Raw genomic sequence first — 72,089 nt, 5'->3', positions numbered from 1 at the left:
GGCCTAATTAATGTATAAAATAAAGTGAACGAAAAACAAAGAAGTAACACAGCAACAAACGGCAACCACCGAGTTCCTGTCCCAAGTCAGTAGCCTGTAAGTCACTGACTTACAGGCTACTGACTTGGGACAGGCACATACATACAGAATGTGGCGGGATTAAACATAGTAGCGGGATCCCAACCATTTCCTATCCAGGGACAGTGATTTAACAGTACAACAACTAGTTGGTGAGCGCTCGATCCTCCTCGAAGCTGAAACAGTAGTGTAGCAGTACAATATAAGAACAACCTGTGCAAATCAGTTGCAATTTGATTAACTGAAAAGATCGGTACGAGATACTCAAAAGAAACCGGCCAACTAACATTAAGACTATAGACTAAAAACATCGAACAAAGAGTATTTGCAATTACTGGAAGTTTGTTCAAAGCTAGTTGCAACAAGTTCTGAAATAAATCTTGTTCTCCCAGACTGAAGTATCAATCAGTACACAACCAACTGTTAAAATTTATTAAAAAGAAAAGTATAGGAAACGTCTGGTTTACGTTGCATACTAACATATGGATCGATATATAATGAAAGCATTTGAAAAGTGGTAGTCCGAAGGTTTTGACCATCGAAATTTTGCATTAGAAATAATAGTTAGGACCTGAGGAGATTTTCTTCAAGGACCACCAGAAAAAAATGATTTTGAGAACTTCCCGAAAGCTTTGCTTCATACAAAAATAATCCAGTTCGGTTACTTTAAAAAATAAATAGATAGACTAAGATGTCCTTTTTGTAAATTGATCCGAGTCATATTCCAGACAAATATTAACGAATTCTTGTGCAGGATAAGATTGTTCTTAAAAATCAAATAGTGGGGGATAAAGCCTGATTTGTTTAGCAACATTGAATTGAAGAAAAGCATAAAGAAAATTGTAACGAACAGAGCACAATTTTACAGTCATGTCTACTGGACGTATCTTAATTTTCTTAAAAAAATCGTAAACTTAATTTAATTCATCCAACATAACAAGAACCTGCTGTATTCGACGGCAATTAAATTTTTTTATTTTATTGATCTTCCGTAGAATATCTCCAGAAGAGGTCCAGATTCATTTTTTTGAACTCTTCACCAGAAGACATTCTGGAGATGTACAGAAGAGACCAATAAAACACGCCCTTAGTTTGATATAGCTGTATTTATGAAAATATCCCTGTGCCTTAAAAATAAGACTCGTCTTGATCATATGTGCATTGTCACTATGTGTGTACATTGTAATATCTGTGTAATATTTGTGACTATGTGTAATATTTGTGACTATGTGTGCAATATTTGTGACTATGTGTGTAATATTTGTGACTATGTTTGAAATATTTGTGACTATGTGTGAACTATTTGTGACTATGTGTGTAATATTTGACGCGTGATGTGAAATTATCTTTACTTTTTTTATAAAATTTAATTTGAACCATTATTGTGCTAGACAGTTGCAATAGAATCGAATATTGTTTGTTAAATGAATATAACTTCTATGGTTAAACAATCACATATACAAAACTGAATTATATTTATTAAAACAAATGCGCAAACCGCACAATTAAGCCCAAATAAGGTTGATGGCATACATGAACATAACAGAATAAAACAGTACATAATAGATCACAAAAATATCATCAAAAGACATAAATGTATATATGTACCAATCATGCAGTTGATGGATCCATTCACCTCAGTGATGAATCCCTTATTAAGGTTAAAGGAGCAGGATATTGCATAACTGACGGACACAACACAATAAGGTTAAAGGAGCAGCATACTGCATAACTGACGGATATGAAAGAATAAGGTTAAAGGAGCAGCATACTGCATAACTGACGGACACAACAGAATAAGGTTAAAGGAGCAGCATACTGCATAACTGACGGACATGAAAGAATAAGGTTAAAGGAGCAGCATACTGCATAACTGACGGACATGAAAGAATAAGGTTAAAGGAGCAGGATACTACATAACTGACGGAAATGAAAGAATAAGGTTAAAGGAGCAGCATACTGAATAACTGACGGACATGAAAGAATAAGGTTAAAGGAGCAGGATATTGTATAACTGACGGACATGAAGGTTAAATGTGCAGCAAACTGCATAACTGACGGACATGAAAGAATAAGGTTAAAGGAGCAGCATACTGCATAACTGACGGACATGAAACAATAAGGTTAAAGGAGCAGCATACTGCATAACTGACGGACATGAAAGAATAAGGTTAAAGGAACAGGATATTGCATAACTGACGGACATGAAGGTTAAAGGAGCAAGATACTGCATAACTGACGGAAATGAAAGAATAAGGTTAAAGGAGCAGCTTGCTGAATAACTGGAGGACATGAAAGAGTAAGGTTAAAGGAGCAGGATATTGCATAACTGACGGACATGAAGGTTAAAGGAGCAGGATACTGCATTACTGACGGAAATGAAAGAATAAGGTTAAAGGAACAGCATACTGCATATCTATCGGACATGAAAGAATAAGGTTAAAGGAGCAGGATACTGCATAACTGACGGACATGAAAGAATAAGGTTAAAGGAGCAGGATATTGTATAACTGACGGACATGAAGGTTAAAGGAGCAGGATACTGCATAACTGACGGAAATGAAAGAATAATTAAAGGAACAGCATACTGCATATCTATCGGACATGAAAGAATAAGGTTAAAGGAGCAGGATACTGCATAACTGACGGACATGAAAGAATAAGGGTAAAGGAGCATGATACTGCATAACTGACGGACATGAAAGAATAAGGGTAAAGGAGCATGATACTGCATAACTGACGGACATGAAGGTTAAATGAGCAGCATACTGCATAACTGACGGACATGAAAGAATAAGGTTAAAGGAGCAGCATACTGCATAACTGACGGACATGAAATAATAAGGTTAAAGGAACAGGATACTGCATAACTGACAGACATGAAAGAATAAGGTTAAAGGAGCAGGATACTTCATAACTGACGGACATGAAAGAATAAGGTTAAAGGAGCAGCATACTGCATAACTGACGGACATGAAAGAATAAGGTTAAAGGAACAGGATACTGCATAACCGACGGACATGAATGAATAAGGTTAAAGGAGCAGGATACTTCATAACTGACGGACATAAAAGAATAAGGTTTAAGGAGCAGCGTACTGCATAACCGACAGACATGAAAGAATAAGGTTAAAGGAGCAGGATACTGCATAACTGACAGACATGAAGGTTAAAGGAGCAGCATACTGCATAAATGACGGATATGAAAGAATAAGGTTAAAGGAGCAGCATACTGCATAACTGACGGACACAACAGAATAAGGTTAAAGGAGCAGCATACTGCATAACTGACGGACATGAAAGAATAAGGTTAAAGGAGCAGCATACTGCATAACTGACGGACATGAAAGAATAAGGTTAAAGGAGCAGGATACTACATAACTGACGGAAATGAAAGAATAAGGTTAAAGGAGCAGCATACTGAATAACTGACGGACATGAAAGAATAAGGTTAAAGGAGCAGGATATTGTATAACTGACGGACATGAAGGTTAAATGTGCAGCAAACTGCATAACTGACGGACATGAAAGAATAAGGTTAAAGGAGCAGCATACTGCATAACTGACGGACATGAAACAATAAGGTTAAAGGAGCAGCATACTGCATAACTGACGGACATGAAAGAATAAGGTTAAAGGAACAGGATATTGCATAACTGACGGACATGAAGGTTAAAGGAGCAAGATACTGCATAACTGACGGAAATGAAAGAATAAGGTTAAAGGAGCAGCTTGCTGAATAACTGACGGACATGAAAGAGTAAGGTTAAAGGAGCAGGATATTGCATAACTGACGGACATGAAGGTTAAAGGAGCAGGATACTGCATTACTGACGGAAATGAAAGAATAAGGTTAAAGGAACAGCATACTGCATATCTATCGGACATGAAAGAATAAGGTTAAAGGAGCAGGATACTGCATAACTGACGGACATGAAAGAATAAGGTTAAAGGAGCAGGATATTGTATAACTGACGGACATGAAGGTTAAAGGAGCAGGATACTGCATAACTGACGGAAATGAAAGAATAATTAAAGGAACAGCATACTGCATATCTATCGGACATGAAAGAATAAGGTTAAAGGAGCAGGATACTGCATAACTGACGGACATGAAAGAATAAGGGTAAAGGAGCATGATACTGCATAACTGACGGACATGAAAGAATAAGGGTAAAGGAGCATGATACTGCATAACTGACGGACATGAAGGTTAAATGAGCAGCATACTGCATAACTGACGGACATGAAAGAATAAGGTTAAAGGAGCAGCATACTGCATAACTGACGGACATGAAATAATAAGGTTAAAGGAACAGGATACTGCATAACTGACAGACATGAAAGAATAAGGTTAAAGGAGCAGGATACTTCATAACTGACGGACATGAAAGAATAAGGTTAAAGGAGCAGCATACTGCATAACTGACGGACATGAAAGAATAAGGTTAAAGGAACAGGATACTGCATAACCGACGGACATGAATGAATAAGGTTAAAGGAGCAGGATACTTCATAACTGACGGACATAAAAGAATAAGGTTTAAGGAGCAGCGTACTGCATAACCGACAGACATGAAAGAATAAGGTTAAAGGAGCAGGATACTGCATAACTGACAGACATGAAGGTTAAAGGAGCAGCATACTGCATAAATGACGGACATGAAAGAATAAGGTTGAAGGAGCAGGATACTGCATAACTGACAGACATGAAGGTTAAAGGAGCAGCATACTGCATAACTGACGGACATGAAAGAATAAGGTTAAAGGAGCAGGATACTGCATAACTGACGGACATGAAAGAATAAGGTTAAAGGTGCAGCATACTGCATAAACGACGGACATGAAAGATATAACAATGATATTTGAATGGATATTGAGAATTTAAGTCTCAAGTTTTCATTGTGTACATACTGTTACATTTGAATAAGAAACAGAAAATGATCTTCATCTATTTTATTGAAAGGTTGTATTTTCGTCTTTTGTTTGGTATTTGGAGTTTGTTTTTTAACCTACGAGTTTGAATATCCCTTTGGTATCTATCCCCTGTCTTTTTCTGATAGTGAACTTACTGTTTTCACACTGATCGTTACACTTTAACACTGCCATCAGCAATCGTAGGCGCGACAAATCTACATGATCATTTTAGAGGAACAGACCAAGATTAAACCTTAAACATATAGGCAATGCTATTTACTAAATTGGATTTGTCGTTTACTTTTTATTGTATATTTGTGTATTGAAATATCATCCTGGTTTTGTTACAAAATAATCAATAATTGATTGAATTATGAATCGACACTTGAAGTCATTGAAACTGGAATACAAGTAAAATTTCAGCCATGAATATGTCACTAACATTTACATAACTTGTGTTTGCATTGACCAAATATTTGTAAAAGTAATACAATAATTATTTGACTCTTGAGTTTGGTTAGGAACTTTAAATATTAGCTTTTTATTTTAAATAACGATAGAATGTTAGCATTACATTTACACCTTAACCAAGACGTATGTAGACATGTTCTATATCGCGGAAAAGAAAGAATATGTAACGTTTCTTAAATAAGTTTAGCAAATGCTGGTGTTTCCTCAACCATGTTATTTATAACATTTTAGAGTTGTTTTTAACTTGCCGATATAAATATCCCAGTTGACCCATACGCTTAAATAACTTAATAATGTATCTTCAATTTGATCTTTGATCTTGATATGAATAAATTAAAAAAAATGTGCGTGCAATACGTTAGAATAATCTGTCTGGACATAATTTTTGTTTTAATTTCAAGACATATTTCGTAACGTTCTCACTTTTCACCAAACCATTGTCGTTGTTAAATTCTGTCATATCACCAATACACAGTAACTTTTTTTGATTTTACGTGGATAAAACATCAAGTCAATAACCCACACAGTATTTAGTTGTGAGGTCGTCAATTAAAAATAATTTAAATAAACCCATTCATAAAATTCTTCGATAATTTTAGAACATGCAATTATGGGAGTGGCCAGCTGATGTTTCTCTTTTGCGTTACAGATAGACAAAAGAAGAATAAAACCGGTTAAAGCCTACCTGCTTATAAGCGGGGAAAATTAGAACTACCTGAATTTCTGGACACAGGATCGGGCCGGAAGGTAAGGCTTGTATTCGTTCAGATGAATATTTATAAATTGTTTTATTTCTGTCTCAAATTATGTATAATGGTTTTGCAATATGAATGATTCTTGTAATACTGCATTTAAATAAACACTGTATGATCATGTATAACACTCCAATTATGAGCACGTGATGTTGTTAATTGATCAAATTCATTATACTTGGACATTTGAAAATAAATAGAATGGAATAGAAATTGTAAAAAAATAATTTAGTAAAGTTTTACTTTTGACACCGATGTACAACACCTTTGCGCAATTTTTAATCTGCAAAGCCTCGTGCATAACCCTTGAATCGAACACACCATTCTACATCAATAAATATAGTACATAACAGACACATCATTGGGGAAAACATTGATAAAAAATATCGGAAACACAAATATTCGATACACACATGAGAAAATAAAATTAATCACAACGTAAACATAAGAAAATAAATGGCATAATTGTAAATAAATTAAATGTCAACATAAAACTGAAGCAAATATAAATTAATGTTAAGTATAATCTAGGACCTTGGTGCATGTTAATAAGTCCGAAAACATCAAGCCTGTTCATCTACACTTTTCCAGTCATTCTGTAAGAGATAAATTTCGTGAATCAGATTTTTTTATTTCTATAGTATTTTTGTTAATTGTCATTTTTTTTTATCTGTGTCGATTTGGTGAATTTAAACTTTCCCCATCTGTTATGATGTTGCAATTGTTTTCTTTTGACATTTCAGTAAATCATTTGTTCAACAATTGAATGAAAACTTATTCAGAATAATTGTTTTCTGTCTCAAATTTTCAATATCACACGATTACTATCAAATTATGTTTTAATAATCCAGTTTGCATTATAATCTTACACAGGTTATTGTTTTATGCCAAGAAAACTTTTTATAGCTTGTTTCTTGAAAATAATTATCTATCGTTCTGAAAGGAAATATCTCCATGTAGGTACACTCGATAGCTGCGTCTTCGTCTTTTAGTCTATCGACAGTTGTGTATTTGTCTTTTAGTCTACCGATAGTTGCGTCATCAATAGTTGTGGCTTTGTCTTTTAGTCGATCGATAGTTGGGTTTGTCTTTTAGTCTATAAATAGTTTTGTCTGTCATTTAGTCTGTCGATAGTTGTTTCTTTGTCTTTTAGTTTATCGATAGTTGTCTTTGTCTTTTAGTCTATCGATAGTAATGGCTAAGCCGCTTTGTCTTTTTGTCTATCGATAGTTGTCTTTGTCTTTTAGTCTATAGATTGTGTTGTCTTTGTTTTAGTCTGAAGCTAGTTTTGACTGTCGTTAAGTCTATCGACAGTTGTTTCTTTGTCTTTTAGTTTATCGATATATGTATCATCAATAGTTGTGTCTTTGTCATTTAGTCTATCGATAGTTGTTTTTCGTCTTTTAGTCTATCGATAGTTGTGTATTTGTCTTTTAGTCTATCGATAGTTGTCATCAAAACTTGTGTCTTTGTCTTTTAGTCTATCGATAGTTGTGTTTTTGTCTTTTAGTCTATCGATAGTTGTCTTTCATGATATTGGTCTATTGATAGCTGTCTTTGTCTTTTGGTCTATCAAAAGTTTTGCCTTTCGCGATTATACCACATCTCCCTTTTCATGGTTTATAGATACGCATACAGGTCCGGGTGGGATTTAAAAGTTTCTACAGATGTTTTATATCATTAACACGACATCTCAGGTTGCATAATGCTTTTCTTTTTCTTTTCAACATTCATCAAACTGGTTAATAACAAATTAAATACCGACTATCACATGGACGATAACCACTATTCTGCCGAGTCATCAGTTATTTAAATTCTATAACGTTTCAAGGAAATCAGATTTGCCAGAATCTGTAGTTTTCTTCGAAATTCAGAATGCGTGAAATTTTTATTCTAGTGCTCTCCTTATAATGTATTATATATGTTTATTGTTCATGATCATTTTAAAACTATCTTGCGCTTTCGAAATAGTTTCGAGCATTGCTCCAACATCATCAGTTGTTTCAAACTTTTTGTCATACACAAGATTGAATAAATTTGTATATAATAGTATCGTCAAACGTTATAGAAGAGAAATAATATTTAGCAATTTATTATATCATAGTTAGTGACAGACCCAGAAATTTCCATAGCGGGGGGGGGGGGGGGGGGGGGGGGGGGGCTCTGACTGCATGAGAGGGGAATGCCCCGGTCAATCTTCAGCGATTCCTTATATAATCAACTAAATTTTTCCCACAAAAGAGAGGGAACGGGCACCCTGCCCCCTAAATCCGCCTCTGAAATTATAACATGAAAATGTTGTTTATTTCTTGATTTTTACTCTCACTATAATGAGTTCATTTTGTATATTTTTCAGAAGACATTTTCATCATGGGTTTTAAATACATTGCCTTTGCTTTGCTGATAGTCCCTGTGTTGACACAAGGTAAGTCCGACTATAATCCATGATTCAGGCTATTTATTTATGACATTTAAGTGTGAAAAAAATCTTAAGAATCTAAAGTTTCTTGTTAGCGCAGAGGATAACATTTTCGTTTAACTTAAAGTTGAAATATCATAGTATTGAACTTTCAACTTAGAAAAAGCGTAATTTTCTTGATGGGTGTTGAGAAAATTGGCAATTAGTATTTTCAACTTTGAAAAAGGTTTAGGACTTGGGTCAGTATACAATTATCTTGTTTAACTAAACTGCTGACATTTGAATAAGAGGTCACGTGATGTGTGAATTGAGAATTAAAACTACCAACTTCGCTTAATTGTTGGTTTAGGGTCCCGATTAATTATATATATTTATATATACAAACGTTTATGTCGTCTAAGCGCTCTACACTTTGTTTGTCAATACAAAATACATAGATACTACAACGTTATATGATTAAGATATTAATTCGGAATTCAGATTCAAAACTTGTGTAATGAAGACTTTTTCTCATGCTCAACAAATAGATACTTTTTTGGAACGAGGAATTTTTCTCATGACCACAAATGAAAAACTTTTTTGTCTTTTTCAGTGCCCCCTGGTGCGCCAGTAATCACTGGACCACAGATCATTATATTTGGCCAACAAGTTACCCTGACCTGTACCGTAACTGACGGTCAACCCACACCAACGGTCAAATGGTTAAGAGACAACGTTGTTATTGATGAAACGTATACTATAAGTGGAAATACAGTGGTAAACACGTATTCATTCCAAGCTTCTAGTCAGGAACATTTAGAAGTGTTCGAATGTCAGTCTGAAAATGGTGTTTTACAGAATCCTCTATCCAGAACTATATTCGTCGAGGTTTATAGTAAGTATAGATATTGGTTTCTAGTAAGTATAGATATTGGTTTCTAGTAAGTATAGATATTGGTTTCTAGTAAGAATATATATTGGTTTCTAGTAAGTATAGATATTGGTTTATAGTATCGGTTTATAGTAAGTATAGATAGTGGTTTATAGTAAGTAAATGTATTGGTTTCTAGTAAGTATAGATGTTGGTTTATAGTATCGGTTTATAGTAAGTATAGATTTTGGTTTATAGTAAGTATAGATATTGGTTTCTAGTAATAAAATTGAGAATGGAAATGGGGAGGGGAATGTGCCAAAGAGACAACAACCCGACCATAGAAAAAAACAAGTATAGATTTTGGTTTATAGTAAGTATAGATATTGGTTTATAGTATCGGTTTATAGTAAGTATAGATAGTGGTTTATAGTAAGTAGATATAGATATTGGTTTATAGTAAGTATAGATATTGAGTTACAACGGATCGGAATGTGAAAGGACTCAATTGTACAACACTTTGCACTCCCTAACGTATTTTACTATTTATTAATTTCACGAATAAGTCAAATGCCAGAAATAAAACACGAAATAGAAGTAAAAAAATACTTTTATGAAACTAGTGCGCGAATTCTAAAAGTGTGATTTTTGTTTAAAATGTTGGTCTTGAATTTGTATTTAAACGAGATGTAAATTGATAAACAAATTGTAAATACGTAAGCTTGGTATGATGGCTACAATGCAAAGAACAGTAAGATTTCAAAAACATAAGCTCTAAGCTTTTGATTGTGAACTGCAAATATATAAAATTTTACAAAAAAAACAAAGATTTCCGTTCTATACATATTGATTCACAAATTTTCTCTTGAGTAAAACATAATAATGTTTCAATTCAAACAAGTGTTTTGGAACACTATACACAAAATTCAAACAAGTGTTTTGGAACACTATACACAAAGGGTCAATGTACAATAGTTTATCGTTTTGTCTGCAGGGTCACCAAATCAACCAACACTAACAGGACCCACGCAAGTGGCCCCAGGAACACCAACAACATGGACTTGTAGATCAGAAGGAGGATACCCAATACAGACTATGACAATGAGAATTGGAAATTCACAGTTCAGCAGCAATCAATTCACAACCAACACCCAATTTATACAGTCCTCGGAATCCTACACGGTTGTTGGAACTCTCACCTTCCCACCATCACTAGCCAATAATGGACAGACACTTTTCTGTGATGTTAGGCATACAGACACGTTAACCGCTCCACAAACAGTCAGCCTGCCATTACGTGTTATTTGTAAGTTTAACTGAGTGTAGAACATACTAAGTCTCGAGAGAAGCATAAATCAAAATCTTATTGGCAACGAACATGATGAAATCTATACAGCCAAAACAATGCATTAATTTCAGTACTTATATATACTAGAATAGCATCGTAATTCTTAAAGACACTAAAATGCTAGTTTACATGTATTTTACTTTTACATGAATCAAAGATGTTTATTTTCATATAATGGGCGTACAAAGAGCTAAGTACGACATACATTGTTCTTGACTAAGACAAAGACTCAGACTAAGTACTATTTCAGAATACACCTATAAACTACACGATAATTTTGTTTTTAGAATACACTAATAATTTTATCTCTATACATTGCAGCCCCCCTTTCTGTGACGGCCCCGAACACATTCTACAATCCTGCCGAGACAGAAACAGTCAGCCTTATCTGTGTTGTGACTGCTGGAAACCCTACTCAGATCAGGTGGTACAAAAACAGCCAGCTTTTACCAGTAAATGGTAGATTCTCTGGCGGAACCGTCTCCGGTCCGGCATTGACCATATCCGGTGTCGTTATGAGTGATGCTGGTACCTATATATGTGAAGCTACAGATGGTAGCGCTACCGTTAGAACTAACAACATCCAGTTGTCTCCAATAGGTATGTAACTTCCAGGTGTCTCCAATAGGTATGTAACATTTAGTTGTCTTCAATAGATGTATAACAAAATCCAGCAAAATGTTAAAATACTCGAGGCAAAGATGAATTTTAATAACAAAATTTTGTCTCTGTATTTTCTTATATTTACTATAAAATGGCGAACTTCCATGCTTAGTTTCTAATGGCAATACACAATTGATATTTATACATATGGTGCTAATTTCATTTAAATTGAAACGTCCATATTGTAAGATTTTTAACAGGACTCTGAACGCAGCAGTGACACGTGAACTCTTGTTCGCCTCCCTTATATTAGTTGTTTATAATGTTTAACTGTGTCCTACTAGTGCTTTCATTTAACAATGTATCACTTTGAAAATTGTAAGGTATATTTTTCGAAATACACGAGTTTAATTTATATTTTGCACTTTTTACAAACTAGTGCTTATTAGTTATTAGCTTTGCAAATTTATGTGTTAATTAAGCTATTAATGGTTTGCTTGTCATGTGCATTTGATCATGTGATAAATGTTAAGGTAGATTTTCTCAATTTTACATAACTTTATGTCTGTTTTCTTGCATGTTTGTCTAATGTTGTGTGTTATGTTTGTTTGAGTAGGTCGGTTTTAAAATCTCAAAAAAAGAGCTTTTATTGTAAGCCTTTAACCGACTTTAAATTAATTTGATTTGATTTAATTTAATTTGAACACAAAGAACCCTTCATATAAAAGTACTCGTATTATTTGGTGAAATGTGTATGCTAACAAACCAGGTTAGCTTCTCTTGAAAATGACTTTTATGTTTTAATTTTTTTTTAGAACGATCTGTATCAGAATTCGATATAATTACGTCCATCCTCAATGGTTACAACAAACTAGTCAGACCCATCGACCCTGTTAACAACGTAACACACTCTCTAATTCCAAAAGAAACCATTGAATTTGTAAGTATATTTCGCTGGACACACGTTATTATGATATTTGAAAAAGAAAATTAAAAACAACACAAGAAAGAGTGACAGAATTTTGCAAGCACAGTTGTGTGTGCTTTTGAGTTGACTACTTACGTATGCACTTGTGTATACTAATTGCAGTTCATACGTCTGTGGTTTTGCTTATTCGATTTTTATTTTTCTAGCAAGACTAAAGTGTTTCAGCCTATTTGGTCTGAAAATTTCCTAATGGAATGAAATGTTATCCATCCAACTTTCGTTTACCCTTTATAGAACTTCGGGTTTATTTTAGTACTATTATTGATTTATATTTTAGAAAAAATACACCTAGTTCAAACACACTTCAAGTTTAGTCCTTTACAAGCAAACGATTTGCATTATATTTCTGTTAAAAATTACCTTAGTTTTGAAATTTTCAGATATGAATTTAAAATTACAATGGTGATAATTGTGACAAGTGTATACACTATCTTTTGTATATGTGCATGATTAATTTACTTTTAAAAACCAGGATCCCAAGACATTGCGCTTTGAAGCCATGCAGTGCATTTCCTGGAACGACCCAAGACTGTCATGGCCCAGAGGACAACCAAGAGTTAGCTTACCTTCATCTGCGATCTGGTTACCAGATATTGTTATGTTAGGACAGTAAGTATAAGTTGTTTGAGTACCAGATGTATCGTTGGGACGGTGACTTTTGTTTATCTTGAATGTTCATGTAGAACAGCAATCCAATTAATTTTGACGCATTGAAAGGATATTTTAAATACTTTTCTGTGACGCATAAAGACGTCATACTTATTTGGACTAGTAGCCCACAACCTTCTAAGCGTTCGGGAGCACACGAGATCATCCTCAGTGTTTGGTGGGGCTCAGTTCCCAAATTCGTAGTTTTATAATTTGTGTTTTGTTTGTTTTTCTGTTATTTAACATGGCGTTGTCAGTTCGACTAATGAGATTTAAATATTCATTGAAATGGCAGCTTTGATAAGATAAAGCAAATATATAGCCGATAAGTTCAGGAAAATATTTGGTCAATTCGTGTAGGTACAACATAAAGCTACTATTTTTTTTAAATATTTCATATCCTCCACAATGTTTTTGCATACTTAAATGTTAAGTGTTAAGATAGATGTTTCAAATTGGTTTAAATTCTGATATACATTCTTTTCGTTGCAGGGAAGTAATGCACGATTTTGAAGCAAAAGCGATCGTCATGAAAAACGGAGACGTGACGTATTGCCCACAGGGAGTAATCAAGTCCACCAATTGTGAGGAAAAGTCCGGCTCAGTTTGGGAATGCAACTTCAAATTCCTATCATGGTCTTACGACAAAGTCATGTTGGACATTCATTTCCCATCCGTCCTAACTAGACCATCCATCGATATGGCCATCTACTATCAACATGAGGAGTATGAAATCGTTAGTCAGTGTGCAGTACGACGTGAGATGAGCTATCCCTGCCGAGTAGGTACCTACCCAGAACTGACCTACACATTTGTTATCAGACGTCGAAGATCCTTCTGTACAAACCTCAACGCAAGCCCGACCTGTAATTAGACGTTTAAGTAATACTTTTAATTGCAGCGAATGGTCGGCCATCTGAACCAACAAGGATTTTAATCAACAACAAGACATGTGTTGATTGTTGTTATCATTATTGCAATATAGATAATTTTAGTACATGACAGGCATTGATATAAGTTAAAAAATGCAGTTAGAAAGATATACATATTTTAAGGTTGCAAAAAAATTGCAAATGCGATAAATTCATTATTTTAGTGCTGCAATTAGTTGTTTAAGTTGTTAGAATATAGTATCTACTTGTTACATTTGTGTGTGCATAAAACAGTTGCATTCTTATAGTTAAATATGTTGTTAAGTGTATAATTACATATACATATATATATATTACTGAACATTAATACTCAATATTAAACCTCAATAATGGTTTTGTTTGTATATGTGCCCGTTACTAAACCATTTAGGTTTTTCATTGTATACTAGTATGTGCCCGTTTCTGAACCATCGTATTCCTAAATACGAGATCCGTGTTTTCAGCGACGAGTGGTACGGGTTTTGCTCATTGTAGAAGGTCGTACTGTTAACTTCTGTCATTTTGTCTCTGGAGAGATGTTTTTATAGTTGCATTGTGTACAACATACCAAGTCTGGATTTATCAGTGCATCTGTGTATAATGAAAGAGAGTTATTGATACGGTGCACTTTAGGCAACAATTCGGGGAGATGATTTATTGGTTTTTGGTGTTTTAACGCCACTTTTGGGCTATTTCTTGGCGGCCAGTTTTTATTGGTGGAGGAAGCCGGAGAAAACCACCGATTTTCGATAGGAAAACAAACAATCCTAATCAATTAAGATTGGAGTCGAGCGCATCCGCATGAGTCACAACCTCAGTGTTGACTGGCTAGTTATCACAGTAGTTACTATTTAGATCACCCAGACACCGAGACCCCTCAATTCAGGGAGAGTCTATACACAACAAAGGAAATATGATGGTTATAACGTGTATCGTCGAATGCCACTAAACTATGGACATATGCATACTTATACGTTTATTGCAAATATCTTCCATTTGACCATCGGCATTTTTGGTTTGGACTTTGGATTGATTGATTTTGTTTTGATTTGTTTTACGTCTAGCGGTGAATTTAAGACTAGTAAAGTGTTTGCTTTTACATTGATATGAAAGTCCATTTTCAAGACTATATTCATCAACAATGATAAGTTTCAGACTTTTGTGACACAAATTTTACATGAACAATCTTGTCTTGATTACGAGACTTACTTAATCTTGAATTGATGATATAAGATTTAAAAACATTAAATAATACTCTTACTGGTGAAGGCGACACTCGGAAGACTTTATTCCTTGTCAATGGCAAATAGACGACAAGATTACCCACTACCCCTACCACTGTTTGGAAGAAAAACTATGTTTTGCTTGTAGAAATTTCATGTCACTACATTTGAAATTTTTGTATATAATAGATGTGAGATGCAGATAGGGTCAAGGAGAGAAGAATAGCACCCACCATTTCTTTACATTTAACCTAATAATTCTATATATCATGTTACAAATACTCATCATTGATTTCTTGGATTGTGAATATGATTAAACAAAAATAATCCATCTATTTCATTACATTGACGCCAACTCCATGATTAATTGATTTGTTAGTTGATCAACGTCCAGTGGCAAATATTTCATGCATGTGAAGGACGATGTATGAACAGAGAGGCCGTAGAATTCCTGAGATTTTTTATGTATCCGCTGTAGCGGTGGAGGAATTAAGTGCGACTTCTTGTCCGTCTCGAACGCCACTAACATTTATTTCCAGTCTCTTACTAGTTTGCTTCAACCAAATGTTATAAATCTTAAACACAATGCTTATTACAAAATTATTACCACAAAACACAGATCATGTTCAAAATCGGTGGCATAACTTTTACCGTTAGTGCAATATAACCCTTTAAAAACATAAAACATGCTGATTTAAACTAACTTTAGTTTGTATCAAGTTGACAACCAAATCGTATCATCACAGCTGGTAATCTACACACGCAGAACAATTGGTTCTGCAATGACAACCGTGAAAGGATTTTTACGGTTGTATTTGAGGGGAGTAGTTTTCACCGCTTCAAAAGGTTTGTGTGAATCTCTTTATTTGCTTTGTAGATAACTGATGTATCAATTGAAGATGGTCTATTGAGAAGTTCTTTAAAGTATTCGGCCCATCTAGCAATCAGTTCTTCTATAGTCACTGGTAAGGACTTCTATAATCACTGGTAAGGACTTTTTGATTTATTTGGTTTTGCGTCTATTAAATTTATCTTTTTTCTGTTTTTTCTCATTTACCTTTCTAAGAGTGACTGGTGTAATCCACTCTTTTTGGGTGTGTCTTTTTCCACCAAGAGTTTCTTCACATGTGCTGTTTATTATCTCCTTTATATGACTCCACTGGTCTTCAATGTTATCAAGTTTTTCTAGTAGCTGGAATTTGTTTGAAAGTGTAATGTTGGACTGTTCTTTCTCTGTCTTTTCTCTCAAAAAGTTTTCATTGTATTTGACCGTTGATGAGTTTTTCATTGTGCATACTTTCCTTAGCTTCATTATTGCCTTTCCAATCAGGAGGTGATGGTCTAGTGCAATATCTACTCCCCTCTCCTAAGTGATCCAGGAGGTGATGGTCTAGTACAATATCTGCTCCCCTCTCCTAAGTGATCCAGGAGGTGATGGTCTATTGCAATATCTGCTCCTCTCTCACAAGTGATCCAGAAGGTGATGATCTAGTGCAATATCTGCTCCTCTCTCCCAAGTGATCTCCCAAATTTGTTGTTGATACAGAAAGGGTCAATTTGGTTTTCTGTAACAGTCTGGTGATACCCATGTTGCCTTGCGGACGTGTTTGCTTTGAAATATACTCTCTCCAATGACAAATGTAATTTTGGCACATAATTCTGCAAATCTTTCTCCATTTTCATTCATTTGGCCAAGTCAATGTTCTCCCATTGATTGTTCATATCCCATATTGCTGTTTCCTATTTTGGCATTGAAATCTCCCACCAGTACTGTTATATCTTTTGTATATCATTTTAGGCGTTGTAAAAAATATCCTTGTCATTTTCATCGGCATTATTAGTTGGTGCATAGCACTGTATAACGTTTGTTATTATTCGCTTGTGCTATATTCGAAATGTTGCTGTCATTATTCTTAAACTTATAGGTTCCCAAGATATAAGTGCCCTATTTCCTTCCTTTAACATCATCATGGCATGTAAACTAACAACCACTTGGTGTCCAGAATATAAAATATTCTCACCAGTAGCAAGCATTGTCTTACAGTGGACATCACTTTTAACCTCTCATAAAAAAACGTCAGAATCTGTCAGAACTGTTCTAGGACAGTTTGTAGCACTGTCATCCTGACACCTTTTAGGCAGGTCTAGCTAGAACAGTTATAATCTACCTAGAACTAATCCTAACAATTATACCCTAGAACAGTTTTAGACAGTTTTAAGACTAGAACAGTTCTACATATTAAACTGAATTGTGACCAGTGAGATACCCTTACTGCATTGACGTCATTTAGAACTGTTCTACAATCCTGACAGGTTTGGTCAGAACAATTTTAGACAGTTCTGCTGACAGTTCTACGGTTAAAACTGATTTGGTCAGTTCTGCTGACAGTTATACAACTAGAACTGAACAGTTCTATCTAAAACAGTTTTAGACAGTTCTACCCCAGAACTGATCCTGACAGTTCTACCTAGAACGGATTCTGACAATTCTACTTAGAACAGTTATAGGGTAGAACTGCTCTAGGACAGTTTAGAACAGTTCTATGACAGATTATTCTGACAGTTCTAATGAGAGGTTAGAAGTGATCTCCACTGTACCAGTTGAAATCCATCGAGTCTCGTTCATTCCCAGTATTTCTATTATGTACTTTTTCATTTCATTGGCTATGATCGCTGCTTTGCCAATTAATTATTTGGTACATGGTTCTTATATTCCAGGTCCCAAGTATGGAGATTGACTAAGGTGTCAGAAGGTAAATCGACTTTGCAGCTTCGTTTCCGCTTCCCTTCCATACGTCACATCTATTGTTGAAGAGACCCTCTTAATCATCGAGTCGGTAAATGCATTGCTGTTCGTCCATTTTTCTGTAACTACGATTTTTTTACAAGACTAGATGATTTGTTTTACGCTCAACCCCCAACTTGGTGGGTCAGGAATTTTGTTCTCGAGGTATTCCTTTTCTATATAAGCTGTCTGCCATGACTTACTAGCCTTATCTAAACTGCTTGATTTTGGAGTTTCCTTCTCCTCAAGAATAAAAACTTCTATATTTTTTTACTCTCTAAAATGATAGATTATTTTTCAATTTTTCATGTTGTACTGAAAAATGCCTCTAAAAATTGATTTCCAAAGGTTATAAAAATAACAACTAGTCATGCAAGTTGATAAACTTGATTAAGATAGCAATTCATAATGTTCAGGATTTTTATGCTCCCGCGATAACATCTAGTTTTCTCTTTCTAATAAACTTAACATCAAGAAATTCCCTCTCATGATGGTTTACTTTTGTCTTTATTTTATTGGTAACAGGAACGTAAGTTACTGGTACATTTATATCATCATATTAAGTTCTATCATGCTACCATTTTTAGCTCACCTGGCCCGAAGGTGCCATCACTTGGCGTCCCATCACTTGGCGTCCGTCGTCCGTCGCCCGTCGTCGTTAACTTTTACAAAAATCTTCTCCTCTGAAACTACTGGGCCAAATTTAACCAAACTTGGTCACAATCATCATTGGGGTATCTAGTTTAAAAAATGTGTTCGGTTACCCGGCCAACCAACCAAGATGGCCGCCATGGCTAAAAATAGAACATAGGGGTCAAATGCAGTTTTTGGCTTTTAACTCTGAAACCGAAGCATTTAGTGCAAATCTGACTGGGGGTTAAATTGTTTATTAAGTCAAGATCTATCTGCCCTGAAATTTTCAGACGAATCGGACAACCGGTTGTTGGGTTGCTGCCCCTGAATTGGCAATTTTAAGTAAATTTTGCCGTTATATGGTTATTATCTTGAATATTATTATAGATCGAGATAAACTGTAAACAGCAATTATGTTCAGCAAAGTAAGATTTACAAATAAGTCAACATGACCGAAATGGTCAGTTGACCCATAGAGGAGTTATTGCCCTTTATAGTCAATTTTTAACCATTTTTCGTAAATCTTAGTAATCTTTTACAAAAATCTTCTCTGTAACTACTGGGCCAAATTTATCCAAACTTGGCCACAATTATCTTTGGGGTATCTAGTTTAAGAAATGTGTCCGGTGACCCGGCCAACCAACCAAGATGGCCGCCACGGCTAAAAATAGAACATAGGGGTAAAATGCAGTTTTTGGCTTATAACTTAAAAACCAAAGCATTTAAAGCAAATCTGACATTTGGTAAATTTGTTTATCAGGTCAACATCTATCTACCCTGAAATTTTCAGATGAATCTGACAACCTGTTGTTGGGTTGCTGCCCCTGAAATGGTAATTTTAAGGAAATTTTGCTGAAGTAAGATTTACAAATAAGTCAACATGATTGAAATGGTCAGTTGACCCCTTTAGGAGTTATTGCCCTTTATAGTCAATTTTTAACCATTTTTCGTAAATCTTAGTAATCTTTTACAAAAATCTTCTCTGTAACTACTGGGCCAAATTTATCCAAACTTGGCCACAATTATCTTTGGGGTATCTAGTTTAAGAAATGTGTCCGGTGACCCGGCCAACAAACCAAGATGGCCGCCACGGCTAAAAATAGAACATAGGGGTAAAATGCAGTTTTTGGCTTATAACTTAAAAACCAAAGCATTTAGAGCAAATCTGACATTTGGTAAATTTGTTTATCAGGTCAACATCTATCTACCCTGAAATTTTCAGATGAATCTGACAACCTGTTGTTGGGTTGCTGCCCCTGAAATGGTAATTTTAAGGAAATTTTGCTGAAGTAAGATTTACAAATAAGTCAACATGATTGAAATGGTCAGTTGACCCCTTTAGGAGTTATTGCCCTTTATAGTCAATTTTTAACCATTTTTCGTAAATCTTAGTAATCTTTTACAAAAATCTTCTCTGTAACTACTGGGCCAAATTTATCCAAACTTGGCCACAATTATCTTTGGGGTATCTAGTTTAAGAAATGTGTCCGGTGACCCGGCCAACAAACCAAGATGGCCGCCACGGCTAAAAATAGAACATAGGGGTAAAATGCAGTTTTTGGCTTATAACTTAAAAACCAAAGCATTTAGAGCAAATCTGACATTTGGTAAATTTGTTTATCAGGTCAACATCTATCTACCCTGAAATTTTCAGATGAATCTGACAACCTGTTGTTGGGTTGCTGCCCCTGAAATGGTAATTTTAAGGAAATTTTGCTGAAGTAAGATTTACAAATAAGTCAACATGATTGAAATGGTCAGTTGACCCCTTTAGGAGTTATTGCCCTTTATAGTCAATTTTTAACCATTTTTCGTAAATCTTAGTAATCTTTTACAAAAATCTTCTCCTCTGAAACTACTAGGCCAAATTAATCCAAACTTATCCACAATCATCTTTGGGGTATCTAGTTTAAAAAAATGTGTCCGATGACCCGGCCATCCATCCAAGATGGCCGCCATGGCTAAAAATAGAACATAGGGGTAAAATGCAGTTTTTGGCTAATAACTCAAAAACCAAAGCGTTTAGAGCAAATCTGTCAGGGGCTAAATTGTTTATCAGGTCAAGATCTATATGCCCCGAAATTTTCAGATGAATCGGAAAACCCGTTGTTGGGTTGCTGCCCCTGAATTGGTAATTTTAAGGAAATTTTGCTGTTTTTGGTTATTGTCTTGAATATTATTATAGATAGAGATAAACTGTAAACAGCAATAATGTTCAGCAAAGTAAGATTTACAAATAAGTCAACATGACCGAAATAGTCAATTGACCCCCTAAGGAGTTATTGTCCTTTATAGTCAATTTTCAACAATTTTTATAAAATTTGTAAATTTTTACTAACATTTTTCACTGAAACTACTGGGCCAAGTTCATTATAGATAGTGATAATTGTAAGCAGCAAGGATGTTCAGTAAAGTAAGATGTACAAACACATCACCATCACCAAAATACAATTTTGTCATGAATCCATCTGCTTCCTTTGTTTAATAGTCACATAGACCAAGGTGAGCAACACAGGCTCTTTAGAGCCTCTAGTTGTCTATCCAGTTACTGATACCAGTATTGCATCTGAAAAAACTTTTAAATGAGTTCAAACAACGAAACATTTCATTATGTGAACAACTATATGTAATTATAAACTTTCAAAAGATTTTTCTGTCAAAATATATATTGTCTATCGTGTAACTGTAATCATTCGTAACCATAGTAACTCTAGTAACAGGATAAATAAGTTACCTCATATATGAATGCTGCTGTGAAATAGCTCTTCCTTTTGGCGAAGTGAAAATGTTTTTCGGTTGTGATTCCGGTTTCCAACACGTTATTGCACTTTTCACAAGTATAATATTGGTGTAATTCATAGATATGCTGGTAACAGCATAGACATGACAAAAAAGTACCCACTATTTTGTTTTCACTAAATGTTTTGAAACCACTTTTCTGCTATGCAAGAAACAAGTTGTGTTACAATTTTATGTTGCTTTACTCTTTCTGATATTAGAAATTATTATAAATTAAGGAATGTATCTCCCTCATGCAAAGCTCTGATTCCTTTCACGAATTTGACTATACTTTTTGGACCTTTTGGATTATAGCTCTTCATCTTTTATATAAGCTTTGGATTTCAAACATTTTGGCCACGAGCATCACTGAAGAGACATATTTTGTCGAAATGCGCATCTGGTGCAACAAAATTGGTACCGTTGATTTTATTACTACCACTGGGTCGATGCCTCTGCTGGTGGACTATTAGTCCCCGAAGGTATCACCAGCCCAGTAGCCAGTACTTCGGTACTGGCATGAAAATACGGATTTTTTGTGTTATTTAAATTTGCTGTTACAAAATATTAGAAATTATTATAAATTTAGGAATGTATCTCCCTCATGCAAAGCTCTGATTCCTTTCACGAATTTGACTATACTTTTTGGACCTTTTGGATTATAGCTCTTCATCTTTTATATAAGCTTTGGATTTCAAACATTTTGGCCACGAGCATCACTGAAGAGACATATTTTGTCGAAATGCGCATCTGGTGCAACAAAATTGGTACCGTTGATTTTATTACTACCACTGGGTCGATGCCTCTGCTGGTGGACTATTAGTCACCGAAGGTATCACCAGCCCAGTAGCCAGTACTTCGGTACTGGCATGAAAATACGGATTTTTTGTGTTATTTAAATTTGCTGTTACAAAATATTAGAAATTATTATAAATTAAGGAATGTATCTCCCTCATGCAAAGCTCTGATTCCTTTCACGAATTTGACTATACTTTTTGGACCTTTTGGATTATAGCTCTTCATCTTTTATATAAGCTTTGGATTTCAAATATTTTGGCCACGAGCATCACTGAAGAGACATATTTTGTCGAAATGCGCATCTGGTGCAACAAAATTGGTACCGTTGATTTTATTTCGAAATCAACACGATTAGTTCAATATTCATAAGGAGAACAATTTAACGGTTGATTTAGTAGCGGTAATAGGATGGGCACGAACTTGATGTACGCTGATTGAATTCAGTTTGTAGAAAAAAATGTTACGTAAAATAATAAAGAAGCTGCGATTTTTCGTTGGAGTTATTATTACGTATTCAAAAAAAATATTTGAAAATGCCTGTACCAAGTCAGGAATATGACAGTTCTTGTCCATTCGTTTTTGATGTGTTTTGTCATTTGATTTTACCATTTGATTAAGGACTTTCCGATTTGATTTTACTCTGAGTTCAGTATTTTTGTGATTTTACTTTTTGTGGATATCAAGGCAATAAGATAATAGGAAAAAATTGATTTGAAATGCGTTACCCTAATACTGTACGCACATAAATTACGCAAAAAATGGACGTACATGTATTTCAATCTTACCAAAATAGATCCAAATTATTATTAATATTCTTACTCTCATATAAACAATTACAACTGCATATTCCATTAGAAATAAAAGATCAGCATAGGTGTACTGAAAATTGGACATTTTTTGAAAATGACCAATCCATGTATCATCGAATAAAAGTTAGGAATAATATATAAATACAAACATGCAACGCCCAGTAAAACATTTATTTCGACTTAAAAATCTAGGAACCACGATATAACCTTATCATAAACCACTTGAAGATTACTAAGTGGATGGGATAACAACACATATTAAATGGAAAAATCGTGTTTTAAATATTTAAAAAAAAGCTTTTCATAATATTAAGCTATGTACTATGTATTTTTAAATATAAGCCAACTCGATCAATATTATTTTTTAACATATTTAAGTATGGTTGTGAATTATTAAATGATTGTAGCGTTGCAAATCTCTTTATTGCAACAAGTTACAAACAAAATTTCCGAAAAATTCCTTTGTCACAGTATTTTAATAGTATATGCTATCAAATCTAAAGAAAACTTTATGTTTTTTTTCTTCGTAGTTCACCACAGGAAAACATGTAAATTGGTCATTTGATAGATTAAGATGGCAATCTCTTTAAGCTCAAATGACATAAGATTGAATATTTTAGCCATAACCATCACAAGTGGGGTCTTAGTTTTTAGATATTACCCGATGTTCCAAATGCGGATAATCTTCGACTTAAAGTTTAAGTTATGGTTGAAGTTCGAGTATAGCTTCTTGTCTTGTTAGATCTGATATAAAAAAAAAAAGAAGATGTGGTATTGATGCCAATGAGACAACTCTCCACAAAATTTCAAAATGACAGAGACAGTAACAGCTATAGGTCACCGTACAGCCTTCAGCAATGAGTACAACCCATAACGCATATCCAGCTATAACAAAAAAAAAACCGAAATGACAAATGATAAACAATTCATACGAGAAAACTAACAACCTGATTTATGTACAGAATCATGAACGAGAAACCAATATGGGGGACTTGGGACGGGCACCTACAGAATGCTGCGGGGTTAAGCTAGTGTAACGTCGCACCAGCACTCCCCTTACCTGGTACTACGGTGCAACTGCACAACATAAGATCAAAACGCAAAACTCAATGGAAAAGGACCTAACTTATCAGATCGATACAAAGCACAAGACAAGTAACAAAAACACTGACGTGGCAGGATATTTAAACATTCACACAACAAAAATACAATAAGTACAGATTTGAGAGTACTCGCAGTAACTGACATTCAAAGCCAATAACAACTAATAAAATCAAAACACTGAAGTACTGAACATCGGGTGATTGCAAGTTCTTGTGATAGACCCAGTCACAAGCACTTGTCTCAGAAAAAAAATCACACCTGTGTACCGGAAAGTGAGGTTAATGTATTTTTTTCTGAGACAAGTTAGTGCGTGGATGATGAATAAATGACAGGCAGTTCATCGTCACCGTAATAACTATTATATTATAGTGATACTACAAATCAGTATACACTGGTTTGTTGTCATGCATGTATTATATTAATGCTTGTATATACAAATTACATGTATATATAATGTTCATCCATTTGTATATCATTCTATTCTATTATTCTAATAATAGTTCAGTGCAAGTGCATATACATATTTTGAACTGTTCATCCGGTAAGTGGAGTGCTCCGAAAATAAACGGAGGTGCATACCTGAAATGAACAGAACAGGTAATCTTCCGCATGCGTTAATACATTTTTTTCTGTACGTGAGCATAGTTATTACCAAATGAGTTTTTACTTATATATATATATATATAGAGAATAATACATGGCAAAATCCGTATCATATGTCGTATCATCCCGAGACATCAATATCAGCCCAAGGGCCTTTAGGCCCGAGGGATGATATTGGTCGAGGGTGATACGGCATGTGATACGGATTTTGCCATGTATTATACACTTTATCATATATTTCAACAGAAGAGTACTATATTATATGAACTGTTTTCTGATCCATAGCACTGGGTTATATTTTACCTTCAGTTCTACTTTTGTCTTTTTTCAAAGGCCTCTGCTCAATTACTTATCCGAAGCACCTGGGTTACCTTACAATTTGCGTGCTGTTGTTTTAAAAATATTTTGTTTATTATTGTAATAATTTGTGTGTTTTGTATTTTTCATAGTTGCATCTAGTGTGCCAAAAAATATGAAAACTTGACGTTCGTGACGTCACATACAATATGAAAACTCGACGATCGTGACGTCACATACCAAACAATGACGTCATTCAAAAAAAAATTCTTATTAGCAAAAAAAAAACCAAAACGGACTTTCTGTAAAAAAAAAAAAAAAAAAAAAAAAGTAGGGGTGTGATAAAGGGTAGGGGTGTGATAAAGGGTATGCGATAAAGGGTAGGGGTGTGATAAAGGGTATGCGATAAAGGGTGCGCATCAAAGTTGCGCGATATGGATTAAACAGCAGGCTATTTATCACATATGCAAAACTACTGTATTTACCACTAAACATATGATAAATATATATATATATATATATATATATAATGACGAGTTGTATATCATAATGTACACAGCCATGTATCACCATCACTGCTGGTGATCCGATGGATAAATCTGTTGTAGAGTTGTCACTGGCTCAGACGTACTTATAAATATAATTATTTTCTGTGACTGTATCTTGCATTAATTTGTAGGATCCTTTATTATAGATAATTTAGCTGATCTGTAACAATAACATCTTCATGCCTTATATATCATGTACTTTAGTACGCCGCTAGATTAAAACTGACGAGGAAAAGTAACACACGGCCAGCGAAAGCTCTTTTTTTTTAGAGCCCAAGTGGTCGTGTGGTCTAGCGGGACGGCTGCAGTGCAGGCGATTTGGTGTCACGATATCACAGTAGCATGGGTTCGAATCCCGGCGAGGGAAGAACCAAAAATTTGCGAAAGCAAATTTACAGATCTAACATTGTTGGGTTGATGTTTAGACGAGTTGTATATATATATATATATATATGTAAAGTCCCTGAATGATTGTATAATAAAAACTATAACACAAATTCCCATACGTTTCGGCCATTACGGCCTTCTTCATTGGAATAAATTACAACATTGAAACAACAATTACATTGCTTGGATACATTACGTTATAATAACTTCTATGACGTTCATTTGCCGCGTTTTTCGCTTTTTTAATATAAATATTTTTGTTATCGTTCATACATTGTGTTGAGTCCTTCAGGTTCTAAAGTTTTTAATTTTTTTATCCAAAAGGCTTCTTTGGTTTTTCTGTAAGTTTCTGTCCCAAATACTCTTTCTATGGCGGTAACTTTTAAATTTGTCATTGAATGATTGTTCTGAATGAAATGGTTGGCTACTGGATCTTCTGTTTTCTGTGTTCGTATTTTTGAAAAGTTCAATAGCATTCGTTGATATAGTGTATCACCCGTTTGTCCTACATATATAACTTTTTCACATTTTGTACAATTAATTGCATATACCACGCCTACGGTTTTACAATTTATTTGTCCCTGAATGGTATATTCTTTGCCGGTGTTGTCACAAAATACCTTGGTTTCATTTATATGTGAGCATAATGCACAATGTTTACCACATGGTCCACATCCATTAGTTTGTTTATAAAATAGTAAATTATGCTTTTTGTGCACTAAACAATATCACAGTAGCATATATATACTAGAACACACCTGTGATATCGCGGGTCCGTGACTGAATTAAAGTATATAACTATGCGTATGCCTTATTTTAGTATTGGTATTGTCATCTGATAAAGTCATGCCGCTTATAAGATGCACAGTTTTATCTGCTTTCATTTTGGTCCCTTGTGGACAGTTGTCTCATTAGCATTCATCTTTGTCTGACAAATTAGATGGTGTTAAAAAAAATATGGTCACCTACTTCGTTTTCCCTGTAGAAGCGACGCAAACGCAACATTTTGGCAAAAATTAATTATTGATTATATAAAAAAAGAAGATGTGGTATGATTTCTTATGAGACAACTGTCCACAAGGGACCAAAATGACACAGAAATTAACAACTATTGTGGAGAGTTGTCTCATTGGCAATCATACCACATGTTCTTTTTATATATTGTTCTTTTTTTTTTTGCTGAACTAGTATACATTATTTAAGCATACATTATTTGTATAAGGTCATATCCTTGCATCCATTTATTTTTTCTAGTGAAATGATTACAACTAACTTGTGTAAAGACAATTTGACAATATAGTATAGGTCGTTTGATTTTTGCATGCTTACTATTTGTAGAAGCACATAATTTTTAAACATTTTTTTTCTTCCAATGTCATCATTTAAACTTTACAAACTAATAAAGATCGTTTATCTAGGTTTGTGTGTGCATTTAACGTGTCTTTATTTTTATTTCAACTTTGGATTACTGATAACTTTATGGGCTACTATTTCGACAAATTTTACAGATGAACAGTTACAATAAAACACAGAAAAAAGGGTTGCAGCTGCCATCTCTATTAAAAGAATGCGATTTGTGACTGGTTTTGTCAACGAATTGTTTAGTGATTATTAGTTCCAGAGAAACGAACTCGAAACATTTGGTGAAAAGAACGGTACAGAAAGAGAATAACTTATTTTGTATAATATCGTGTTATTCTGAGTAGAAGGGGACATTTAAAGGCAGGTAGTAATTCAACGTCGTGTAGTAATTTATTATTGTTTCGCAAAAGGTTTAAACATGTATTCAACATTTACTTGATAAAACGTTTAAATTGCACCATGTTTGTGAGATTTGCATTTAGCAGTTTTATCAAACTTAACATTCTATATCAAAATCGGAAACTTGCGACACCTTTATAATTGATTAGATAAACTATCATGTGCATGTACACATTGATATATAGTCGCATAAGGTAACAGAAATTAATGGCGTAAACAATCTTCTCAGAATGCTGGACACATCAAAAGCCATAGGGTCAGACATGATACCAACTCGAATTCTAAAAGAGCCAGCGGACCAAATATCACCACTTCTGACAAACATATTTACCGGTACCCAGACATTGGCAACTGAGACAGTACCATCAGACAGCTGGAAGCTAGCAAAAATCACAGCTATCTACAAGAAAGGTGATCGTACACAAGTAGTCAACTATATCACCTCTATATATGCTGTAAAACAATGGAACAAATCATCTACCGCATTGTAATGTACCACTTGGGACAACACAGCATTCTAGTGGACTACCAACACGGTTTCAGACAACATCGCTCCTTTCAAACTCAACTGGTGAACACCATAGAATCAGTCGCACGATGTTTAGATATGAGATAACAAGTAGATATACTTGCCTTATATTTGTCAAAGGCACTCGACACAGAAAAGAAACCACTACAGTATCCGCGGAGATGTTCTCGGCTGGATAAGCACATGGCTTACAATACGCAATCAACGAGTTTGTTTGGATGGTGAAAGGAGCGAGTAGAAAACAGTACGTTCCGGTATACCCCCAGGGGACAGTCCTTGGAACCCTATGATGCCTGCTGTACAACAACGACACAGGCGAGTCTTTATCGCCATGTACTAGTCTACGACCGTTTGCTGACGACTTTCTCTTGTATAGAACCGTCTACAACTCGGAGACATGCCTGCAGCTACAACAAGACCTGACGCAACTCGTAGAATGGGCAAGACGCTTGCAGATGACATTCCATCCAGCAAAATGTTTCATCCTTAGGGTGACCAGAAAACGCAACCCAGTTGTTCACAACTACCATATGATTAAGCATTACCCGAAAACTGTTCAGCACTACCCATACCTCGGTTTTAGAACTATCAGAGGACATTTATTTGGACCACCATATATCAAAAGCTAACAGAGCACTTGGATTTTTAAGAGGGAACTTAAATAAGTGTTTACCAGATATAAAAGAGAGCGCACGCAAAACATTACTTCGACCGCACCTTGAGTATGTATCTGCAGTGTGTGACCCATATAAAAAGTGTCACATTAACCATCTCGAGATGGTACAACGAAGAGCTGCCCGAATTTCGGGAACCAGGAACTGTTACCAACATCCTACAAACACTTGGCTGGCCATCACTAGCAACACGCAGAAAAGGAGCCAGGCTAATACTCCTGTATAAGATACGTTTTTCATGAACAATCTAAGGAAAGTTTGGCAATTTTGAACGACTCGTAACTTGAAAAATAGCACGGTGACCCATACTTTTTATCATTTTTTTTTTTAAAAAGAATAGAAAAACTTAATTTTGGCAAAATATAAGATAATTCTGTCATTTTTTTTCTATACCCCTGAACTACCTTAAAGGGGGATACAATTGTACAGTTATAGCCTTTAGTGTATATGTCGATATCATATTTGAAAAGACTAAAAATAAATATTGATTGAGACCAAAGACCAATATTGATTTCTTTTGTCTTTTAAAACTCACAATGATGAATACAAATCGAATTATGACCACTCTAATTTGTAGTTTGATGACCAAATATAGCCATTGCATAATAAATATAGTTCAAGTTGAAGTTCAATAGTTTATTATATTCTCACCACATACATACAAGTATAAACACGATATGACATTTAACATATGTATTCAAGTGTTCAGAATCTGTTGCAACCGGATGGCTTTATTGTATGTATTGTTAGTTTGTTCTCGTCATGACCATGCTTGATATATTTATCAACAATCAAATCAATAAATGTGACTTGCATTTTACAATATCATTGGAATAACTGTTATTTTTTGAAATAGATATATAAGAAGATGTGGTATGAGGGTCAATTAGACAACTCTCCATTCAAGTCACAATTCGTAAAAGTAAAACATTATTGGTCAAAGTACGGTCAATGTAATCAAATTGAACACACATAGGCGGATCCAGCGGAGGTGTTAGTGGTGTTGGGTAGGGGTTGGAGAGGGATGGCTCACCCCCCTTTTGTGGGAAAAATTTGGTTGAATATATAGGGAATCGCTGAAGCATACCTGGAGCCACCTTTTTAGGTCAGTTAGGGCCCAACCCCCTTATAAAAAGTTCTGGATCCGCCACTGACACATATTAAGTGATGACAAAAGAGAAAAACTAACTCTTGTCTACGGATGTGCATGAACATGTGGCTTAATAAATTTCTATGAAAACGAATTGATAAGTAGAGATGTGTATTATAAACACTATTTTCTAGAACTTTTGTATCCTTTACTATGTTGTGTATTAAGATTTCTCTATCTGTTTTCCAATTTCAGAATTTCAATAAAAATTTGGTATATTGTCAAACATATTCTTGTTGTTTTCATCTAAAACGAAATGAAGTATAACTCGAACTCTTAATCGAAACGCAAGTCGAACCCAAAAATGAAATATCACTTCAAATCTAACTCGAATCTGAACTAACTAACTGGATGATTTGCGCTCCAGCCGATCCGCCAGTATGTTCCTAAATTTTAATTAAATAGCTTGTGACAAAATATTTTTAATACGATTTAATACTATCGTGGGAGTCATAATGACATTAATCTGGTTCGGATTATTACATAAAACGTATTATTCCACAAAAGAAGACAAACCGGTTTCATTTTACACGCTAACATAAAAAGAAAATATAAGGTAAGCAAACACAGAACATCAAAGTATTTCGAGTCAACAGGTCAGGACTAAAAGGTAAGTGTTACAGTTTTATATATCAATACAGTCACGCCCTTTTACGACCAATCGATCATACTGCAGGTACAACTGGTCAACTAATCGATTGTATTGCAATGATATTTTGAAACGTAGACACCAATCTGCAGTACACAATACCGAAAGCAATTATAATATTGTTCTAAATTGCAACCTGTAACACTGTGTCACAGATACTATTGTTGCTGTCGTAATGATAGCCAAGTAAAAGGCGATGTGCAAGTCAAATTTGCATGATTGTTTTTCGCACCGACCATTCATCTACAGTGAGGATAAATGGGATTTTAAGAACTTTATTTAGCACAATGTATTGATTTTCCCACTGACTTACATGGAAATAAAAATATTTTTCACTTCACTACTAAACAAAAATTTTGTTTTCGAGAAAAAAAGAATAAAACAATTTCTCATGATAATAATGTTTGTTTAATCGAATAAACAATTTTTATTTTTAATAATAAAAAAAAACCACCACTAAAATATGAAAAAAAACATCCGCTACTAATTTTATTGATTAATTCATTATGGCAAGTATTTTGGGTCCTTTTGCTCATACTGCTATTTACATGTTTCGGTACTTATACATCTTTGACTTTCTAATATGTGGCTTTGAGCCTGGTGAAGGTAAATGCAAAAAAAAAAAGCGTATAAAATTTACAAAGTTGTATCTTATTTTTTTCGTGAAAGACTTGGAAAAACGAAAATTGTATTACAGGATCGAAATGCAAAGGTAAAAAAAATATTAAAAAGGGACACAATGCAGTTTATAAATTTGCAATGAAAAAAAAAAAACAGCGAAAAAAAGATCAAATAAGATGCTACACACCCTATTAAAATATATATATAAGTATAGTGCCATGCCATTTCATTACCCATACTATCATATATTGTATGCAACTTCTGATGTTCCTTTACAAACCTTAATGTGCCACTGTTCATTCAGGTTGGTGGGGGGTGTTTTTTTCTGTCTATCGGGACAGACATTTTTTTTTTATCTAACTTTAAACAAGATCTGAATACTAGTATATTTCTTAATCAATGTTTTTTTTTTTATTTTGAACAAATTTTCAACTATTTTCAATTATTTTCTTCATTTTCCCTCGAAAACAAATTGTTTTTTTTCTTCAAGAAATGTAGAATGAAACAATTTATGTTAAAAAACAATATGGCCGAACAAAAGATCATAGATGGGCGGTTCCTTAATTTTATGCCATGTTTTCTTAAACATTTAATTTACCACAATGGTTTTATATTTAAATCATTAACTTTAAATCCATTGACTGTACACTACACACGTACTACATAACCTGATTATAACTTAGAAATATAAATAATTCGTAATGAAAATAACCAGAAATAGGTTAAATTACGAAAGTGCTACTTTGGCAGTACCGATAATGTTCGTTCATAGAATGCGCATGTTAAACACTATACATATGCATATCAAAGCGTACATATGACAAAATATATACTTTTTGTAATCAATGTCATAGAGGTAGATATACCAGTTTTTCCAATACATTTATACTCTTATAATACTACTGAAGCGTTAAAAGACATGTGAAAAATAAAATAACACTTCAACTTTTTTTATAAGTTGAAGTCGGCAAATAATGTTAAGGCCGTCTCATAGTTATGTAAACATTTATAATAGAATGCGTTCTTTTGTGCCTATGTATGAAACAAACTTGTCTAAGCACTGGGTGATTATGACACTATATTATGTTTGAATCATTATTCAAAATATATCTTATGTAATACATATCACCGTACCGTATAAGTTTTGTAAGGGACTATTGACATGAACTAGTATATGAACAACTACTCCATTCTGTGATGGACACTATTCAATTAAAGTTCTTACTTCAAGCTAAACATATTTAACACAGCCACATTATGTATGTGCCTGTCATGAACCTGCAGAAAAATTGGATGGAACATTGCTTTGTGGCTTTACACTCAAGATAAGCGTACAATGCAATTTGTTTTATTAAAGTCCTTCAGTTAGAATCACATTTCCACACTATGTTTAGGATACATTTATATTTATATAGAAGAATATATATACATGTATATACAACCTATATCCCTTTTGTAATTTGTGTCAGTATTGAAAATAGTATGCTCTTTGAAGTCGGATATATAACTGCAAACGAGCATATAGAACAAACTAAAACATTCCCAAATGGGCGATGATGGCGATTGGTGAATAACGTCCAGTGGCAAATATGTCCTATAAATATAATAAATATGTAAACCTCAGATCTGTGTACGACCTCAAATCTGTGTCCGTTTTTCAAATCTATGCCCCATCGTGACGTCAATCGCTAATCTATGTCTGTAAAAAATGATTCGGTCTCAAATCTGTGTCCGATTTTCAATCGCGACGTCATTCGCGAATATGTGTCCGTTATAAAAAAAAGATAGGGTATCAAATCTGTGTTATGTTTTAATTTTTTTCCAATTTGTTTCGCCATGTGCAAATTTATGCCCGTCTAATAAGTTCGGCCTTATAGGTTTTTTATATTATTAAGTAATTTCCCATAATTCAATATTAAGTTGGTATGTGTTCTCCATGTATGTGCAAGAGCCGAAGTATAGTATACGTTTAAGAAAATCCGGCTAAATTATTTAGCTGGTATTTATGATATTGTTTCAAGTACGGTCTTATATGCTTTTTGTTTTATTAAGTCTTTTTTCATGTGTGTGGTTAAAATCTTTACATGCGTGTGTTATTATTGTATGCCGTCTTTAAGAATGAAACCACAAAACCATATCTATTTTACTAAAAAAAGACAGTAACGAATGAATATTTGTTTGCAACTTCAACTTACTTCGTTTTGTCTTTGAATTTGTTCATATTGCTGTTTCATTGACATTTATACCACTTTATCTATGTTTTTCTTGAATACTAGTATCAAAAAAATCATTCTAAATTGCTAAAAATAAAACGTTTTTTATATTTTTAATTGAAATATTTGTGAATCACAAAAGAACATGTTTCAATTGTTTGGTCTTAGCTGATATCTATTTAGTTCAAATGTAAAACTTGTAATAATGTCTTTAATATCGAATATTTCCCCGAGAAGAATCATTCTTTATGTTTTTGCATATCTCTTCTCTCCAGAAACTAGATGTCAATACTGCAGTCGCTTTTTTCATGGCTGGACTTGTTTTGAATTGTAAATATTCCACTATAGTAGGAGTAAAAATATCCTGATAATTGTCAGAAAACATTTCAAGAGGATAAATCTCTAGTTGACGTTTTTGAAAATATTCCATCAGTCCACTATTCATAACAGATTTCCCTCCAGTTTTAAAGACAAAACATAAAGCAATTTTAAACCATGTGTATGTTAACCTTGCTTTTGTCATAAAAACCACTTGTACAATGTTTGTTCGTTGTGAGTGAATTCTCCGTCTTGAAGGCTGTACTTACACCTGTAATTGTTAACTTTTCATTGTTTACTTGATGACGTTTTGTTATGTTTTACGTCGATGAAAGGACATAGATTTGAGCCAAAAATTGCCATAGATTTGAGTAAATAAAGGACATAGATGCGAGACAATACAGGACATAGATTTGAGACAATAAAGGACATGGATTTGTAACGTCTACGACGCAATATTAAAAAGGACATAGATTTGCGGAAAGGACATAGATTTGAGGCCGGACATAGATTTGAGGCTTACAAATATAATAACTGTATTGCAAATTCTTTGTAGTTGTAATAATGTACAGTAAGTGAGTCTTTCAAAATGTTTTGTTATGGGCTTCAGGGTTTTTTTGGCGTTAAAGTTATGGTATAAATAAAATAGTACTAGACCGAGACGCTTAGCAGGATTGTTTAACGTCCTAGTACACAATAATACTGTTACAAATGATTAATACCCAGTTTATTATTGTTAATGCTTATTTAAACTTTCACTTGAGAGCTCTTATTCAAAATTTCACGCTTTGACATTGAAGAAACGACTTCGACCCCAGCGCCATACTTTGGTAGTCCACTGGGGATCAATAGTTTGTACAAATGAACTTTCTAAAGTAAACATAGGTGTGAGAATAAAACAGTTTGACTCGAGGCCATGGTATTTAAATGTGCTAATTAGGCAGAAAATATATAGGAGAATATGATCATTTAAAATGACACACATGCCAATTAAAATTGTTACTGAATATAATAAAGAAGGACAGTCTAACCATGGAAGTATTATATAATACCTCAATACCTCCACTTCCTTACTTAAATACCCTTAAATGATTTTAATCCGGTTATATATATGATGAGTTTATCATTAGCCTCTAAACAGACCAAATTTGGAAAACATCTTTGTTTACATCTAAGTCATTTGGTCTCTGGTGTATAGATGTCGCATTTGCATTCACTCATAAATCAACTTATTTTTATGTTTGTTAAGTAGAGGCTAGAAGAGTTCCGAGGAAGCCATAGTTACCAGATGCAAAACAAAAGAGTTGAAAATCATTGTTTTAGAACTATACTTAATTATAGAATGGAAATTAAAGCTAATATACACAGAGGCATGCGTATATATGAGTACACCAATAAGACCATTTGAATCGTTACATGATTGTCTTTAATAGAACTTTTCTTTCTTTCTCTTTTTTTTTTTTGCTTTTAAAAAAGAGATTGGAAGATTTCAGTTTTCAATTCCAAAGAATTTAAAAGTTACTTCTAACATACGGATATCAACAAAATACAAATGTCAAACTTTACTTCGCCCCGAGACTACACATTGAGTGAGTAAATGTACTTTAAACCCCAATAAACATTAAAATATAAATAAAGACAACTTTTGACAAGATTCCTGACAAAATATAAAAAAAAGAAGATGTGGTATGATTGCCAATGAGACAACTGTCCACAAGAGACCAAAATGACACATACATTAAAAACTATAGGTCACCGTACGGCCTTCAACAATGAGCAAAGTCCGATAAGACAATGTAAAACAATTCAAACGAGAAAACTAACGGCCTTATGTATATAAAAAAATTAAAGGCTACTTCCAGACCATACAGATAAAACATTCAGTGAAACCAATTATCTCTGTATTGCTGATATATAATAGATAATGAAAATACAAGTGCAGGAAACATAGATGCTCGCAGTTACTGAAAGAAAGCTCAAAGTAATTGATAATCCTGATTTGCTACGTTTGTAGATTTCGAGAAAGAGCAGGTTAATGTCGCTACGAGGCAGCACTCGCACCCGCAAAGTGTAAAGCGATTGATATAAGTTGCAATAACTAAAGTCTTGTTTCCCAATCCACTATTAATAAATATGTTTTAACTAATATAATACAGGACACAAAGAAACATTTAGTCTTTTGTCAAACTACAAACTAGCGACTAAATGTTAATCCTTTAGTGAGTTACAGAGGCAATGAACGTTATTTAATTTTAACAATTTATTAATGTTTTATTTTGTATATTTGCAGGGTCATGGCTGTTAACTACATTCTCATTGCCTTGCTAATTGTTCCAGTGATATCTCAAGGTAATACATTATCCCCTTAGATAGTTTCTACAATGTAAAACTTATCGGTTAGTGTTGTTACATTTATACCTGATCAATCCAACCCGAATGCTGTGAATATTTTACTGGCTCTTTTATAAGATAAGATCAGATACATTTTATTTCCAATATAGGACCCATTATGGGCATATTCCGCACAATAAATTAAAAGAGCTACACCGCGTGCAGAATGTAGCGTCCGCAGCATGTAGCCAAAACTAAGTTTAACAAGTGATGTGGACACAAACATCATTGTGTTTTGTGACGCAACACACCTATAAAGCGCAAATAAATAACTGCAAACTATCTTGTTTTGGTATGGGTATGATTGAATTATCGCTTTTCATCTCAATGCAGGTGCATAAGAAGTCTACACTGGATAAATGAGACCAATAGTTCATTCCATCAATTCTGTTTTAGCATCCCCGTTCGCTCTTCCCCTTAAAAAAGTTAACCCCCAAACATAACAAAATAGACTAATAAGATAAATAAAAACAAAATTAAAAATAAATAATCGAAAACGACTGCTACAATGTATTTGTTCTATTGCAGTGCCTCCTGGTGCACCGGTAATCACTGGACCACAGGTTATTGTCAAGGGTGACTCTGTCACTCTAACCTGTACAGTAACCGGCGGAGCTCCTACACCAACTGTCAATTGGTTAAGAGACAGCGTAGTAATCGATTCCACCTCAATAACTTCTGGAAATACAGTAACAAACACGTATTCATTCACCGCTTCTGATGCTGAACATCTGGCAGTTTACGAATGTCAATCTGAAAATGGTGTTTTACAAAATCCATTGTCCAGAACTAAATTCGTCGAAGTCTACAGTAAGTATAAATATTTAATTTCCACCAGTTAGATGGTAATTCAACAATCATTTCCAACAAAAATAAATGTAATGATCATTAACGTTTTCTATAAAAAGGATTTTGCATTTCAACAGCTTTTTGTTATAGCAGCAAATATATTGCACGATCAACTACATTTGAATTTTGTTAACACCATACTGAAGTCCATGTTTGAATCAATGATAATAAGGTTACGTATACTATTTACTAAGTACATGTATATCAGAATCTTCCAAATTACAGCTATTGGAAACTAAAATTGCTGGTATAATATTCGTTATAAACTCAAACAATGGAGTTGAATAGAGTCAGGCTACACGTATATTATTCTGTTTTAAGGATCCCCAACGCCACCGCGTTTGACTGGACCAACATCAGTGGTTCCAGGAACATCAACAACATGGACCTGTACTTCAGAAGGAGGCTACCCGATACAGACAATGACAATGAGAAAGGGAAACACCCAGTTCTCCAGTAGTCAGTTCACAACAACTACACAATTTGTAACCAGTAGTCAATCCTATACTGTAGTCGGTACTCTCAGGTTTCCACCTACAACAGCTGATGATGGACAGATACTTTACTGTGATGTTCTACATGCAGAAACAAGCAGCACACCACAAACAGTCAGCTTACCATTGAGCGTCAGATGTAAGTATCATCAGACTAGTACATTTTCCATTTAACGCAAATTAGTCAGCATATCTTAGAAAGCTGTACCATTGTGTTCTTGATACATGACCTACAATATAACATGAAAGCAGTACCATTGGGTCCTTGATACATAACATACAATATAGCATGAAAGCTGTTTCATTGTGTGCTTGATACATGACACACAATATAACATGGAAGCTGTACCATTGGGTCCTTGATACATAACATACAATATAGCATGAAAGCTGTTTCATTGTGTGCTTGATACATGACACACAATATAACATGGAAGCTGTACCATTGTGTGCTTGATACATGACACACAATATAACATGAAAGCACTACATTTGGGTCCTTGATACATGACACACAATATAACATGGAAGCTGTACCATTGTGTGCTTGATACATGACACACAATATAGCATGAAAGCAGTATCATTGTGTGCTTGATACATAACATACAATATAGCATGAAAGCAGTACCATTGGGTCCTTGATACATGACACACAATATAACATGAAAGCAGTACCATTGGGTCCTTGATACATAACATACAATATAACATGAAAGCTGTTTCATTGTGTGCTTGATACATGACACACAATATAACATGAAAGCAGTACATTTGGGTCCTTGATACATGACACACAATATAACATGAAAGCTGTTTCATTGTGTGCTTGATACATAACATACAATATAACATGAAAGCTGTTTCATTGTGTGCTTGATACATGACACACAATATAACATGAAAGCAGTACCATTGGGTCCTTGATACATAACATACAATATAACATGAAAGCTGTTTCATTGTGTGCTTGATACATGACACACAATATAACATGAAAGCTGTTTCATTGTGTCCTTGATACATAACATACAATATAACATGAAAGCTGTTTCATTGTGTGCTTGATACATGACACACAATATAACATGAAAGCAGTACATTTGGGTCCTTGATACATGACACACAATATAACATGAAAGCTGTTTCATTGTGTGCTTGATACATGACACACAATATAACATGAAAGCTGTTTCATTGTGTCCTTGATACATAACATACAATATAACATGAAAGCTGTTTCATTGTGTGCTTGATACATGACACACAATATAACATGAAAGCAGTACATTTGGGTCCTTGATACATGACACACAATATAACATGAAAGCTGTTTCATTGTGTGCTTGATACATGACACACAATATAACATGAAAGCAGTACCATTGGGTCCTTGATACATGACACACAATATAACATGAAAGCTGTTTCATTGTGTGCTTGATACATGAGATACAATATAACATTGCACGTAACAATGTAAGTATACATGGGAAACAGACGTTAGCTTAATACCAGTACACTGTCCAAGGTAAGGGGGGTTTGGGATCCCGCTTATTCCATTGGAATATTAATAAATTGGCGACATACTTGATCTCCAAAGCGAATATAAACTTTACCACGCATGCATAGATTTTCAATAGCCCATTTGATCGATAGAAAAATAACAAGAAACCGAAATATGAATTGGGGTCAAATAATCTTTAGAACACGCATACACTTAGCTTTATATTTTTTTTTGCGCATTTACACTTACTAAATTAAATATTATATTTTAGCTCCATTGTCGGTGACAGCTCCTCGTACGTTCTATAATCCCGATGAGACAGAGACTATTACACTGGCATGTGTAGTAACCAACGGCAATCCCACTCAAATCAGATGGTACAAAAGTACTCAGCAACTGACTGTTATTGGTAGATACTCTGGAAGTACTACCTCTAGTCCATCATTGACCATATCAGGTGTCGTTATGAGTGATGCTGGTACCTATGTATGTGAAGCTACTGATGGTAGCGCAACCGTTAGAACCAACAACATCCAGTTGTCTCCAATAGGTATGTAGCTACCAGGTGTCTCCATAGGAATATTATATGTTGTTTTTGTCTATTTAGTTTAGGCCTGGAGAAATGTTCAATATGAAGTTGTTTTGCTTTGTGCATAATATTCATTTATACCCGTTGTTTTTTTTTTTTGCCTTAAAATTTCTTCTGTTCGTTTTGATAGTGCCGAAGTTATCTTTGTTATTTCTAGTGACGAAGATATCTTTATTATTGGTAGTGACGAAGTTATCTTTGTTATTGTTAGTGAAGAATTTATCTTTGTTATTGGTAGTGACAAAGTTATCTTCGTTATTGGTAGTGACGAAGTTATCTTTATTGTTGGTATTGACGAAGCTATCTTATTGATAGTGCCGAAGTTATTTTTTGTTATTGTTATTGACGAAGTTATCTTTGTTATTGATAGTGACGAAGTTATTTTTGTTATTGTTAGTGACGAAGTTATCTTTGTTATTGATAGTGACGAAGTTATCTTTGTTATTGCTAGTGACTTCTTTTTTGATATAGTAGTTACACTCAGTAATGAATACTCAATACTTGAAGAAGAAGTTACTTTTGATGTTGATCATGTTGACAGTGACGAAGTTATATTTATATTAATCGTAGTGACGAAGTTACCGCTTTTCGTCGATATTAAAAAAAAAAAAGTCATTTATTTATATTTATAATGAATATGATTGTATATTGATTTCTAGTACTTAGTATACATTTTGTTTCATGAACTTTAAACGATACTATAAAGAATCTAGGTCACAGCCATTACAATTATAGTTAGAACCATTTTAAAACTATTTTAAAAAATGAAAACCAAAAACGTGAAATAGTTATAACTTTTAACATGGAATATATCTTTTATCTTTTGTTTTATTAGAAAGATCTGCAACAGAGTATGATATTATTACGACTGTTCTCAATGGATACAACAGACTTGTCAGACCCATCGATCCTGTTAACAACGTTACACACTCTCTCATTCCAAAAGAAACCATCGTCTTTGTAAGTATATATAGTACTTTGTAAGTATATATAGTACTTGACTCAAATTTTCTCTGTAAGATCGAGAATCGCAATATATCAGATGAGATTAATCAGTATGGTCGTCTGTTTGTAGATTATATGCATTATGCAACTGTTAGTGATCATTAAACATCAGTATTCAACTGTATTTTTTAAGAGAAACATCATCTTTGAGCTTTTAACCAAATAATGGCTATCAGCAATGCAACAAACTATTTTGAATGTTAAGGATGGTATCATAGGAAAACTATGATTTCAACAAAACTTCCTTCTTCAAACAATTCACCATAAAATTCCTTCATAAACATTGTATTTATAGATTTTGGAATTTATCTCATTAATAGAACCCAAAGACACTTGAATTTAAAGCCATGCAGTGTGTTTCCTGGAATGATGCAAGACTATCATGGCCAAGGGGACAACCAAGAATTAGTTTACCTTCATCTGTTATCTGGTTACCAGATATTGTTATGTTAGGACAGTAAGTATTAGTTGTTAAGTACCAGATTTTGTTTTGATAGGACAGTAAGCATCATTATATAATACTATTCCTGATCTACGTGTGTAGCATGATCTGCTGACCCTTCCGGGGCATCTGATATCACCGCCAGTTTAAGAGGGAGTTCGTGTTGCTCAGTTTTAAGTTTTCTATGTTGTGTTTTGAGTACATGTATATGTCTGTTGGTCTTTTTTCTTTTTTAGCTAGTTCGTTGTCAGTAGTATTTCAATTGAAATCTACGAAAAATGAAATTGTTATTTTTCATGATTTTAATTAAATTTAACGTTCACGTGACACTCAGATGAACATATTTCACATAAATTTGATGTAAGAGAAATTTCCATGTGTACTGACCTTTTGATTGATAGAATTAAGTATTGAAATGGGGAGTATGTCAAAGTAGAAAACAGCCAAAGACTACCAATTGGTCTTCAACACAGCGAGAAAATCACACGCACGGAGGCGCCCATCAGCTGGTCCCTAAAAAATATATATGTAGACTAGTTCGGGAAAATTGGTGCAAGACTAAAGTCCGAAACTTTCAAACCAGTCAAAATAATTGCTTGACGTTGGATCGGCGTGAAAGGCTAAAATATGATTGTTTTAATCCAAATATCTAATACTAGCAGTTTTTTTGTATGTTTTATTGACACATTGCTGACATTGCTGAAGTATTACTCAGTGTGTCAGTATCACTCAGTTCGTGTGTATCATTCGGTTAAGCATGTTTGTTATCCTTGTAGGGAAATTGATCACGATTTCGAGGCCAAGGCTATAATCATGAAAAACGGAGACGTAACGTATTGTCCACAGAGTGAAATCAAGTCCACAAACTGTGAGGAAAAGTCTGGCTCAGTTTGGGAATGCAACTTCAAATTCCTGTCATGGTCGTACGACAAAGTCATGTTGGACATTCATTTCCCATCTGTCCTAACTAGACCATCCATCGATATGTCCATCTACTATGAACATGACGAGTATGAAATCGTTAGTCAGTGTGCAGTACGACGTGAGATGAGCTATCCCTGCCGAGTAGGTACCTACCCAGAACTGACCTACACATTTGTCATCAGACGTCGTAGATCATTCTGCAGAAACCTCAACGCAAGCCCGACCTGTAATTAGACGTTGAAGCTAGATTACAGAGTTTACACAGTGAAATCAGACTTGTAAACCCAATTGTAGACTTAATTCTTGCAGCATTTTTTTCGATATTTATTATCATCAGTGATCGATAATAGAACAGTTATAATTGTATAAAAGTCATCTAATAAGTTAGGAAAGTACGATAGTTCAATTGTCGGAAATTGTTTCCTTCCCTAGGTTTGCAAATTTGCTTAATGTATTAGGCTAGCCATTATATCTTAATCTAGTTCTGTATTAGCTTATAGTGAATATATTTATAAAATCATATAGTTTATATTTCAATATAATCACATTTCTGCCAAATAATGTTTACCTCAAATTGAATTAATTTCCCATGATACTTATATACATATATTGAAGAACTGTTTTTGTTTTGTAAAACATGAAATAAAAGATAATTTAACATCAGAGTCAGTGTGCGTCTTTATTTTTATTTATGTAATGTCTTCAAGTAAGTAAAATGTATGGTGTTGAATGTTAAAACACGCCAAAACGGCGAAGAGTCTGATTGTTGATTGGTCCCATGCTATTTTTACTTAAATTGAGAAGGGGTGCTTATACAATAGAAATAAGAAGATGTGGTATGAATGCCATTGAGAAAACTCTCCATCAAAGTCACAATGTGTAAAAAGTAAAAAACAAATAATAGGTCAAAGTACCTCTTTAACACGTAGTATTGACTCATACCAAGCAACAAGCTATAAAGGGCTCCAAAATGACTAGTGTATAACAATTCAAACAGGGAAACTAACGTTCTTACCTGAACAACAGGTTCCTGACTTAAGACTGGTTCATCCAAATGCAGCGGATTAACGTTTTGACAGGCGCCAATCTTCATTCTAAACCGAAATAGCAGTATAACATTACAACGTAGAAAGACACTATAAAATATCAATAAATTTAAGATGGCTTAACTCAATCAAAAACACATAGACATATTAACAAATACAAGTAAACATATACTGAAAGAATAATTTGATCTATCATGACACAATAAACTCAGTTTAAATAAATAAAAGGAGACATATACCGAAAGAATAAATTTGATCTATCATGACAAAATGAAATACAATTTCAAATAAAAAAAAGAGGAGATGTCAAAAAGACAACTATAAACTTAGACAATATGACGTTTAAAGACTTCAAATAAAAGACATATTTATTTTGGTATAATTTGGCGTACTCGCACTATGTAAGAAACTATTCAGTGTTTAAAGTTGCCGGCTCGACATTGCGACATTGCATATCGGCAAACATACAAGATTGCTGATTGTTGTTTAACGTCCAGTGGCAGCTTTAACATACACGTCCACAACGACAAACATATAAAAAGAAAGAAAAAATAAATATCTGTGGCATAAAGATACTTCTGTTTAAAGTTAATGCCTTTTAAAGCTGACTATGCGGTATGGGCTTTACTCATTGTAAAAGGTCGTACGGTGACATATAGTTAATAATTTCGGTGTCATCTATCTCTTGGGGAGAGTTGTTTCATTGGCAATATTGCCACATCTTTTTTTTTTTTACACTTTATTGTTTTTGTGCATCAGAAACGACCATCTTTATTTTCATCCAGAACTGATAAAAAAAACCTGTGTATGTTATGGATACTTTCAAATTTTGTTGAACAGTTGTCAGTTATTACTTTTTTTTTAAACTGCCATCACATAAAATGTTAGGTTCATAAAAAATACTTTTGTCTCATTAAGATTCTTCGATTAATAGAATACGAGATTTTTCTATTTTGAAATTGGGATTTGTTTCTATTTCAACAGGTTTAGTACTTTTATGAAATTAAAATAAAGAGTTGTGGTATGATTGCCAATGAAACAAGAGTTGTGGTATGATTGCCAATGAGACAAGAGTTGTGGTATGATTGCCAATGAGACAAGAGTTGTGGTGTGATTGCCAATGAGACACGAGTTGTGGTGTGATTGCCAATGAGACAAGAGTTGTGGTATGATTGCCAATGAGACAAGAGTTGTGGTATGATTGCCAATGAGACACGAGTTGTGGTGTGATTGCCAATGAGACAAGAGTTGTGGTATGATTGCCAATGAGACAAGAGTTGTGGTATGATTGCCAATGAGACAAGAGTTGTGGTATGATTGCCAATGAGACAAGAGTTGTGGTATGATTGCCAATGAAACACGAGTTGTGGTATGATTGCCAATGAGACAAGAGTTGTGGTATGATTGCCAATGAGACAAGAGTTGTGGTATGATTGCCAATGAGACAAGAGTTGTGGTATGATTGCCAATGAGACACGAGTTGTGGTGTGATTGCCAATGAGACAAGCGTTGTGGTATGATTGCCAATGAGACAAGAGTTGTTGTATGATTGCCAATGAGACACGAGTTGTGGTGTGATTGCCAATGAGACAAGAGTTGTGGTATGATTGCCAATGAGACAAGAGTTGTGGTATGATTGCCAATGAGACAACTATTTAACTAAGTTCAAAAGAAGTGGATGTAAGCAATTATAGCCCTTCAACAACAAAAACCCATAACGGATAGTCAACTATAAAAGGTTCCGACATGAAAATACTAACATCCTAGTTTATGAATACAATTTACAAGAAACAAACATAACAGACACAAACCCACGACAACCACTAAACTACAGGCTCCTGACTTGGGACAAACACATAAGAATGAAGTCGGTCGATGTTCGTGCATGAGCGCGCATCGCATCTCTGACCTGGATCAGTGGTGTAGCAGCACAACATGGATACAATCTGTAAAAATCAGATTTTAATGTCTTAACTCAATAAATGGTAAACAAAATCCTACAAAAAACACAAAGTACCGACATAAGTGTACTCGCAGTTACTGAGGGTTAGTCGTATCCAATTACAAATAATACAACTTATATTAAGTCATGTTGATCCCGGCAGAATAAAGTGGTATATAAGACCAATGGAAAACTAAAGTTTATACCTTCAGTCGATATGACGGAAAACTACCTGATTTCATTGATTTACATATTATATCATATCAATATGAAAATAAGTTGCGGTATAATTGCCAATAGTACTTAGTTCAAATGAAGTGGATGTTAGCAATTTTAGGCAACAGTACTGCCTTCAACAATGAGATAAACCCATACCATATAGTCCCCGATATGAAAAATATGAAACAATTCATGTGAGAAACCCAGAGGCCTTTTTTTTTTTTTTTTTTTTTTTTTTATCTCAAAACCGTGTATAAAGAACAAATATGACAGTCATGAACCAACTGAACTACAAGCTCCTGACTTGGGACAGGCACATACATAATGAGGCGGGGCTAAACATGTTTGATGGGGCCACCCCCTTAACCTGGAACAGTTGTGTAACAAAAAATACCAAGAGCAAACTGTGCAAAGCAATACACGAAAAACAAATATGAAACAGCAAAAAACGACAACCATTCAATTTATACAGGCTCATTTTGATAGACACATAAAGAATGTGGTGAGGTTAAGCAGTAACTGTAATCGAAATCTGTAACACGGAAAACTGGGGAGAGGTGTTTGAGAATACAGGCCACTGAAAACGTCTACTTCTGCTTGCAATAAATAGATTATGGTTCGGTTCCTTCCGTGCAATATATTACTTGGTACTAACAATTCTCAAAAAAGTAATTTTGATACTTGAACTTGCCGTGATCGTTTTTCTCCGCTTCAAAATGCTGATACATGTTCTTATTGGACTTCTGTTATGAAAGGATTTAGGACGTTTTTAGAAATAATTAGAAATTGAAATAAAATAGATTTTATTTAAACAAAAATATAGGTTTATAGGTAATTAATATAGTTCGAAGTAAAAGATAATATAAATGTCAAATGATTCGTTGATATAGGAAAACAAAGTAAGAAGAAAACACATAAAGAAGATAGCGAATAACAAGCATTATCTTCATGTTAAGCAAAAATAGTACAAGTCAAGAACCTCATTAGTTATTTGGCACGCGTTTAGAAGGTTGCTAGGTCGACGGACAGATGTATGTCGAATTGATATTACATCCAAGGTTATAACCATATTCACAGAATGTGTAGATACTACAGCATCATGAATATTCAGTAATACATTTAGGCACACAAGATTGTATAAATAACCAATCAAAAAGTTAAGAAACGAAGATTGACGTACACAAGATATTAATTAAAATTTAACAAATCTTTAATTATCAATTATTATAAAGATCAGAAATTGAAATTCTTCCAAAAATGTTATTTTATTTAGTTTAAGAAATAAAAGTCCAAATGCTTTTCAAAAACTAATAAATACAATTTGCATATTATGAAGCAATATAAGTTTTGGCAGCACATTCCATCGTTTACAAAAGACGCTCAATCTTGTCTGGGGAACAAGAATGTCGGGTAATGAGTAGTGACTATAAAAGCAAATATAAGTCTACTGCCCGTACATTACATTACAATCCTTGTTCCAACCAGCAAATTGAGTTGTCTTATTTATTTCATTAAAAAGGTAAGTTATATAATGTTACTTCAAGTAATTAAATGAAATAAATTAATAGCAAATTAATAGGAAATAATTCAATAAATATAATAAGTTTAATTCGAGCAATATTTGAAATAGAAATATATTTGTTATTGTCAATTGATAATGTTATCTGTTATTAATCTGTATGATTTATGCACTGTAATATTTTACGATCAAAAAGAAAAGAGACATTACATTACATTACATTACAATCCCTGTTCCAACCAGCAAATTGAGTTGTCTTATTTATTTCATTAAAAAGGGTAAGAAGGCGCGAGTCCCACCCTCGCTGCCAAGCCAGTCCACAACAACGACATGTAGTCCCCAGATGTCCAGACATCATTCTACCTACAAGAACCGTAGGAGAACTGAGCAAACGAGAGGAGACAAATCAACACCATGTCTTTCAATTTAGAAACCACCAAAGACAATTCAAATACCAACATCGTAACAAGCGACCACCATGTTCAGTTAACAACAACAATATCAAAAACCTCTTCACAACACTTCTCTTGAACTGAATTTAATGTGCGTATTGTTATGCGTTTACTTTTCTGCATTGGCTAGAGGTTTAGGGGGGGGGGGGTGAGATCTTACAAACATATTTAACCCGGCCGCATTTTAGGGCCTGTCCAAAGTCAGGCGCCTCTGGCCTTTGCTAGTCTTGTATTTTTTTAACTTTTAGTTTCTTGTGTACAATTTGGAGTTTAGTATGACGTCCATTATCACTGAACTAGTATATATATTTGTTTAGGGGCCAGCTGAAGGACCCCTCCGGGTGCGGGAATTTCTCGTTGCATTGAAGACCTGTTGGTGACCTTCTGCAGGGCCGTAACTAGCCTCTTTTAATAGTGAGGCAAAATATATTCGCCGAGCGTAGCGAGGCGAAAAAATTTTGACGAGGGGTCTGGGGGCTCTGAGAAAAATAACGCAAAATCGCGCATTCTGAGCCTTTCCCGGACTCTTTCTTACAAAGAAACGCAAATAATTTTTAGCTATTTTTTCGACAATATTCTGATCTCAAAGCAAAAACATAGATTAATTGTTATTTAAGACTTTAAGGTTATAGGGAGAACATAAAAAGACTAATTTGTAGGATAAAGCAAAGATCGTAATTTTCATAATAATTGATACCGGATCTGTCTATCTGTTCTTCCCTTGTATTGTGCTGACTTGTGATTTTTTTATGACTAGACTTAGATATAATGACAGTGCAGTCTGAGTAATATACTTTAAGTACTAGTACTGCTGAAGTCTACCCTATAGGGACCATATTGACTTTGTTTTACGGTATTTATGATTCTTTGATTATTGAAGACCCTCCAGCAACTATCAAGATGAAGAACAGGAATACAAACTTTGACCATTGATTATTTGTTTTTTTCTTTCTATACATTGACATTGTGTGCGATTAGCTCCCGTGCACGTGTACTTCATATTCCTTTATTGTCTGTTAAAGGGTCTGAACAGGACTTAATGCAAATGTAACCCTTGACTGTAAAAGGTTATATGGCAATACTTTGATGTTTTTTTTTTCAAAAAATGATTTGATACCGGGAAATTGGTGGACTTACTTTAATTTAAATCATGTCAGCTATCTAGTTTTATCCACAGGCGCTTGGGTATATGATACAGATAATATTTTAATTATTTTTTGTTGATTAAGATATTCAATGTTCTATATTTATAATACATATTTATCACTTCTGTGCATATCTCACCTAGTTTCGAGTGATTTAAACGACCCAGAGAAAATACCCCATTTTACAATTCATACAAAGAAAAATTGGCTATTTTCTCTGAATCGTTTAAATCACTGGGAACTAGGTGAGACATGCACAGAAGTGATAGATATTTATTATTAATATAGAAAATTGAATATTTTAATCAACAACAAGAAAAAAGAAAAAAATATCTGTATCATATACCCAAGCGCCTGTGGTTTCATATACAAAAAAGGCAGTTTTGTATTCTTTGATATTAAGTTCAATTCTCCATGTAGAAACGACCATTTTTTTCTGTGTCCAGTAGCATCGTATATTAAAATATTTTCTCGCATAATGCCTGGACATCGTTGGACATGAAATATTACACAGTGTGACACGTTTACAAATGAAAATCAACAATCAGACTAGTCATTATGTAGGACAATAAATGAACAAAAGACAAAACCGGGACACAGAAGTAAAAACAATAGACCATCAACTCTGAAAACCAAAAGTAAAATAGAAACATGGATTACGAAAAAAATGCAGGGGCGACACCAGAGAGTGAAGAGAACTTGCTTCTTGCAAGACACTTTCCGTGGAAATTTGATATGACAACAATCTTTTGTTTTATTAATTTTTTTTAAATCTAAAACATGAGGCATTTGCCTCATTTGCTTCAATGTAGTTACGACCCTGTTCTGCTGTTGTCTGCTCTATGGTCGGGTTGTTGTTTCTTTGGCACATTCCCCATTTCCATTCTCAATTTTATCTAGGACGATACTGTTGTCATTCTGACATCGGACTCAGACTTCTCTTAAATTAAGTTTTACTATGCTTATTGTTGTGCGGTTTTTTTTCTACATTGGCTAGAGGTATAGGGGAAGGGTTGAGATCTCAAAAAACATGTTTAACCCCGCCGCAATTTTGCGCCTGTCCCAAGTCGGGAGCCTCTGGCCTTTGTTAGTCTTGTATAATTTTTAATTTTAGTTCCTTGTGTATAGTTCAAAGTTTAGTATGACGTCCATTATCAATGAACTAGTATACATATTTGTTTAGGGGCCAGCTGAAGGACGCCTCCGGACGCGGGATTTTCTCGCTACATTGAAGACCCATATGTGGCCTTCGACTGTTTTCTGCTCTGTGGTCGGGTTGCTGTCGCTTTGACACATTCCCAATTTCCATTCTCAATTTTATCTAATCAGAAAACAGTTTTATAGATTTTTGTTATAACATTCAAAAGACGCAATGAATAAACTATTTTTCAACGAAAACTAAATTCATTTAACAATAATCTTAATAAAAAAGTCCAGGAAAGAAAATTACGCAGTTAAAAAAAATCACATTCCTTCTGGGGAAGTGTATTGTTTGCTGACTATTCTCTTTTCGTCGAAAGGGTTTATTTATACATTGCGTCTTTTGAATTAAACATCTTTAAGCATTATCAAACTATCAATGATGGTTTTTCATACAGAATTTGTCATTCTTTTTGTAGAAATTGACATAACTTGTTATTCAATGGATTTTTTTCTCTGTAATCTCATACACTAAACAAGATAAGGTTCGTAGAATTGACAAGGCACAGATAGATGGAATGCTTTTGTGAAAGAAAGAAAAAATATTTTATAAAGATCATCGACAATAAAAGTTATATGTATGAATAGATCTTTATAATTACATAACTCTTTATCATATTACATTGATATTCATCCATTTCTATATTACTATTACTCTTTTGTGTACTATATCAGAGAAAGAATCTATGAACCCGAAAGAAGGATGTTTTTGGAAATTGATGACTTAGCGTTGATAGACTTACATTGATTACGTTAACATTGCATAATATTAATTTTAATATTTGGTAAAAGAAATAACTTCTTAAAAAAAAAAATATAAGTGTTATATTTCCGTATTACAAAAATGAATCTCTTTCTTCACAACTAACATCAGTCCTATCTGTATTAGCTCTTTTCTACAGTCATTGTGTATGTAACTCTGTGGTTTAAAAAAATAGCAAAGTTAAGTTCAGTTTATCTTGTAAGAGAAGAGCATACGATTTTCTTCGTTTTTCGACATGTATCTCTTTGGGAAGGAGGGGCATGTTTTTTTTTCTCAAACCGTACCGTACAAAACATTTTTTTCTTACTCTTACTCTTGACAAAAAGTTCTCTGAAACATACACCACTGTTAGTGAACCTCTTTTGCAGCAGGCAGTCAGTATTCTTATTGAAACTAACTATGCTCCCAATCTCGCCGAATATTCATTATTTTGCCGAAAATTAACCGGGCCTAGCTTACCACATTGGAAATGTAGACAGAGAGATTAGGACTGAACTACAAAAGCATTGACTGTGACGAGTCAGCTGTGAAATGTAATCCACAACAAAGAGGAAATTTCCATGCTCACTAAATTAAAAACACAACACCCTCTTTTTATTATTTTTCGATATGTGCCGAAACTTAAAAAGTTTCTATTACTATTCCTCTTTTGTTGTATTATACCAGAGACAAAATCGCGGCAGAGGTAACAAGGATGTTATTGGTAGTAGACGACAATGTCGTTTACACTGGCCATTGAGCTTTGCGGAACTAGAATTGATTATCTAAACATTGCATAAGGTTACTTCTAATATTTGACAAGCGAAAAAAACAACATTGTTAGGACCGGATATTTTTTCTCAAGTATAAATGTATTTCCGCATTACATCTCACTAACAAGAATTTCGTTCCACGTAACTTACATCAGTCTAATTAGTTTTCAAATACTATCTTATAAGGGGATGCTGTGGAACATTGGATTTATAAGCAAAAATAAGAAAGGCTTTATAGAGATGGACATATTTTTCTCAGGACAAACATTTTTTTCGTATTTAATAACCAAACATTTATCTCTTTGGGAATGAGGGGGCATCGATTTTTTTCTCATGCTAGACAGAACAATATTTTCTTTCCTACTCATACAAAAAGTTCTCCGAAAATTACAACCCCCAAATTTTGCTGGAAACAGCCGTTGCAACGTTTGTTTTGCGCTTCAAGAGTTAAAATTTCATCAACCCGCCGTCAACTGTCTGTGGCTGTTATTTTTCCAATTCAGTGGCATGTAAAATTATCGAAAGAATTCAAGATCTTAAAATGTCAGAATATGATCCAAAAGCGTCTATAAGTTGCATTGGAATCAGTTTTTATCTGAGAAAAAAAAAACACTCTTTAGAAACACACAATCATATATATGTGAGGTACATACAAACTGTAGTAATGAAAACAACAAATTTTTTTTTATGGGCAAACCATTGAGTAATCTAACGCATGCAAATTCAAATATTTTTTTCACGAGATACGTGTGTGCCTTTTTCAGCTAGGTATTCTAAGATATTGACAGAGCCTACCAGAGACTAGGTACCAAAATAGTAATAGACTTATTGTAATAATTGTGTTGAGAAATCCGAAGGCCAGTAATGGGAAATTTCCATACTCACTACATTAAAGAAAAAACCTTCTTATAATTCTTCGAGTTGCGCGGAATCCTCTAATGCTGTATTGTTTTATTTATTCATACGATCAACACATATTTGTTTGTTTTTTTACTGATAAACGGAAGACAACTCAAAAGTAAAATTATTCAATTCGCCAGAAATAAAATTACGATAAGTCGCTCTTTTCCGAAAATACGATTAAACGTAACGGCCTATTGTATAGGATTCGCTAGACATCAAGCAATCGCAAAATATAGGTAAACGTCAACGAGACAGCAACTCGATTTAAAAAAACAAAAAGACATTTAGATGTCAACAAACAGTTTTATGCAAAAAAGGCTTCTGCAAAATTGTTAATGATTAAATGAATGCCCACATACTAATGATAAGTTCAGCACTCTTAATAATATGTTGAATGTTTCAGATAACAAGAACAAGGTCTAGAGTGTTAAATATTGTTCATATAGAAAACTGCGAATTAAAATGGAGAATGTGTCAAAGAAACAAAAACCCGACCAAAGAGCAGGAATCAGGCCAAGGCAATCAATGGCTCTTCAATACAGAAAGAAAAACCCGCACTCGGAGGCCGCTTCAGCTGGTCTCTAAACAAAAAGATGTACCAGTTCAGTGAAAATGGACGCCACCCTAAACTCCAGAACATATTAATGAACTAGCATTACAGCTGACTGCAATAAGTGTGTAGGCAAAGGTATTATCTTTGGATAGATTGCTTGCTAGCTGTACCGTGAAGTCATTATTAGATTAGGTAAACTGTCCTCCTTTAAGAGTAGACTAGTCCGACAGATACAGTGGAGATCACTTCTAACCTCTCATTAGAACTGTCAGGAGAACTGTCATAGAACTGTTCTATCCTGTCCTAGAACAGTTCTACCTAGAACAGTTCTACCCTAGCACTGTTCTAAGTAGAACTGTCAGAATCAGTTCTAGGTAGAACTGACTAAATCAGTTCTAGGTAGAACTGTCAGGATCAGTTCTAGGGTAGAACTGTCTAAATCAGTTCTAGGTAGAACTGTCCAAATCAGTCTTAACCGTAGAACTGTCAGCAGAACTGACTAAATCAGTCAGGACTGTAGAACAGTTCTAAACTGACGTCACTGCAGTAAGGGCACTTTAGAATTTAGAAGAAATAAATCACGTCCAATTACTTTGCTATATAATAGCAGATTTTCTATATTTCTCTCTGATCATACGTTACATGTACAAATATCGAAGTGAATAGGAGGTTATCCAACTCATCGGAGAAATATTTTTATAAGATTGCATAGGAAACATCATTGTTTACGTTTCTTCGTTCCCCGTTTTTAACAGTCTCTTCATACATGTCATAAATATATCTCTGCATATAATTCATGGAATTTTAATCGTAATTTACCTTGCTTGCCTTGGATTTACATTCATTTAAGATTCTGTTTTGACAAATGTTCATACGAAAATTGTACAGTGGATGAATTAGGTCCGATGAATTATGGGATATAAATGATAAAAGTGTTGTATTATAACGTAAAAAAACTATGTACATTTGCACCATCTCGTCAATTTAGTCAGACTTATCCATAACGATTATAAATGATATCTGGGAGTCTGAAACTCAGCAAAAATATACTCATCTGAACATGAATGAAGCATTTGCCACTGGACGTTCGGCTACAAACAAAATCATGCATTTTTCTTTGCCTTTTTCCATTTGTCTTCAAATTATATTAACAGTATACTATTCCAAGAAGAGAACTTCCCATACATGTACTTTTTATTTTAAAATAAAGTATATGAATCAGTCATGTGAGTGTTGGATGATGCCGTAAAATAGTTTTGTTTAAAAAAAAAAACATCACAAACTAACTGACTTAAAAAGTCACTTTAGTGACGGTTCATTATTATGGATACAGAGAGAAACTGATGTGAGCATAATTTTGTTTTCCAATGTTGCTTTCCTTTATCATGTTTATATTGAACAATCCATCCTGATATAAAAATATAAGTACGCGCAATATAAAATTCTACTCGGAACAATATTCCCCAATATTCATGCAATAACCCTATAATATAGATCATTTGTATTATAATGATAATACACTCCATCCTTACATAAAAATATTACAGATTTACTATGCGACAATAAGAGTTGTATAAAAAAGAGCAAATATGGTCAGTTTTCAGTAGTCAACACTTCGGTGTTGACATGAATATCAATAATGTAGTCATTTTTATAATTTTCCTGTTAACAAAACTTTGAATTTTTCGAAAAACTAAGGAATTTCTTATCTCAGGCATAGATTACCTTAGCCAAATTTGGCATAACTTTTTGGAATTTTGGATCCTCAATGCTCTTCAACTTTGTACATGTTTGGCTTTATAAATATTTTGACATGAGCGTCACTGATGAGTCTTATGTAGACGAAACGCGCGTCTGGCGTACTAACCTATAATCCTGGTACTTTTGATAACTATTGGTTGATGTGGTCAAATATGGTCAGTTTTGGTTGATGCTGTCAAATATGGTCAGTGTTGATTGATACAGACAAATAATTTTATAACATGAGTCAGTCTGAGGTATGAAAACTACTGATTTTGTTTCTGATGCGATATTTTGAATAAAAATAGGAAATGCTGGCACCCTCAATTAATGCGAAAAAAATGATTTCCAATATTGCAGTTATTTATATACTACAGTCCCTCTCGAACAAAAATAATAAATGAATTGCTGTGCAGCTATATAGATTTACATAATAAAAAGCAAATATGGTAAGTTTTGGTTGATGCAGTCAAACGATTTTATTACACGACTCAGTCTGAAGTATAAAAACTACTGATATTTGTTTATGATTCAATATTTTGAATAAAACAAGGACATGCTCATTGGAGGATCAAAGGGAGGGGGTCCAGGGGTTGGAACCCCACTTTTTTTTTTAACATCAATGCATATGAATGGGAGCATATAGTTGGACCCCCAGCCTGGATCTAGCTGCCCCTGCATGCTGGCACTATAAGTTGATGTGAACAATTACATTTTTTTTCCAAAATTGCTGTAACTTGTATATTACAGTCCCTCTAGACCTAACATTAAAACTGAAGTACTGTGCACCTATATAGATTTGCAGAAAGAATTAGCAAATAAAGGCAGTTTAGATTGATGCGGTCAAAAGATTTTTGTTTAGCAGGTCGTCCGAGGTATGAAAACTACTCATAAACGGATATTATATTGGTTATTGAGGTCCGATAATTTTGTTATGTGATAATGAGCCATCCTGACTCCCGGAATAACAAATGTAAAACAATTCAAATAATAATGCCCCCCCCCTAATAATAACGGCCTAATTTATGTACAAAAATTGAGAGAAAAACAAAAATTTATGTAACACATCAACAAAAGAAAATCACTGAATTACATGCTCCTGACTTGGAACAGGCACATACATGCAGAATATGGCGGGGTTAACAGGTTAAACATGTTCTCTAAGGCAGCAACCATTTGATTTTCTGGGGGGAGGGGGGCTATGGTTTTTTTTCGACTTCGGCGAAGAACAATCTATTTTTTGAGCGACAAACCGAAAACAATTTTTTCTTTCAATTTTAGCATTACATATAGTGGCAGCTGAAGATGAAACAAACAAATTTTTTTTCTCAGGGTCCAAAACAAATTATTTTTTTTCACCAAAAACTGGAAACAAAGTTTTTTTTCCAAAACAAACCATAGCCACCCCCCTTTCCCCCCAGAAAATCAAATGGTTGCTGCCTAAGTCTTGCCGATTATAAATCTGAAATAAAACCGGCAAAATAGCAAACTCTATATAATTTAAATCGCTTTTTTACCCAACCCTTTATATTGAGGCAAAGTGTTCTTAAAACTGATAAATCAACTCTAGCCGTAGAATTTATAAATCAATTTTAGCCGTAGAATTTATAAATCAATTCTGGCCGTAAAATTTATAAAAATCAATTTTAGCCGTAGAATTTATAAATCAATTTTAGCCGTAGAATTTATAAATCAATTTAAGCCGTAGAATTTATAAATCAATTCTGGCCGTAGAATTTATAAAAATCAATTCTAGCCGTAGAATTAGAAATCAATTCTAACCGTAGAACTGTTCTAAAAGTAGAACTGACCAAATATCTGGTCAGTTCTAGCTATAACTGTCAGGATCAGTTCTAGGGTAGAACTGTCAGGATCAGTTCTAGGGTAGAACTGTCAGGATCAGTTCTAGCTAGAACTGTCCAAATCAGTTCTAGGTAGAACTGACCAAATCAGTTCTAGCTAGAACAGTTCTAACCTAGAACTGACTAAAAGGTGTCAGGCTGACAGTTCTACGTACTGTTCTAGAACAGTTCTGACAGATTTAATGAGAGGTTAGAAGTGATCTCCACTGTAACCAATACATCTGCCTGCAGGACAAGACGACTTCGAAAGAAAGGTAGTTTTTATGGGCAATATAAAGGGCAATATAATAACCTAATAATGACTTCACGGTTCAGTTAGCACGCAAGCTTACAAAAGATATTACCATACAGGCATTGCCTACAAACCCAATAGAATCGGCTGTAAAAAAACTTACAAGAATGATTTAGCTCTCTAGAGTCTTATGAATTTTAAATAACAAAACAATATGCATTTTGTTAACATGACCAAGTTTACGAGTATTATAAATATATTGTGAATATAAAACTCATTGAACTCAATGTTCCGCTCACATTTTTCAGGTTCAATGTAATCAATGAATATAAAATCTAGTCCAAATCAAAAAAAATTCATTTATTTTAATAGAATCACTCCACAATGATCACATATAATATATTAAGATTTTGAATTGATGTATAGCACGGACTAACGGACGGACCTGTAAACACGAGCATCCTATACTATAGTACCTGGGGGGCATACCAGTCAGAATAATATTTAACGCCAAACTTAATGGCAAACAACTATTAACTAGACCAATAATAAATTGATTCAACTGACTGACGGACGGTCGGACATGAACCTTAATGCTTCACAGCTCATGATCGTTGACGGGCAGTACAATCAGATTGATATTCTTACATATAAAAAAGAAGATGTGGTATTGCCCATGAGACAACTTTGCACAAGAGACCAAAATGACACAGACATTAACAACTATAGGTCACCGTACGGCCTTCAACGCAATGAGCAAAGCCCATACCGCATAGTCAGCTATACACGCATTGTTTTCAGTCCATAATCTTAATTGTGTGAATTGGCGATATTTTGATAAAAAGAGGCGTAGATGAGAGTACTTGAAAATGCATAAAGAAAATGCCCAACAGACAATCGATGGAAATCCATCTAATACAATTGTTCAGAAAAATAAATACGATCAAACGAAAAATAGGTTTCAAAACATTGCTTAAAAATCTTTGGTTATTGAACACAAAAATAATTTAAGAATTAAGAGGTTAGCTCATTTTATTTTCATACTTTCAACGAATGAAGAACGAATCTTTTTAAACGAATACATAGTTAAGTAAGGAACTTCTAAAATACTGAAATAATTCAACTCAAATATTTCCACCTGTTTGCCCTTTTTTATTTTTTTAATGAAAATAGTTTATAAAGTTATTCTATTGTTGCTTGGTTTCTTAATTTCAACTGATATTTGTGAACAGATATCATGTAAACAAACCAACGAGAAAAATCCCCGTGACATGAGCAATTTTCACGTGCAATATATATAGTCACGATTTTCATTCACCTGTTAGTCTGCCAAAGTTAACGTGACAAAGAACATCGAAAGGTAAGCACATATTTTTTTAATTTAAAATTAATGATAAGTATAGAAATTGTATGTCTATTTAAGACAAATGCACATTGATACTCCGAGGTATTGAAAGCATATCAAAATTACAAATAAATGCTCAATCCTAAAAGATAAATGTTATATGATTTTATTTTAACAAGAAAGTTCTATTCATTTATTAATGTTTCAATCTCAGCGACTGGTAAATGTCATTCATAATTTCATTAGACATGTATTAAGTATTTTGGTACTGAAACCAAATAGGAAACCTCTTTTTTGTTTTCAATGCAGCATTGGATTTTTCTTTTCAATGGATGTCCCGTTTATCCAGGACGCTATCCACAAGAAAACGTTCTGGTAAATGACTAGTCCGAGATTACTCTGACGTCCAACGACTGTCTAGCAAAACAACCGTTGGACGTCAGAGTAATCTCAGACTAGTAAATGAAAAAAATAAATATATATAATAAAAACAATGTACATCCATATGATGTTGTCATTTTCCTCCTAATGATAGCAAAACAAAAGTGCAGCATTCTATATGAAGTTTGTGTAGATTTGGTTTGCACCGTTGATACCCGAATGCATTTCTGTTGAACTATCTTCAATTATTTCCTACTGGCTTTATAACTCAGTTACGTCAGACACTGATTTTCAGACAGAAATATACTAACAAAACCGTTTGACATGTAATAAAGATTAAACGATGGAAATTTAATAGACACTGGAAAGCTGAATACTAAAATTTATGATAAAAGTGATGATTTTTCATTTCCTATCGTTAATTATCCGTTTTTAGATGTTAACGTTCCCTTGTCACCATCTTACGGTGTTTATATACACATGGAAAAAAGTATTGCAACACCTTGATTTTTTAAAAATTGAAAAATCAGTCTCTTATTTTGGATGGAATATGATAAAGCATTTGTAAAATAATATCGAAACGTAGTTAATGATAACATTGGCTTTAAAACGAACACAAAATGTATGAAAAAAAAGGTTTTATCGAACCAAAATTTTTATAACAAAATGAAGTGTTTTTTGTACAAAAAAATGCATTTTACAAGTTTTACTGTAGTCGAACTTTACAATGTCAGACATTTCAAAATTATTATTTAGATGATTGTTCACATCATGGTTGGTCGATATACGCCAAATAATTAGTACTTTGTGCGCAGCTTCCATTCAAACGGATAACCGCATCTTAATGTCTTCTGATTCCTGCCATAAGTCGACTCATTTGTTGCTAAGCTAGCAGCAACCATTCTTGACACAAGGTATTGTTTATTTCATGACCTGTTTGAACTGGGGTGTCCTTTCGTGCACTTTACGCCCATCAGTGTCCCATATATGCTCGATATGGTTCAAATTCGGGCTACGAAAGGGCCAAGGAAGATAAACCGAATTCCATTTGAACAATGGATCTTCCTCCACAACGTTAATTTCCAACTTTGGCGAGCTCTGCACAATATTGGATACGGGCATCTGTGTGTCTGTTCGTAGGCAAAGGTCCCCGAAATGGTATTATCGCACGATAACCAGTAGCGATGAGCCGATCTTGAACAGTTCTTGCTTAAAGGCTCCTGTATGGTCATTATTCACTTTTTAGGATTGTATTTTTTGCAATGGGTTTCCTTCTGACCAACCTTCATTATGCTTAATTTTCCCTAGCAGATGTTATAGGGGATCTTCTTGACCTCGGAAGGTCTTTAACATCGTTTCTTGCCTGGATTTTATTCTCAAAACGACTTATAGTGGAATGGAGATGACCACACTACGTGCAATTATCACAGCGGCATACCTGCTTCCCTCATGCTGGATATCTGCCATCTTGCTGCAGTTATGAGTTGTGGATGACCAATTACAAGGTGTAAATAACATAAATTTATAAACTTGGTTATTTTAAGTGTTGAAAACAATGAGGATTAAAACATCTGTTTTAGTGTTTACGAGTACAGTAGCTGCATGTGCAGATAAGAACTGAAAGAGTCGATATTTATTGATTAAACTCAGGTGATATTTAAATAATGTTTAACTAGTTCTATTTCAAAAAATCATTTAATAAAAAAATAAAAAGTATTTTTTTAATTTGAATTTTAATTTGGTGTTGCAATACTTTTTTCCAGGTGTATATATCTCAACTTGTACGATTCGCTCGTGTATGTAACAATGTTTTAGATTTTAACGAGAGTAATTTATGTATTATTGAAAAATTATTACACCAGGGTTTTCGATATCACAAACTAGTCAAAACATTTACTAAATTTTATCATCGGTATAAAGACATCATTCGTAAATATAGCTCAATATGCAGACTTCTAATACGTTCAGGTATTTCACATCCAATTTTTTATGGAAATATTCTTTATAAAGCACAAAGGTGTCAGTATTCACCTCAGAAACTTGCAAAACCTTTGAATAGACTTATTAAGAAGGGATATAATTACGATACTGTTGTAAAGTCATTAAAGATTGCATATTTTGGCGTTAATATTGAGTCACTGATAAGGTCTTTGCATCGGAACTAAACACATTTATTCTAAAAACAGTTGTTGGCATGACACGGGTTATGTTCTTCTCATATATGTTATGATGGTATGATACTAAACCCCTAACGGGAAGGATTGTGCCTGATGTTCATATGATGAAATCATAATCTTTCAGTCAGTTTAATTGAAGTCTGGAGCTGGCATGTCAGTTAACTGCTAGTAGTCTGTTGTTATTTATGTATTATTGTCATTTTGTTTATTTTCTTTGGTTACATCTTCTGACATCAGACTCGGACTTCTCTTGAACTGAATTTTAATGTGCGTATTGTTATGCGTTTACTTTTCTACATTGGCTAGAGGTATAGGGGAAGGGTTGAGATCTCACAAACATGTTTAACCCCGCCGCATTTTTGCGCCTGTCCCAAGTCAGGAGCCTCTGGCCTTTGTTAGTCTTGTATTATTTTAATTTTAGTTTCTTGTGTACAATTTGGAAATTAGTATGACGTTCATTATCACTGGAGTAGTATATATTTGTTTAGGGGCCAGCTGAAGGACGCCTCCGGGAGCGGGAATTTCTCGCTACATTGAAGACCTGTTGGTGACCCTCTGCTGTTGTTTTTTATTTGGTCGGGTTGTTGTCTCTTTGACACATTCCCCATTTCCATTCTCAATTTTATTTAACATTTTATGGTAATTCAAACGGACCTTATACGATGTAACAATTTAATACAAATAAATCGAGATGACCTTGTCATAAATGTGTAAGGTTCATCATGACAAATATGGCCTTATTATATCACTTCAAAAACTACTCTGTACAGACTTACCTGTACAGTAGTCTACAGATAATCTTAAGACATCAATAATGTTTATTGGAAATTGTTCTTTGCTGATTAATTACATTATAAACGATACATTCTCAGATAAAAAATAAACAGTCAACTCACGGTTTTTTTAGAACTAGAAAACAATTAAGTCTTCAAGTTGTTAATAAAAGTTAGATAAAATAAATTCAATTTACTGATAAATTGGTTTTTTTTTGCGGTTAACAGTACATTCTCCCTAACATCTTTTTCACAGAAAAGACACTGGATACTTGATCTAGTTCCTGGCATCCTTTAATACTAATCCGGGATACAGCTTTGTCTAAAAACTCGGGGAGATATTGTTTGACTGATCAATAACCGATTAAGGCGCTAACTTAAAGTCATAAGAAACCTCAAATCAAAAAAAAATAATGCATATGTTTTTTATAACTCAATCGATAGTTTTCATTGTAAAACTTATGTACATATACTTTTTTCTGAAGAAAATTCTTTAATTTATTCATATTTAGAAGAAGTTTACTTTATTTGAATTGCTTCCTTCCAGCAAGCAATTCCCCCGATATATTTTCCGTATGCAAGGTGACCTCAGTGTGACCCATCTCGTAAAAATCCGGTGACCACAATACGCATGGATGTCCTTAAAATAAACTATTATCTGAATTTACATGTTAAACACGTGCTCAATTTCCATGTTTTTTTGTTTATTTTTCGTCAATTGTTGACAAACAGGTGACAATCGTTAAACTTCGGCTTCAGAACACGAACTTTAATTACCTGCCATATTTTCACAACAACACTGACAGATTGAAAAAAAAATTGACGATTATACGAAGTTTACACGAAAAAAATGATAAATTGGAGCACAGAAGACTAAGTTTATGATGTTTGTATGCATTGGTTTAAGAATTGAAGAACATTATTTTTCACCGGTCACTCGTTTCTTATGACTTTAAAAAGACTTTCTTAGACAATTACATTTTTTTTTACTATAATGCCTTATACGATTTATAAGAACAAACCCTTATTATGCACACAACTTAATTGTTTTAGAATAAATGTGTTTATTTCTAATGCAAAGACCCTATAAGTGAATCAATATTACAGCCAAAATATGCCAAAGTTTTATTTTGTTTTTATGCCCCACCTACGATAGTAGAGGGGCATTATGTTTTCTGGTCTGTTCGTCCGTCTGTCCCGCTTCAGGTTAAAGTTTTTGGTCGAGGTAGTTTTTGATGAAGTTGAAGTCCAATCGACTTGAAACTTAGTATACATGTTCCCTATGATATGATCTTTTAAATTTTAATGCCAAATTAGAGGGTTTACCCCAATTTCACGGTCCACTGAACATAGAAAATGATAGTGCAAGTGGGGCATTCGTGTACTGGGGACACATTCTTGTTTATACTTGGGATGTGTCTGTACCAATTTTCAAAATACAAAATTTAAAACGAAATTGTTTCTTGTATAGGGATTTATTTTAAAAGTTTTGATTTGTATCCACTATTTTTTTCAGCAAGCATCTTTCTTTAACAATGGATCTGAAAACAGACCACGGAGTGGACAAGTTGTTGATATGCTTAGTTTTGCTACTTGTTCCAGCCGTGATTGCCCAAGGTAAAGATTATTGCTAATTTTACAAAACGCGATTACCAAAGTTAAAGGTAAGGTCTATGTTACTCCATGTAAATAAGTGCTGATATTGTCCCAGCCGTGATTGCTGATGAAAGTGGTCAGAAACAAGTTTTTTTTCTATATTTTTGTCTAGTAGTAATGCCCTTTTGAACCTATAATTTTTACCTAAATACACGTTTGCTAAAGTTTTGTCATCGTAACTCCTCCGAACATGCACAACAGTATTTCATGAATGTGTAATTAATAAGGACATAATATCAACAAGAATTTATTATCAGTTGACTTTTGGACATCTTCGCTAGCTAATGGTTACGATCCACTCTCCTCCTCAACCATCTTCGCTATCCAAGGGTTACGATCCACTCTCAGAGAGGCTTTTGACTTTTGGAGCAGTTATGAGTCTTTGAAGTCCAGTGAGATTTTGTTTGCCAACTGACAATGTAGGGGCGTGTGGTATGCGAGCGTGCTCAAATGTTCATTAATTGCACTACTATTTTGCCATACCCCTATATCCGCATAGTTCTAAGTATGTCAGTTAGATAGATACTTCGTGCAATGTCTTTAGCTTTGATGAATGCATTAACAATACAGTAAGTGCACATATCGTTTTACTCTGGACCTCTCCGGTGCGTATCAAAGTATACTAATAAACCTACCAATCTAAATATTGAGACTTCTTAAAAAGGCCCCTAGTTGATCCTAGTTGGATTTTGTTTTGGATGAAATTTTTTTCAACCTCATGATACTTCAAACATGCGCTTACTGAAACGAACGGTCGTTTAAGTGAATCTTGTAGACCTTTTTTAAACCTTTTTGTTGGAATTTCTAATTGTAAAAGACTTAAAAATTCATAGCAGACAGGGGACTTAATTCATATCTGTTTAGTCTTTCCTTGACAGTTAAAAATCCAGACAGGTATGTTATTTCCGATGGCAGCGGCGGCTGATGAATTTTTTAAAAAGAACTTGCTCTTCACACCGAATTGTATGGTTCATTCCTTATTATCTATATAGACTATATACATTTCTATACCACATGCATATATGATTCTGAATGTAAATTTACTGCATTATGACAACCTAACTTTTTTTCAGTACCACCCGGCAGTCCTGTTATCACTTCGTCAAAAGAACGAATTGAGATTGGTGACACTATCACGTTGACTTGTACCTCCAAACGTGGTATTCCAGCACCCAGTGTCAAGTGGTACAGAGGCGAAAACGAGATTTCACCCATTTACAATACTGTGGGCGATTTAACGACAAACACCTATACATTTACAGCTAGTGATCGAGATCAGTTTGCAGTTTACGAATGTCGAGTTTTCAACAACGTCTTACAGAACCCCCTGACCAATACCATATTTATAATAGTATATAGTAAGTATATCTAGTGCATTAATCAATTATAGATAGATATGCAGTATATAGTAAGTATATCTAGGGCAGCTAATCAATAGATGCAGATATCATGTTCCGTTGAAAAAAAAACATAAAAAGGTCATAACCTTTATACAAATTGAGAAAGGAAACGGGGAATGCGTGAACAGTCAATAACCGGTTAAAAATACAGAAAACAACCAGAGACCACAATGGGGTTTCATCACACCGCGAAAATCCGGCACTCGGAGGTAGGTCCTCAGCTGGCTAATAAACAATAATGTATATTTAGTTACTTAATTAAGCGCTGCTTTTGTTTTAAATATTACTTAATTTTATTTTTAGAGCCATTGGAGGTGAACGCGCCTAGATTATCGTACTCGGCCCAGACGTCAAACAGTGTAACACTACAGTGTGAAGTGACCAGTACTGCTACAAACATTTATTGGTACAAGAGCAACCAACTATTACAAATTGGTTCAAATAATCATTTCTCTGGAGGCAGTGTCCAGACTCCTTCCTTGACAATTACTAACATAGCGCTATCGGATGGTGGCGAATACGCATGTTCCGCGACAAATGGTATTGACACAAAAAGAAGCAGAAATATTGTTCTATCTGTGCAAGGTTAGTTATACATTGAATAACTGTAACGAAGTAAGTTCTTTGGGAATTGTCAGGTGGCCAATGTCATACAAAACCAAATTAAAATATAAATTTAATTAACAAAACAAAATAAAGTAAATTCAACAAAAATGTAATATGAAATGAGAACACAAATGTAACTAAATAAACACACACGGAACAAAACAAAATGTCATGAAATAAACATAAATCAAACAAATTTCGGCCTGCACACTTTCCGCACACTGCCCGGATACGTTCCTCGTTGTACGTACTGTAGATGTAAATGATGAACTGGGTTGTTCCCCTTTAAATTTCTCTTTATAATTAAACGGACGAATTAACTAATTTTCACATATATCTGGTTGCTTCTAAATTGATTGAAGAGAACACTAAATTTGTATGAATAAATATAATGCTGAATAACAAACTATAACTGCTTTAAACTGCATAAATACTGCACGGACTTCTCGATTTCTCAACTAAAAATGTATATAATTTTACGGACTTTTTGCTCCAAATAAATAGAAACGGACTATAAATTTATCACCGCCTCCATGCGTTGTAACTCCAACCAATATATCACCGAGTTGTTACCATTTTTAACCCCGACACCATTAATTCATCGACACCATTATCTCCGACCAGTCGACAATTAGCAACGTGCCAACGCACACTAAAACCGGGCCTAAAAACCCCTGCAAAATAATAATTGAACCCAAAAATTACTTACGTTATCTATAAATATGAATAATATGGCAATTATCCGTACATTTGGACCGCGAGCAAGAAATATCATCTCGACAGCAAATTGACCTCAATGTACCATAAAATATATAGACAATAACTGTTTAGTGTCTTTAAATATCAGCTGTATTTGTACGAGGCTAGGAAACAAGGTGTATGCGAGCTTTTAGCGAGCTACTACACCTGTTTCGAGCCGAGTACAAATACAGCTGATATTTAAAGACACTAAACAGTTATTGTCTTTATCCTGCAATTAATTCTGTATATTGTTTGTGTTTTGAAAGACACAAAAACTAAAATATTAAGCATTTATTTTAGATTTGTAATCCCTTGAGGCCCGCGTAGTAATATCAAAATCACACATTACGCTGAAGACGGGTTCGCAAAAAAGAATCTCAAATGGTCAACAATAATACATCGCTCAAGGTGAATAATTATCTATTTTAACATAACAACTAATTTCAACAGTAAAAACAAATAACAAAACATTGTCAAATTTGAAACAGAAGTATACGAGTTGTCCTACGCTTCAGACTTGACATTCACTAAACATGCATGCTGAAATTGACATGGTTGATTTTGTAACACAATCATACACATTCAAGTTTTGAAATCGACAATTGTCATCGTCATTGGAATGCAACTGGAATACACATTCTGAGGTCACACAGGTTCAAACAATACTCAGTCCGGCAGTGGGCGGAGCTTTAAAGCGATATCTGTATAGTATACAGATACAGTATAGCGATATCTGTAGGGCTGTATCTGTATAGTAGGACACCCAATTGCAGGATAAAAGTAAAATAACTTACCTGAGTGTTGTTTCAATTAGCCTTTGGACATCCATGTCCTGTCCTGACAATTATAATGTCCAAATTGCTATCTAAACCACAAACCCAACTGCACAAACGTGTGCTACTCTCAATGATCATGTGCCGACTGATTTGAGACTCACCTGTTAAATTTCAATAGGTGCGTAATCACGTGATAAACAAGGTCTGCTTGAACTAGATTACCGGTGTTAGTGAAAATAAGAGATAACATAAAATATAGTCCTAGGTGTAAAATAAATCATATAAATAATTAACTGAAGTTTGTTACAATAACATACATATTCTGTGTTTACAAGAATCTGACAATTATACTCCATTTTACATTTACTGGTTATATTTGCTCCAGCCAATGAGGTTTCGGTCTACAAGTCTTTGAAGATTTAAACAAGCAGACGGAGGATCACGAATGGTCTAAACAAAGTTTATATAATGCAATGGTTCAGGTCCTTGTAAATAACTACTTTACACATGATCTCTATTTTAATCAGATTGCATTATACGTTGTTAAGAGTTAACAATAATAACTGCATTGACAGTAAAATTAAGTTGGACCTCCGAAACTGTCTCAGATTTTTACTAATGTATTTCATTCTTTCATAAACCTCCAATGAAGTTTGCAATTCTTAACTTGTTAAACATAACCAGTGAGCACTATAAATGTTATTATCTGACCCAATTTAACTCTTTGCAACAGCTTTAACATATCTCGGGCCCCGCAATTATAACCAATGAAACGGATGGTCTAAATAAGATTCTAATATGGCGTACTTCTTTCGCTCTATGAATAAACCCATGCTCTAAATCCAATAATATTTTTTTGCACATGCGTATATTGACTACTGCAGAAGAATACTTTTTATTAATTTGATATGCATTAACATATTTCATTAACTTAAAACACTTCCAAACTCTTAAATGTCTATCATGCACATGTTTTTACTAATTCATTTATCATGACTGTAATGTGATGCATTCCGAAATTGACATATTTGACCTAGATACGACAACCGTTCATGCTGGCTGTTCCAAAACTCCGCCCTCTGAAAGATCAGTGCCAGCTAGCTGTTTGCTTCTCTGAAAACAAAAAAGAGGTTCCTGGAAGAGCCTACACAATCGCGTTACCCTTATACACATCGGACATAGAAATTACTTTAATTGTCCTAGTCAGAATCGAAATAATTGATGCAGTTTTAACATGGGTAGGCATTATATTCATGTTATTTTAGCACTTAGCTCGGGCAAAATAATTACGAATATAATGCCTACCCATGTTAAAACTACAATAAAGTATAGCTTGCATCAATTATTTCTTAATTTTCGGTTCATAAAGACTGTCAAAAGAGAGGTCATTTCAAGTTAAAAATACGCATGATTTGGTTTCTGTTAACCGTATTTAAACAAACATATTTGTGAGGTTTTTTAATGTATGATTCAGCCGATTGAGAAAGCCAGGATCGATTACAGTCTTAATTAGTTTTTATACACAAATAGACGTAAAATATACTTATAAATTATCGTTGATCATCTTAACCAGATTAATTTTCTCGCTTGAGCCGGGACGGCGAAAGCGAGAAAGGCAATCGAGTTGAGATGATCAATGATAATCTGTTTATCACTATTTTACCTATGACGATGTTGTCAATTTCATGTCAATTTCGTTAGAAACGCCACGTGCCTGCTTAGTTTCTAGCAATAATTTTCCATCTCAAGCGAGTAGCATGATATGAAACATTATAACGTAAAAAGATCAAAGGAAAAATGCACAAAATAGCGATAAAATGCATTTGGAACCAACTTTTCTTAAAGAAGTTTAAAAATTAGGGGTTTTTTTTGTTTTTATTTTGTGAAAACTCAATTTATAAACCGATTTTTTTTGGAAAGGTTTGTTATAAATCATTTCGGTAAAAAATTGAAAACAACACGTTTGATAATTTCTTGCATCCGAAGCGCTTTTCTGGATTTACCTTCATCAGGAACGCTCAAAGCTAAACAATTGAAATCTGAAGATGTATAAGTACAGAAACCGTTGAAGAGCTATATGTCAAAAATACCTAAAATGAATAGCCAAAATCGATCTAAAGCCAACTTTGCCTTAACTGAGTTATCTCGGTAAATATAATGATAAGTACAAAGTGTAAGTGATTTAACATGTTTGGTTTTAATTCTACGTTTTCAATATTTTCAGCCCCACTGGCAGTGATCGCGCCATCGACTTTGTATACACCCATGACGTCCACCAGTGTGACTTTAACATGCCGAATAACTTCCGGTACTGCTACTGATATCAAATGGTACAAGGACGATCAACAATTAATTATTGCTTTGAATGCTCGATATTCAGGAGGAAGTGTGGGGACTCCTTCCTTGGTCATCACTAACGTACAACTAAGGGATGGTGGCAAATATATATGTTCAGGGGCAGATGGTTCGGTTACCAGAAACACCACTACAATTACTTTATCGCCAAAAGGTAGGTAATACATAGCACAGAAACCAATTTGTTGAATGTCGTGATTTCTTGTTTTCATTTAAGTAGATTCTGAATTGGTGTACTCTGTGTATCAACGATATCTATATATCGGATTCTAACGTTAGCCAGAGGGGAAAGAACACATTAACCGATTTAGCATATACTAGCTGGTATTGAAATATACCTGCTAATTTTCTTGTATTCTATATTTAATATTTCATATTGAAGATGAATTGCCCTATTAAAATTAGAATGCAAACGACCTAGAAAAGGAATATTTAAATATGATTCTATAAAGATTATTCTAAAGTCCAATACTTTTCATTTTGCTTGGTACTCATTAAACATCTAGTATTGAGCGATATTGTGTAGAGGTTAATCCACTATGACGAGTTTGTCTTCCTCTTCATTGACTCACTTTTTAGCTCACCTGGCCCGAAGGGCCAAGTGAGCTTTTCCCATCACTTGGCGTCCGGCGTCCGGCGTCGTCGTCCGGCGTCCGTCGTCGTCCGTTGTCCGTCGTCGTTAACTTTTACAAAAATCTTCTCCTCTGAAACTACTGGGCCAAATTAAACCAAACTTGGCCACAATCATCATTGGGGTATCTAGTTTAAAAAATGTGTGGCGTGACCTTGTAAACAAACCAAGATGGCCGCCATGGCTAAAAATAGAACATAGGGGTAAAATGCAGTTTTTGGCTTATAACTCAAAAACCAAAGCATTTAGAGCAAATCTGACATGGGGTAAAATTGTTTATCAGGTCAAGATCTATCTGCCTCGAATTTTCAGATGAATCCGACAACCCGTTATTGGGTTGCTGCCCCTGAACTGGTAATTTTAGGGAATTTTTGCTGTTTTTGGCTATTATCTTGAATATTATTATAGATAGAGATAAACTGTAAACAGCAATAATGTTCAGCAAAGTAAAATTTACAAATAAGTCAACATGACCAAAATGGTCAGTTGACCCCTTTAGGAGTTATTGCCCTTTATAGTCAATTTTTAACCTTTTTTCGTAAATCTTAGTAATCTTTTACAAAAATCTTCTCCTCTGAAACTACTGGGCCAAATTAAACCAAACTTGGCCACAATCATCATTGGGGTATCTAGTTTAAAAAAATGTGTGGCGTGACCTTGCCAACCAACCAAGATGGCCGCCATGGCTAAAAATAGAACATAGGGGTAAAATGCAGTTTTTGGCTTATAACTAAAAAACCAAAGCATTTAGAGCAAATCTGACATGGGGGTAAAATTGTTTATCAGGTCAAGATCTATCTGCCCTCGAATTTTCAGATGAATCCGACAACCCGTTATTGGGTTGCTGCCCCTGAACTGGTAATTTTAGGGAATTTTTGCTGTTTTTGGCTATTATCTTGAATATTATTATAGATAGAGATAAACTGTAAACAGCAATAATGTTCAGCAAAGTAAGATTTACAAATAAGTTAGCATGACCAAAATGGTCAGTTGACCCCTTTAGGAGTTATTGCCCTTTATAGTAAATGTTTAACCATTTTTTCGTAAATCTTAGTAATCTTTTACAAAAATCTTCTTTTCTGAAACTACTGGGCCAAATTAAACTAAACTTGGCCACAATCATTATTGTGGTAATTTGTTTAAAAAATGTGTGGCGTGACCTGGCCAATCAACCAAAATGGCTGCCACAGATAATAGTAGAACATAGGGGTAAAATGCAGTCTTTGGCTTATAACTCAAAAACCGAAGCATTAAGAGAAAATCTGACAGGGTTTAATTGTTTATCAGGTCAAGATCTATCTGCCCTGATGTTTTCACATGGATCGGACAACCCGTTGTTAGGTTACTGTCCTGAATTGGTAATTTTAAGGAAATTTTGCCGTTTTTTGTTATTATCTTGAATATTATTATAGATAGAGATAAACTGTATACAGCAATAACGTTCAGCAAAATAAGATTTACAAATAAGTTTACATGACCAAAATAGTCAATTGACCCCTTAAGGAGTTATTGCCCTTTATAGTTAATTTTTAACATTTTTCATAAATTTTTGTAAATTTGTAGAAAATATTTTCCACTGTAATTACTGGACCAAGTTCATTATAGACAGAGATAATTGTAGCAACAAGAATGTTCAGTAAAGTAAGATCTACAAACACATCACTATCACCAAAACACAATTATGTCATGAATTTATCCGTGTCCATTATTTAATATGCACAAGACCAAGGTGAGCGACACAGGCTCTTTAGAGCCTCTAGTTCTTAAATCTTAGTAATCTTTTACAATAATCTTCTCCTCTGAAACTACTGGGCCAAGTTCATTATAGATAAAGATAATTGTAAGCAGCAAGAATGTTCAGTAAAGTAAGATGTACAAACACATCACCATCACAAAAACTAAATTTTGTCATGAATCCATCTGTGTCCTTTGTTTAATATTCACATAGACCAAGGTGAGCGACACAGGCTCTTTAGAGCCTCTAGTTTATTTTCTACTCTATAGCAACGCCATCACAGCCCATTCTAGTCGGCCCACAATCGGTTACAGCTGGTTCGTCTAATACATGGACATGTACGTCTACTGGTGCATTCCCTGCGCAAACTCTTGCAATGAGGATTGGAAATGAATTGTTTACCAATGAACTAGCGACAAACTCGCTGTTCGAATCCTTTGCCGGTTCGTATCGAGTTGTAGGGCGCTTGACATGGGCACCAAGCATGATACACAATCAACAAATCATGTACTGTGATGTCTTCCACCCACAAACATTAAACAGTAAACAGACTGCAAGTATGCAGCTGACAGTAAGATGTAAGTATTAGATTAGTAGAGACACATATTAGATCTGTAAATACACATATAACACATATAAGATCAGAAGATACACATATAACACATACAAGATCAGTAGAAACACATATAACACATACAAGAGCAGTAGATACACATACAAGATTACTGCCCCAAAGGCCGGTGACTGGGGAATAGAAATATGGTCACTTGGTCTTCTTCCGACTGGCAGTAAAACGCTTTCGGAAGTGGGGCTTCCGTTTGGCTGTGCGGGATGTATAAAGTTTGCAGTCACGTCCGGTCAGATTGGGGACGTTAAATCCGATGCCTCGTGTAAGGAGATTGCCACGCTCTTTGCACGTTAAGAACCCTTGAAACAACTCTTTGAGGGGTCCGTAGGTGACCTGTTGCAAGGCAACATTTCTGTCCCTATCCAATATCCCCTCTTGTCCAGTGGCAGTCAAATTTTCCCCGACCATCATTAAAGATGGCCTCTATTATTTCAAGACCAACCTATAGTATTTATTGTGAACTTGTTCTCGTCCTGAATATGCATGAGACAT

At 34.3% G+C, this 72,089-nt stretch overlaps 3 protein-coding genes and 1 long non-coding RNA gene across 6 annotated transcripts in view; 3 read left to right on the top strand and 1 right to left on the bottom strand.

Annotated features, from left to right (window-relative positions):
* Positions 1-5,958: 5,958 nt before the first annotated feature.
* Positions 5,959-14,337, top strand: LOC139511286 (uncharacterized). Its single transcript, XM_071297902.1, has 8 exons — positions 5,959-6,212; positions 8,574-8,642; positions 9,229-9,510; positions 10,481-10,792; positions 11,156-11,434; positions 12,253-12,377; positions 12,898-13,034; positions 13,566-14,337. Exons 2-8 carry the CDS (start codon positions 8,588-8,590, stop codon positions 13,945-13,947), a joined length of 1,572 nt encoding a protein of 523 aa, XP_071154003.1. The 5' UTR covers positions 5,959-6,212; positions 8,574-8,587; the 3' UTR covers positions 13,948-14,337.
* A 16,195-nt stretch (positions 14,338-30,532) lies between these two features.
* Positions 30,533-42,728, top strand: LOC139511285 (uncharacterized). 2 transcript variants are annotated; one of them, XM_071297901.1, is made up of 8 exons: positions 30,533-30,619; positions 36,155-36,213; positions 36,784-37,065; positions 37,426-37,737; positions 39,377-39,655; positions 40,530-40,654; positions 41,020-41,156; positions 41,918-42,728. In XM_071297901.1, exons 2-8 carry the CDS (start codon positions 36,159-36,161, stop codon positions 42,297-42,299), a joined length of 1,572 nt encoding a protein of 523 aa, XP_071154002.1. In that variant the 5' UTR covers positions 30,533-30,619; positions 36,155-36,158; the 3' UTR covers positions 42,300-42,728. The 2 variants fall into 2 exon arrangements, with proteins under 2 accessions (XP_071154002.1, XP_071154001.1); XM_071297900.1 differs by having other exon boundaries at positions 30,603-30,673.
* A 14,894-nt stretch (positions 42,729-57,622) lies between these two features.
* LOC139511283 (neural cell adhesion molecule 2-like) overlaps positions 57,623-72,089 on the top strand; it is a 19,015-nt gene continuing 4,548 nt past the window's right edge. The window contains exons 1-6 of one of the 2 annotated variants that reach the window (XM_071297896.1): positions 57,623-57,753; positions 62,586-62,686; positions 63,799-64,083; positions 64,429-64,710; positions 68,473-68,757; positions 71,239-71,547. In XM_071297896.1, coding sequence (XP_071153997.1) covers positions 62,605-62,686; positions 63,799-64,083; positions 64,429-64,710; positions 68,473-68,757; positions 71,239-71,547 — 1,243 coding nt within the window. In that variant the 5' untranslated portion in view covers positions 57,623-57,753; positions 62,586-62,604. The remainder of the gene's footprint in view (positions 57,754-62,585; positions 62,687-63,798; positions 64,084-64,428; positions 64,711-68,472; positions 68,758-71,238; positions 71,548-72,089) is intronic. The other variant, XM_071297899.1, reaches the window with a different exon arrangement.
* On the bottom strand, positions 65,205-66,399 carry LOC139511284 (uncharacterized). Its single transcript, XR_011661993.1, has 2 exons — positions 66,267-66,399; positions 65,205-65,405 (listed from the first exon to the last, which is right to left on the bottom strand). It is a non-coding gene; the product is annotated as an uncharacterized lncRNA (long non-coding RNA).

Source organism: Mytilus edulis, chromosome 2 (genome assembly GCF_963676685.1).
Source record: "Mytilus edulis chromosome 2, xbMytEdul2.2, whole genome shotgun sequence".
Taxonomy (NCBI): Eukaryota; Metazoa; Mollusca; class Bivalvia; order Mytilida; family Mytilidae; genus Mytilus; species Mytilus edulis.
Note: the sequence above shows the minus strand (reverse complement) of the source record. Positions and strands in the feature narration are given on the sequence as shown.

Coding starts and splice junctions, on each gene's coding strand:
- LOC139511286 (XM_071297902.1), top strand. CDS start 8,588: ATGGGTTTTAAATACATTGCCTTTGCTTTGCTGATAGTCCCTGTGTTG. Junction 9,511..10,480: donor TATATTCGTCGAGGTTTATA/GTAAGTATAGAT, acceptor TTTTGTCTGCAG/GGTCACCAAATCAACCAACA. Junction 11,435..12,252: donor CATCCAGTTGTCTCCAATAG/GTATGTAACTTC, acceptor ATTTTTTTTTAG/AACGATCTGTATCAGAATTC.
- LOC139511285 (XM_071297901.1), top strand. CDS start 36,159: ATGGCTGTTAACTACATTCTCATTGCCTTGCTAATTGTTCCAGTGATA. Junction 37,738..39,376: donor CTTACCATTGAGCGTCAGAT/GTAAGTATCATC, acceptor ATTATATTTTAG/CTCCATTGTCGGTGACAGCT. Junction 41,157..41,917: donor GATATTGTTATGTTAGGACA/GTAAGTATTAGT, acceptor TTATCCTTGTAG/GGAAATTGATCACGATTTCG.